The 72,089-nt window shown below is 33.4% G+C and overlaps 1 protein-coding gene across 1 annotated transcript; it reads left to right on the forward strand.

Annotated features, from left to right (window-relative positions):
- The first annotated feature begins 28,763 nt into the window (after positions 1-28,763).
- LOC131644511 (myosin-6-like) lies at positions 28,764-47,137 on the forward strand. The gene is made up of 39 exons (XM_058915031.1): positions 28,764-29,128; positions 31,330-31,458; positions 31,776-31,919; positions 32,020-32,165; positions 32,283-32,442; positions 32,599-32,657; positions 32,764-32,923; positions 33,592-33,741; positions 33,844-33,980; positions 34,080-34,226; positions 34,341-34,442; positions 34,959-35,016; positions 35,407-35,508; positions 35,762-35,799; positions 35,953-36,079; positions 36,221-36,391; positions 36,484-36,615; positions 36,729-36,838; positions 36,926-36,986; positions 37,388-37,565; positions 37,663-37,868; positions 38,033-38,152; positions 38,716-38,814; positions 39,078-39,290; positions 39,397-39,536; positions 39,700-39,814; positions 39,899-39,943; positions 40,037-40,120; positions 40,211-40,381; positions 40,961-41,116; positions 41,197-41,382; positions 43,787-43,912; positions 44,029-44,099; positions 44,202-44,301; positions 44,466-44,522; positions 45,003-45,059; positions 45,433-45,513; positions 46,439-46,521; positions 46,634-47,137. The coding sequence occupies exons 1-39, from the start codon at positions 29,126-29,128 to the stop codon at positions 46,746-46,748; spliced, it is 4,539 nt and encodes a 1,512-aa protein (XP_058771014.1). The 5' UTR covers positions 28,764-29,125; the 3' UTR covers positions 46,749-47,137.
- The last annotated feature ends 24,952 nt before the right edge of the window (positions 47,138-72,089 follow it).

Consider the following 72,089-nt stretch of genomic DNA (forward strand, 5'->3'; position numbering starts at 1 on the left):
CCCCGAGCAGTAATAGGTTATGTCTTATCACGTTAGTCCCCTGGCGGTGATATGAAGCTACGTATCTTTGGTACGTTAGTCCCCTGGCAGTAACCAAAATCTACGTCTATCATGTTAGTCCCCTGGAAATGATACACAACTACGACTTATTACGTTAGTCCCCGAGCAGTATTAAGTTATGTCTTATCACGTTAGTCCCCTGGCGGTGATATGAAGCTACGTCTCTTTGGTACGTTAGTCCCCTGGTAGTAACCAAAATCTACGTCTATCATGTTAGTCCCCTGGCAATGATACACAACTACGACTTATTACGTTAGTCCCCGAGCAGTAATAAGTTATGTATTATCACGTTAGTCCCTTGGCAGTGATCTCCTTCAAGTATTCTCGCTGATTAATATCACGTTAGTCCCCTGGCAGTGATATAAAGCTACGCCTCTTTGCAAAAATGGACTTATTTTCCCTAATCACAAGGTTTCTCAAACAATTCTTCAATTGGGTTTATCACGTTAGTCCCTCTGCAGTGATCTTCTTCAAAATTTCATCAATAACAAACAAGGTTCTACTTTTCTTTAAAGGTTCCTCTATGCATTTTCAATAACCCCAAAATTTTCCCTCTTATATTCAATCAAAGGTTCCTCTATGCATTTTCAATGGCTCAAGTTTCAAAGGCTTATTCAGGTCACTCTCTCCTAATCAAAGATCTCCAAAACTAGGATTTTCATTTTATCAAAGGATTATGAAAGGCCTCAAATGGATCTCAAGGTGTCTCACATATATCAAGGCACCTCCATGTCAAAAGTCAAGCTTCCATTCCAAGGATTTCCCATTCAAATGCTCAGATGATCAATAATCGACTATGTTAACCTAAAAGTCAACTATAGTCAAAATACAGTCAAACTTCAAGATTTTTTGGTCAACATCAAGTATGTGAGGTTATATCCATCATTTGATCAAAGACTGATCATGATCCATTAATAAAAACTCAGAAATGAACAAATTTCAAAAGTTCAAATTAGGGTTTTTTAGGAAAAGTCAACTCAACTTTGACTGGGCATAACTTTCTCATACTTTATCAGAAATTTCTCACTCAAAGCCTATTTTGAAGGAAATTGGATTCTCTACAACTTTGTCTCTCACACGCCAAGGCCAGAAATGCTTCATTCAAGGGATATGGTCCAAGGGATTATAGGTCGTCCAAAAAGTCAATGAAATATACCTTTTGGGTCAAAGCTCATAACTTGAGCATGAAAGCTCCAATTGAGGTGAAACCAAAAGGAGGTTCTAAAGGACTCATCAAGCTTTCTAAAAAGTCCTAGAATGCATTCATGTGATTAAATTTGAAGAAGATACAAAGGTTAGAAGTTGGTCGATTTGGAGAAAATACACAAAAGAGAAAGTGGTGGATTTTAAGTTTTTTGATAATGGGCCTATAATTTTAAGATTTCCACGAGATTATAAGATCATAGGGGGCTCATAAACCAATCCCCGTCTATTTTTGTGATTTTATTTTATTTTTATTTTTATTTTAAATTTATTTGCAGAAAGTCAAATTAAATCAAATAAATTAAATAAATCACAAATAAATCTTTTTAGATGCATGAAACATATTACAATTAATCCAAAAATTATCCAAGGGCCAAGATTAAAAGGAAAATATGCATGGAATAGTATTTTTTCAAAATTAGAAAGGTTTTATACAAAATCTTTCTTCAATTTTTATGATTAATGATTTATTGATTTTTTTTCTAGAGTTTTAACCCTAATAGGATGGTATATATATTCTAAATCATTTAATAGAGGAGGGGGGACGAAACCCTAGCCCTTGAAACCTCTTCCAAATCACATAAGAGAGCAAAACTTTCGTTTTAAGGGTAGAAGCCATTTACCGTCTCAGCCAGAAATCCTAATTCACTCCTGAGGTGTCGAGGGGTAAGATTGAATCAAGAGCCAAGCCTGGTAACGTCTGAGATGAGTATTTCGTGTTCATCATCTTCACTTATATTCTGATTTTTATTGCTTGCATATCATGGTGTTTTAATTCATGCTAACGGTATATTTGAGTTCATGATAGTGTTTAGAGTCGAATGGAACCATCACATGGAAGGTTTAACGCAAGGGTGAAGATTTGCCATGGCTAGGGCATAACCAAGAGAGTCCATCGTTCTCACAGTTCTGGGCTGTTTCAATCCATAAAGATTGTACCATTGAATTCGCAGGACCTTATTTGAGAGATCTGGGCATTCTTTGATCTTTACTAACACGTTTTGCATGGATTTTGATTTTTTCCAGAATTAGCTACGGGACTGGTATGAAACAAATCGTAGCTACCCAGCAGCGTTTTCGTAGCAAATCGAGAAACTGGGATGTGGAGGAAGAAGATGAAGTTGGTGGAATCCACGCGACTGGGTGTAATTGGTTGGTCAGCGTTGCACAACGTTCCCTTCACGCGTGCAGATTCGATTGGACGGTCAAACTTCAAGCATCCTCTCTCCGTCTCTCATTCGTCCTTTGAATCAGCAGTGGGCCCGGCGCCAGATTTGTTTGACTTTTCATTCATCCATATATTCTTATATTTATTGTATTTGAAGTGTATTATAAATGACTAACTATTCTAGTTCAGATGGCAAGGGCAGTGGGGCTTTGTGTTGAAGGTAGGGGTTCGAACCCCTGCAACCACAATTTAATTTTTGACATCCTTTCCTATTCGGATCATGCGCGCGTTACTTCAAGAGGGCTCACTATACAACCTCATTTCTCAACCATAAGATCTCTTATAAGCCAAATCTAACGCCCAGGAACAGGCAGACACACCATGGACATCAAAGAGCGCAGCACACAAGATTGAAGCCAGGTTCCTTTGTTATTCTTTTATTATTTTTATTTGTTATGTTATTTATATAGTTATGAAATTGGTTTTGATTATTTTATTTATATACATAATTAAATTCTAAAATCATATTAATAATATAATTAGGATTTAGAATTATTTGTCCGATTTTTCGATTTAATTTATTTTCATTTCAATTTGTAGTTCTAAAAATCACAACAACCCTAGAAATTGTTACTAATATATTAGGGTTTGCCCAATCCCACTGGCCATTGGCCAAAGTGTTAGGATTTTTAATTTATTATTCGTTTAGACCGAGTCAATCGGTCGCGATGGTTAATAACCAATTAATTATTTAATTAATTAAATCCTATAAATTAAAATAATAATTATTTTGCTAAATGGTTTTAACCAAAGCTATTGGTTACGATGATTAGCATTTCCCCTTTATAAAATTCGTTATTATTCGTAATCAAATCTATTGATTATGAGGGGTAACGATCAAATTAAATTATAGTGGTTAGCAATCCTCCCTTCAATCCGTTAATCATGGTAATCAAACCTATTGATTATCGCAACTAATGGTAACAAATTAAAACCAGGGTTGTACGCCCAAATCTAAAAACACTTCAAATCAAACTACGGATTTTCATCCCTTCGATCAGGCAAATTCAAAATGCCTTGCAAAACACAAAACTATGATAGGCCATTCAAAAAGCCTTCAAACCATACCACAATCAACTCTAAGGCGTACAACTCTGTGCCCGAACTATGTTGACTCTGATTCTCCATAAGGAGATACGTAGGCACTTGGTAACAAGGCGAGTCCCCCCTTATAATCTCAATTCAGTTCAAATCTCAATTTTAGCCCTATTCACTTCCTTAGCTATTGAATCTAAATTTTAGCCATAAAACCTTTGCCTTAACATAAAACCTTAGGAAAGGGTTGAGGGTGCCTAACACCTTCCCTCGACCTGATTATAATAACTTACCCCGAATCTCTAAACTGCGTAGGGTTTCCTATTCGCCCTTCAGAATAGGTGGCGACTCTAAAGGTTAATTTTAGGGCGGGTTGCTACAAGGTAATACATTGATTACTACCCTCTTTAAATTTATTCATTTTCAATCGAAAAGCGCTTTATGTAATAATTTGTACTCTATTATTACTCCAAGAGTAAGTGTTAAACACTTACTCCAAATCTTAACAAATTGATTATCCTCTAACGACTTTAATTAATTTTTTATGTAGAAAAATTTTTCTAAAAATAATTAAATTAAATGATAAATTAAAACTGCTAGATTAATAAAAATCAATGGTTAAAATTTGGAGTAAGTGTTTAACACTTACTCTCTGAGTAAATATGTTCCTCCTATATATATATATATATATATATATATATATATATATATATATATATATATATATATATATATATATATATATATATATATATATATATATATATATATATATATATATAGAGGAGGGATCAAATTACACCCAAAGAGTTACACCACGAGTTACACTCGTTCAATAACTACATCTCGAATTAATATTTTTTAAATTCAACCGTTGGATTAAACTATAATATCATATAGATCATACCTATAAAGTTTGAGCTTAATCTATAATGATTTACTATATCATCAAGATACCCAAAGATTAACGTCAAAATGAGCTTTCATATAACGTTAATCTTGATGTAATTCAATGACATAGTAAATCATTATAGATTAAGCTCAAACTTTTTATGTATGATCTATATGATATTATGTTTTAATCCAACGGTTGAATTTAAAAAATATTAATTCGAGATATAGTTATTGAACGAGTGTAACTCGTAGTGTAACTCTTCGGGTGTAATTTAATCCCTCCTCATATATATATATATATATATATATATATATATATATATATATATATATATATATATATATATATATATATATATATATATATATATATATATATATATATATATATATATATATATATATATATAGAGAGAGAGAGAGAGAGAGAGAGAGAGAGAGAGAGAGAGAGAGAGAGAGAGAGAGAGAGAGATCAAATTACACCAATATGTTACACTTATAGTTACACTCATTTATAACCTTTGATACTATTTTGATCTAATGGTTAGAAACAAGTAATGAGTGACTCATAATTCTTACTTAAAATAGTTTTCTCCTATTTTTGGTAATAAATAATTTGCACTCTAATAAATCATAATTCCCTATTCTCTTAAATAAAATAAATTTTTCACATTTTTTATAACTATCAAATTATACTTCATTTAAAAAAAATCATAATGCTAAATATTTTTGAAAAAAAAATCATGATTCAAAGTTTGAAAAGTTTTTTAAAAAAATTTCACTTTTTTTTAATTTCATTTAAATTTAATCATATTGAATTCACTTAATATAAATAATAAAGTTGTTTAAATTTTAAATATAATATAAAATAATTCACAAAATGTGTATAAAAAATATACAAAAACTAAATAATTAATAATTAGCATAATAATTTTATTGTGAAAAAAATACGATCGTATTTTAAATAATTGTGAAATTTGTTTCAAATAATGAATACACGTTTTTTTATTAAAAATTATATTTTTTCTTAATAAATAATAAAAATAATGTATTATAATAAATATTAATAAAAATCATGTAATTTATATTAATTTTTCTTAAAAATACGTGATTTTTAATATTTATTTGTAGGAAATGTTATTTTTTATTAAATAATGGTTTTTCTCAATTTTAAACAAATGACAATTTTGATAATAAAGAAAAATTATATTCTATTAACTTATTTTTATTTTTTATTTTCAAATTATACAGTTTTAATATTTAAAAATAATAAACGTTATATTTAAATAAAAAATATATTTTTCTGACCTTCAAACAAATTTTGTTATTTTTATTTAAATAAACTTATATTATGTATACTTTATATACACTATAAAAATTGTCATATTTTTAAATAGTGCATTAAAAATATAAAAACTATTTAAACAATAAATATAAAAACAAGCAAGGATTAATGATTAACCCAAAAATATCATATAAAGTGAACAATGAAATTGATAAATTTTTGTAATCGTTTTTAAACATTTTAAAAAATATTATATATATTTTTTATTTTTACATCTTTATGTGCTTATTATTCATTATTTAATTATTTATGCACATTTTGAGCATTATTTTTTATTCTATTTAAAATTGAAACAATTTTATTATTTACTTTAATTAGTTGAATATGATTTTTTTTAAGAAAATAAAAACGTGAATTTTGTTTTAAAATAAGATTATTTTTTTATAAAGATTAATCTTGATTCTTTAGAAATATTTAGAATCACATATTTTTTATAAAAATAAAATTTATTTATGTGTTAGAAAAAGTTGGAGAGATTTATTTAATTTTATAAGAATGAATTATGATTTGATAAGATAAAAATTATTTATTACCAAAAGTAGAAAAAACTATTTTAAGTAAGTATCATGAGTCCCTAACTAATTGTTTCTAACCATTGGATTAAAATAATATCAAAGGTTATAAATGAGTGTAATTATAAGTGTAACAATTTGGTGTAATTTGATCCCTCCTCATATATATATATATATATATATATATATATATATATATATATATATATATATATATATATATATATATATATATATATATATATATATATATATATATATATATATATATATATATATATATATGAGGAGGGATCAAATTACACCCGAAGAGTTACACCACGAGTTACACTCATTCAATAACTACATTTTGAATTAATATTTTTTAAATTCAACCGTTGGATTGAAACATAATATCATATAGATCATACCTATAAAGTTTGAGCTTAATCTATAATGATTTACTATGTCATTGAATTACATCAAAATCAACGTTATATGAAAGTTCATTTTGACGTTAATCTTTGGATATCTTGATCGTATAGTAAATCATTATAGATTAAGCTCAAACTTTATAGGTATGATCCATATGATATTATGTTTTAATCCAACGGTTGAATTTAAAAAATATTAATTTGAAATGTAGTTATTGAACGAGTGTAACTCGTGGTGTAACTCTTCGGGTGTAATTTGATCCCTTCTCTCTCTCTCTCTCTCTATATATATATATATATATATATATATATATATATATATATATATATATATATATATATATATATATATATATATATATATATATATATATATATATATATATATATATATATAATCATTGGATGTTAAATTAATGACTCAGATTTACGTTATATTTTAAATACATTTTACATAAATATCTTGTTCACTTAAACATTAATTAAATATTATAAAATATAAAGTAAATCTGAGCCATTAATTCAAATCTAATGGTTATTATTAAAAGTTCTCAGTTCTCATTATAACCAAAGTTCTCTTTTGATACGTCCCATATATATATATATATATATATATATATATATATATATATATATATATATATATATATATATATATATATATATATATATATATATATATATATATATATATATATATATATATATATATATATAAACAGATCAAATTTAATAACATGACTCATTCGATAACTCTTTAACACATATTCGTATAACAAAATTCACCATTGAATTGAAAACTAACATCATATAGATGATCTCCATAAAATTTAACATCAATCAGAAATCATTAGATATGTCAACGAGATACATAAAAACTAACGTCTTACAAAATTTTAACAAAACCGCTAAGTTTGATCATTCTCTTTAACGTATCAAATGACTTTCAATTGATGTTAAATTTTATGGACGTGTCTATATGATTTTAGCTTTCAATCCAACGGTAAATTTTGTTATATGGATATGCGGTAAAGAGTTAGAGGATGTGTCATATTATCAAGTTTAACACACTGGTGTCCTTTGATCATGTCCTATATGAAAAGGGATTAAATTACACCAGAAAAGTTGTACCACGAGTTACACACGCTCAATAACTTCATTTCGAATAAATATTTTTTAAAATTAATCGTTGGATTGATACATATTATCATATAAATCATACCTATAAAGTTTGAAACTAATCTATAATTTTTTACGATACCATCAATATATTCAAAGATTAATGTTAAAATGGACTTTCAAATAACGTAAATTTTGATATAATTCAATGACATAGTAAATTATTTTATATTAATCTCAAACTTTATAAGGATAGGAACAAATAACACCGTTGTGTCAAAGTTTAATTTGACAAATATGTACCGTCAATAGTACTAACCTATTTTGTAGTAGAAAAATAGACTGTATATTTTTTATTTTATTTTATTTAGTAACCGTTTGATCAATTTTTTAACTTTTAAATTTGATATTAAATTAAACTTTGCAACATTTGTGTCATTTGATGTTATATAACCTGAAATAATAATAATTCCATTAAAATGAATTCATGAGGACCCCAAAAAGTTAATGGTAATTGATGTCTAAAAGAAATTGAATCAAGTTGTGCAAGTGTATCTTCAATTAACACAAAAAAGAACTTGTCCAATTCTCTTTGAGTCAAGCACCAAACAAGGTTGACGTAGTAGATAAATGCCCAATTCGTAGTTGTAGGGTCAGAGTGTGGCCGTTATAAAACCCAATTTTATCAAAGCGGTGACTTTATGCTATCAAAAAAGTATTCTTTCATTCCGACAATTGCTCAATGCTCATCGCATTCGCCGGGGAAAAGCATCTTATAAAGCATCTTATATTTTTGTAATAAAGCTAACAAAATTAATTTTATAAATATTATAATTATTTAACTGTAATATTAAATCCTAATTAATAATAATAATAATAACAATAATAATGGAGTATCAAAATTATCACATTATTTATTTATTTGTTATCTATGTTTAATTTGTGTGTTAAAAACCTACTACGAAATTTAGAGACGGGTAATATATAAATCTAATTTTGAAATGCTTTAAAATCTGAATTTAGCTATAATCTATAGATCGTGCAGCAATCACCTTGAAATTCTATCTAAAATAATAGAAAAAGAAAAAAAAAAATGGAGTACTTAATTTGTTTGGCTTGCATCTCGTGAAACCGTGTACGACTAGCTGTCCTGTGTTAAAAGGTTTCTCTTCATTTTATTTTATTTTTGCCATTAAACAGTTATTTTGTGGGCTCCATTTAATGGGGTAGGTCCCATTCAAGCAGAACATATAGAATATGAAACATGTCATGTTTTGATTGGGTTTTCATTTTCGTTATATTTTTTTGTCAAATTATAAATATAAAGTAAAATTTTAATATAATTTAAAATCTCAAACTGAAAATAAGATTTTTTCTTTACCCACCTTCCTATGGGGGTCACCCCCAGCGAAAATCCCAAAATACCCCTGCTTCGGAAATGAACTTCCGAAGCGTTTTTTTTTTTAAAAAAATTTTCTTAATTCGGAAGTGCATCTCCGAAAACACCTCATGGGGGGTGTCTTCGGAGATGAACTTCCGAAAACACCTCATGGGGGGTGTCTTCGGAGATGAACTTCCGAAAACACCTTTGTTCAGATTTTGGGGGGTTTCGGAAGTTCTTTTCCGAATTATGCAGAAACTGTGTTTTTTTTTTTATGTTTTATCTAAAACAGTCTCGCATTTTAATTAAACGTAAACGCCAAATAAAATAAGCAATAGATAAACTGAAAATACTAATATGATAAATAAACAAAAAAAATACTAATCAGATGAAAATAATATATACAAACCAAAAAAAATAAAAATTGTGTGTTAAAGATACAATCCGATAACAAAAAATATATAAACCCGACCACTACTGGGTGTGCCTAAACCTCTCGCCCTGAGACCTCCTCTGCCGCGTGTATGTCGCCGCACGGCCCGCATCAGTGACGATCATCTCCATCACGGCGACTGCCTCTGGACCGCCCCGCTCCACGATACCTCGATCCAACGCGTCCTGCCCAATCATCGATATCCGCTGGCAGATCGGCATGAGATCAATGGCGTGATCATCCTCGGCCTGCTGGTTCTCCAGGATCTCCTCGTGTGCTGGCCTAGGAGCGCCGGGAATGTCGGGTCTCAGAAGAGGATGTGACACCCGGTAGAACCATGTGACGTATCCCTCCTCACTGTGCCAGTCCTGGGTGACCCGAGTGAGACGGTACTCCAGCGGTACCACATGATCCTCCCAATGCTCCCATATGGCAGTGAGCTGCACTCAGGTCATAGTGTCGGGAGCAGCCTCAAAGGGTGACCTGGGTATCCGCTGCACGAATCCGAACTGACGCATGCACCGCTCAGGGAGATATCGAACCATGATGCCGGTCCCGCAAGCCAACCAGCCAGAATAAAGTGCAATGCCGTCAAAGGGGACAATCTGAGCGTAGTCGATGAACGGCCTCCAGGTGACGTCGTCGTGCAGAGTGCAGTCCAGGTATCCACGGTATGGTCCCACCGCATCGTTCCCCCTCTGGAGATCGTATTTGGCGGCCCTGGGCAAGGCGTCCACGTACGCAGGATCGAGGTGGTAGCCGTGGATGCGGGAGAAGTAGGAGATGATCCAGCTCTGAAACAGAAACAAGATAATGTATTAAAATTAAATACGAAACATATATAAATAAATAAATACGATAATGTATTAAAATAAAACGTACCGTAAGCAGTGTGCAGGATCCGACCAACTGCCTCGTCCTCCAGTTGGAGGCCTCATTCAGCTTCTGGTAGAGATATGCCAGAGTAGCTGACCCCCAGTTCCACTGGTGAACGGTATCCAGGTCCATGAAATAGCGGAGGTAGGCCACGTCGACGTACCTGGCACTCTTGTCCACAAAGCATGCAGCGCCTACCACATGCATGTACCAGCACCGGAGAGCGCAGCCGCGGTGGTACTCCCTGAATAGGTCGTTACCCTCCTGTTCGGCCTCGGCCGCCGCGTCCAGGTGGAACTCAAAATAGAGGCTCAGTGTGTTGAACCGGACATGACACCCAGAAGTCGAGACGCACTCCAGGTGAGCAACCTCGTGCGGCATGCCCAAATAGTGCATCATCCACTCAATGGCCTCGACCCTCTGGATCCTGGAGTGGTCCAACAGCCACCCCCTGATGGGCAGGTGGAGAAGACACTGGATGTCATGCAAGGTGATCGTTAACTCCCCCACCGGCAAGTGGAAAGAAGACGTCTCCTTGTGCCAGCGCTCCACAAATGCCCCCTGCATGCCGGTGCTGATGGTGGTGTACCCGGTCATGCAGAGCCCGCTAAGCCCTGAACCTCACACATGGTCGTTAAACCACTGAGCTGCTGGTTTAAACAGACCAAAAATCTTCCTGGAGTGGTTCACCATTTTCAATGGCTCTCTCCTGTTAAAAAAAACAAATAAGCGAGAAATAAACGGTAAAATTATAAAAAATGGTGACAAATAAACGGCTAAGTTAAAAAAATACCTCTCCCTCCCAGATCCGCCGAGCGACGTGATCTTGGTAGTGAATCAGCAGGGAAGTGTCAAAAGGCCCTCTCGGATAGCTATCCACCTCCTGCTCCTCCTGCTCCTCCTCCTCCCCGACTGGAGGGTCAACATCCGGTATCACCTCCTCCTCATCCTCATCCCCCTCCTCTCGCTGGCGGGAAGAAGATACCCAAGCCAGCCTACTCCTAGAGCCTGAAGCAGATGAACTCTCCACCAAGTCCTGTGGAACGCGCACACGGCGTCCCCGGCCCCGTCCCTGGGTCGACGCCAGCTGCGCCGCCGCCCGCTCGCGTCTAGCCGACGCAGTCTGGGACTCCCTGCCCTGTCTGATGCGTGCTGGCTGGTTGCCTGACATGTTCCTGTAAACAATCGAAATCCATTAATATGCGAGACAAATGAAAAAACAAAAAAAAATGCACTTCTGATACAGTTCGGAAGTTCATTTCCGAAACTGGGATGGAGGTGTTTTCGAAAATGAACTTCCGAAACACCCCTGCGCAGAGCTTTTCTGCAACCTTCAATGGCAGACCCCAAAATCAAAATTCAAACCTATGTATACACATTCTAAACATCCTAAATATCACTATAAACCTAACCCAATACATTTTTTGCTATTTGTAAACACCCTAATATACATTTTAATCATAGATCTTAAAATCAAAATGCTTACCTATTGAATAGATTGGAGGACTTTAGAATGTAATAGAGCAAGTAGATGGAGCCTTTGAGGTAGCTTGGAACTGGTTTGCACAAAAATCTCTTTGGGGTTGAGTTTGAAGAAGATTAGGGTAAATGATTTGGGGGAGGGGGCTGTTTTGCTTAATCTGCAAAACGCGCAGTATTTCGGAAATGAACTTCCGAAATGCTGTTTTCGGAAATGAACTTCCGAAATAAGTTAAATTTTTCAAAAAAAAAGGCGCTTTCGGAGATGCATCTCCGAAAATACATTTTTCTTACATTTCGGAAATGCATTTCCGAAGTCAGGGGTAGTTTGGGTTTTTCACCAGAGGTACTATGACATCAATTGAACGTACTATGACATCAATTAACAATATGTTATAAACAAAGAATCACCTATAATTTAAATTATACTTTAAATTTTTATTTTCTTATTTAAGTCATCATCAAACAGTATTTTTAACTTGATCTAACATATATAAAAATTGTGAGATTTTTGGATCGAACTTCAGTCTCAACAAGGATAGTTTTTTGATTCGACAACGATTAAGCATGTTATCGAAGTCTAATCACATGTTGATGTCGAAGTCCTGCATGTTGTAGTCGAAGTACGTTCAAGCATGTAGTAGTCAAAATGCTATGATTGTTAGCATATCTAATTGGGCTTGTTTGTTCGACTCAATTTTTAAGTTAGCTTAGTAGTCTATAGATAGACTAGTTCTCTCAGTTTGTGAGAGAGGTTGCTTGTTGATATCCATTTGTAATCTTCAAACCCTTATTGAGTAAGTGAATAGTAAAACAGTTACAACCAATCATGACTTTCTTATTCTTCTATCTTTTTTCTCTTTCGAGAAAACCTAATAGGGTTTCTTCTGTTTGTTCAAAAAACTCAATCTTTCTCATAGTTTTGGTATGTTCTTGACAACACCCTATTGCAACAAACTGGTATAGGGAGCATGGAGAAGAAGATATCGTCAACGAAGTATGAGATTGAGAAATTCACCAATGTGAATGATTATTGTTTGTGGCGCTTAAAGATGCAAGCCCTACTGGTTCAGTAGGGTTTGCTAGAGTCGTTGAAGGGAGCTGCAACCATGGATGTTGCGCTATCGGAGAATGAGAAAACGACGATGGTAGAGAAAGCCCGCAACACCATCGTATTAAGCCTTGGTGATACAGTTCTCTGGCAAGTTCCGAAGGATAAGACGGCGGTGGGTGTGTGGAGGAAACTCAAAAGCTTGTACATGACCAAATCGTTGGTCAATCGCATTTACCTGAATCAAGCTTTGAATTTGTTCAAGTAGAGTGGAGATAAAGTCTTGGTTGAGTAGTTGGATGTGTTCAACAAGTTGATTCTTAATCTTGAAAATATCAATGTCAAGATCGATGATGAAGATCAAGCATTGTTGTTGATGTGTGCTTTTACCACGTTCTCATGCTCACTTCAAAGAAAGTCCATTTCTTGACCTTTGAAGAAGTTCAATCCACCTTGTACTCATTGGACTTGAACGAGAGGAAGGAGCATAAACCATCATCTGTTGGTGATAGTTTGTCCGTTAAGGGGAAATTCTCAAAGAAAGATGGTAAGTTTGAAAAGAAGAAGAGTAAATGTCAACAAAAATCTTATGGTGGTGATACTTATGCAATAAGGTGTCATCACTGTAAGAAGGAGGGTCACACACGAAATGTGTTCCCTGATCGACATAACAATTATGGTGGTAAGGACAATGGTAATGCAACCATTATGCAAGATGATTTTGAATTATTTGATGTTCTTGTAGTTTCGAGCAGTAAATATTGCAAGGAATGGATCATGGATTCAGGGAGCACTTGTAAAATGACTCCAAACAAATATGTGTTTGAGTAATTTTGTGATCAAGATGGTGGATCAGTGTTGTTGGGAAACAACAAAGCCTACAAAATTGCAGGAATTGGATTTGTAAGATTCAAGCTCCATGATGAGTCAATAAAGTTATTGACTGGTGACAGATATGTATCTGATCTGAAGAGAAATTTGATTTCTCTTTGTGAATTCGACAAGAAAGAATATGTTTTAAAATGAGAGCAAGATATCCCAAGGGTAATGAAGGGGTCTAAGGAAGTCTTGAGAGGCATCAAAAGGAAAGACATGTATGCCTTTGAGGCTGAGGTTGTAAGTAGTTCAGAGGACGTGGTGTCCATAAAACCTGTGTCAAATACTGAGTTATAGCACAAGAGACTTGGCCATGTTAGTGAAAGAGACCTTGCAAATTGTCGAAACAAAATCTGTTATGTGGTGATAAGGTCGAAAAGATGGAATTTTGTGAACCTTGTGTATTTGGTAAATCCTATAGGGTGAAGTTTAACAAATTAAGGTAAACAAAGAACGCATGAATTTGTTGATTATATTCATACTGATCTTTGGGGGCCTGTAAGATATCATTTAGATTCAGGTGCAGGGTGTTTTATATCCCTAGTTGATGATTATTACATAAAGTTATGGGTAGTCATTCAGAAAGTTAAGGATGAAACTTTTGAAAATTTCAAAAGTTGGAAGACTCTCTTGAATTTTGCAATGAGGCGATTAATAACTATTGTGTTGTGTATGGTATTTCAAGGCACAGAACTACTGCAACTAATCCCTGGCAAAGTAGTTTAGATGAAAGGTTTAATCGAACCGTTTTGGAAACAGTTAGATGCATGTTGGTTAGTGCTAGATTGAAAAAGATGTTTTAGGACGAGGTTGTTTCAACAATAGCATATATGATAAATAGATGTCCCTCGACTGCCTTGAGGATGAAGACATCTGAAGAAGTATGGTTTGGACATCCACCTAATCTCAACAAACTTAGAGTATTTAGTTGTGTCACCTATACTCACATTAGGCAATATAAAGTCAAATCTAAAGCTCTGAGATGCCTGTTCACGAGGTATCTTAAGGGAGTAAAATCCTATATGTTGTAGTGCCTAGAACCGGGTCACGGAAGGTGTATAACAAGTTGTGATGTAGTTTTCAATGAAGCAAAAATGATGTTCAAGAAAACTAATGATGCTGGTCGAAATGCATAATTTCTTGAAGAAAAGCTGGAACAAGAAGAGATTCTTATTGAGGTGGAGCATAGGGATGTTGAATTTCATAAACAAGATGAAGTTGAAGAAGCCCAATTTGCTCATGAAGAAATTGAGAAAATTTTTGATGACTACCTGATGGCAAGAGATAGGCCGAGAAAATTCATTAAGCCACCTTAGAGACTTGGTTGTGCAGATCTCATAGTTTTTGCCTTAATCTTTGCAAATGAGGTCCTTGATAAAGAACCTAAAGACTACAAAGAAGTTGTGAGGAGTCAAAATAAGACTGAATGACTGAAAACCATGGATGATGAGATAAAATCTCTTTATGATAATAACCTGCAGAGGCCACGTTATTCACTTATAAGTGGACTTTCGAGGTTAAAGTAGAAATCTAAGGATGTGCCGACTCTGGTTATGCAGGTTGTATGGATTCCAAAGAACTTATTTCTAGATATGTTTTCACTATGTTTGGCACAACAATCAGTTGGAAAGCGACACTTCAGAAGGTTGTTGCCTTATCAACCACTGAAGCAGAATATATTTCCCTTATTGAAGCTGTAAAAGAAGAATTGCAGCTTGATGATTTAGATAAGGAGCTGAAACTTAAAGGTTAGGCAATCACTGTTAAATGTGATAGCCAAAGTGCAATACACTTGTTGAAGAATTCAACTTATCATGAGCGAACCAAGCACATCGATGTGGGGCTATATTTTATCATAGAAATAGTTGAGCGTGAAGAAGTCCAAGCCCTGAAGGTTTCGAATGAAGATAATGTTATTGATATGATCAGAAAAACATTGCCATGCTACAAGTTTTTCCACTGTATATAGTTGATAAAACTGCATGAAGAAAACTAGTTTGTCCCCTTGATGTTGTAGAGTTTACTCTAAGGTGGAGATTTATGAGATTTTTGGATCGAGCTCTAATATCGACAAGGGTAGCTTCTTGATTCAATAGATATTAAGCATGCTATCAAATTCTGATCACATGTTGATGTCAAATTTATGCATGTTGTAGTCGAAGTACGCTCAAGCATGTAGTAATCGAAATTCTAGAATTGTTAGCATATCAAATTAGGCATGTTTGTTCAGCCCAATTGTTTAAGTTAGTGTGTATCTCAAGTTAGCTTAGTAGTCTATAAATAGACTAGTTCTCTTAGGTTATTGATATGGGTTGATTGTTGTTATTCACTTGTAATCTTTGAACTCTTATTGAGTAAGTGAATAGTAAAACAATTATAACCAATCCTAATTTTCTTCTTCTTTTTTTTTCCTCTCTCTTTCGTGAAAACCTAATAGAGTTTCTTGTGTTTTTTCAATAAAATCAATCTTTTTCTTAGTTTTGGTTTGTTCTTGACGGCACTCCATTACGAGAAAAATGTTATTTTTTTCTTATCTAATAGTATTTTGTTTCGTTCTTTTTATAAAATTCAAACAATTGACAACCAAATGGTATAAATATCTTTTGCAAACTTTTCTTATATAAGAAATAATACCAAAAACAAAGAAATATGCCTCTTTGAATCAATAGGATAGACATTATTAGTATCCAACTACATCAAAATGTTCTACCTTAATCTTTAAAAGAAAGAACACTCGAAAAACTATGACTTAATTTTGCGTCATTTTCATGATCTCTCAAGTACCTTAGAGAATCGTTATTACTAATCTTTTGTGACTTCAAGTTATCTTTTGACAAGAGTATGTTTTAGAAGAGCCTTAAAACAAACAATAACACTTTTAACGAAGCAAAATTGTTTCAAGGAACGCTTGAATCAACCTTTATATTTTGAGTAAGCATTCGATAAACATCATTGACGTGATACTCTCAATCAAAATTAAGCCTCCCTAATAATTTATTTGTTTGATTTTCCTAGAAAAAACATTATCTAACATAATACAACAATCTAGAAGTAAGTTATTCTCTCAAGCAAATAGACGACGTCTGCATCTTCTATATCCTCCATTCATCTTCCACCTCATCAACACATATCAACCATTGAGACATTTTTAACTGAATAAAACCCGAACAACCGATTAAATTCATCTCTCATGATAAAAATATGTAATTTCACTATTTCACACCTCTAAAAGAAACTATCCAAACCATTTTTCCTTAATCAAACTCATTAGTTCCTTCACAAAGTTTAAAGTTTTGCACCACACAACGTCTTTCTGTTAGAACAAGATTTGGTTCTGCATTCAATCTTTAAGTTTTGATAATAAAAATACATATATTTGTTATGTAATAATTTTGTACTCTAATAGTTTCTTAAGTGTGCAAATTTACTATTTTGGTTGATTGAGGATTGTTGTCCAACTAATCATCAGAATCACCGTAACACACATTAGAAGAACTAAATTAGTAGTTCTGAAGAATGTTGAATGACTCATCAGATAAAGGATTTACAAATGATCTAAAGCTACGCTACTCTTCCAAATCAGAAATCAAGATTTCAAGGCTCAGATAAGCTTTTGCTTCCATCTCAAAAATCAAGAATGCACCATTCACATAAGCTGCTGCTTTCAACTCTAAAGACATCTTTCTGACTCAGAAGAATATTTTCTCTTGGGACGTCTATGTTACTTGATCTCTTCCATACTTTCTCTACTTCAGAATAAAAGTACATCTCAAAGAAGAATGATCAGATAACTTGCACTATAAGCAATATGGTACAATAATATATCAACTTTATCCAACTACTGCAAGACATATTGTATGAATCCGATTTTGGTGTGCTCTTTGTCCTCCACAACCTTTTGGAGCCGTTACATCAAGCTGCAAAGAAAGTTTTAACTTATCCGTCACAATGGTCATTTTTCTTGGGACTATATAAAGAGACACTCTCTTTTGAAGAAGTGGCGAATTGATACGTTGCCGATTTACAACGCTACTCAAGCTATATTTTCAAACGCAACAAATAAACTTCAAAGAGAAAGAGATATCTTAGAGATATTGTACTAAACACTCCATTGTGAGAAATCTAGTTTCTAAGAATTTCTAGTACACAAGAGTTGTTGTTCGTTAGACTTTGTTATCATTTGTTCTTAAAGTTTTTGTTTCATTATGCTTATTAAGAAGCATTATCTTGTAAATAAATTCATTTGTAAATATGTTGAGATTTGTATTCCTCTAGTGACTAGGTTTTAAATTTGTATACTTGAGAGGACTAAAGTGTATTTCTACACTCTTAGAGGTTGTTTGTAATCTTTCAAAATTACTGGATTAAGTCCTTTCTAAGGCGAAATCACCTTGGCAGGTGGACAAGATTAGTCTTTTCTAAGGTGAACTTGTATAACCGAACAATGTTCTTTTTCTTCTCCCTCGTAACTATCTAATTGACTACTGTGAATAATTTTTTTAAGAAGACAAGTTTTTAAAAAACCCAATTCAAACCCTCATTTTCTTGTGTTTTTCTCTACCTTCACTTTCTCACTCCATCTTACTGCTCTCATCTCGAACTCTCATACTAATGAACCAACTCCTTAAACAAAGATCAATTTCTTAAAGCAAACATAGATTGTATTAGCTTGACCTAACCAACACTATTTTTTACTAGACAAATACTGAACTCTTGAATCCTCCTCACCCCTAAATCACTATTATCTCGATCAAAACAAATCATATCCTAGTGAACCTAATGCACCTTCCTAGATTCCTTGTTCTCCCAAGATATTTTCAAACAAATATTCAATTTTATAAATAATATCTACTAGAACTTTGAATAAAAAAGAAAATACACTCAAATAGAATATCGATGACAAATGGGTATGTCCGCCCCGTTTAGTCCCACCTCGCAAAAGTCCGTAAAAAATAGGGCAGGGCGGATATAGTTAAGGTGTGGTCCAAAACCTTGACATGCTCTGGAAAAAATGAAGGTGAACAGGGAATGCATGCAGGTCTTGCACCTTTTAGACCTAAAAATATAAAATTTTATGTAAATACGCGTGTCTGCAAAAGCCTGAAAAAAATGGATCAACTATACGTGTATCAAATATAAAATCTTAACTTATCCCACATAAAAAGTGTAGGCAAAATAAATATGCCAAACAGACCCAGTGACAAGATATATTTTAATTGTTTGTTTGTAAGAATTTGCTCAATTACTACATGAATTAAATTCTATAATAAATAGATTTAATTTTCATAAAACAATAATTTAAAAATATTTTATAATAATATTTAAAATTGTTTTATATTTATTGAGTAACATAATATATATATATATATATATATATATATATATATATATATATATATATATATATATATATATATATATATATATATATATATATATATATATATATATATATATATATATATATATATATATATATATATATATATATATATATATATATATATATATATAGAGGAAGCATATCAAGTGAGAGCATTTTATAATGAGAGATGAGAGGAACAAATATCAACTATTGGATTCATCAAGTGAGAGAATGTTAATGCATTAATGTGACTATTACATTCTCTCTCTTGATGAATCTAATGGTTGATATTTGTTCCTCTCATCTCTCATTATAAAATACTCTCACTTGATATGCTATATATATATATATATATATATATATATATATATATATATATATATATATATATATATATATATATATATATATATATATATATATATATATATATATATATATATATATATATATATATATATAGGGGACGACTCAGGTGAGAACACTTGGTTATTATGAGAAATAAGAACAATGAATCACGACCATTAAATTTTGATTTTATTGATTTTAATGGACTGGATTGGTTTCTCTTTCTAGGTTGATTTAAAATAAATATTAAGGATCATAGAAAGAGAAACCAATCCAGTCCATTAAAATCAACAAAATCAAAATTTAATGGTCGTGATTCATTGTTCTCATTTATGATAATAACCAAGTGTTCTCACTTGAGTCGTCCCCTATGTATATATATATATATATATATATATATATATATATATATGACTGTGATGAATGACACCTTTAAATTTATTACACTAGTTCAGGAATCAGGAGGTAAAAATTAATTATAAAGAATTATATATATAATTTTATATGTATCTACAATTTTTTTTATGGTTGAGTTTGATTAAAGAAAGAAAACTTAAACGAATCCACAAATTTAACTTTTATGGTAAGTAAAAAAAGGTACGGTGCAAATTCGGTTTAACTAACATTATACATTTTGTACAATTTGATTTTGAACTAATTTGATTTGATGTGTTCCTCAAAAAGACAAAGAAAATGATGTACATTGAATTAACCGATCAGTTAATTAAATCAATTAAATGAGTTTTCTTCAATGGCCATATATTGCTACGAATTTACTATCCTACCATGCTTAATATATAAGATTTACTACTTTTGATTAAAAAAATATATATATAAAATTTACTTAAATAAATTTAAATAGTACAAATATTACTCGTGCAACACACGTTCCATCTACTCTACCCTCTGGCCTATGTTTATTTAAGAGCATTTACACTAACAAAAATTAATTGATACTCCTTTATGATAATTGATTATAGATTATTCTCCTTTACTCCCCATTATAGAAGTGAAAATGATGCATTTATGTTATTTGACTTATTTCATCTCTCCATCCTAATAATAATTATAACTTGTATTAATATTAATATAAAAAAAAATAAAAAATTATAACTTGTATCATCCTTAGGGACAAGTAAGAAATTCACTTGTAAAAATTTATTTCGGAAAAAACAATAAAAACATTAATTTTATATTTTTATTAAAAAAAGCATAATTTTGAAAATATTATTTCTTCAATTAGTTATTAATTTGTGAATATTCATAAAAGAAAACATGTAGCATATTTTTTAGCAATCATTAATATAAATATATTTATTTTGTATATAAATAATACTATTTTTAATTTATAAATTTTTATTTAATTTTATATTTTAAATAAATAATATTTATTTTTTAAAAATATTATTGATTTATAAATATTAACAACTTATTTAGATTAATACGTAAATAATAAATATAAATAAAGGATATGTTAGAGATTAACCTCAAACCATCATTTTACATCAATTTAAACATTGTAGTTTTGCCGGTTTTGAAGTTAAAAGTCATTTAAATTGTAAGAGAAAAAAAACGTGTAGTTCAGTTTGTTTCAATTGACTTTTAGAAATAAAACAAAATCAAATCAAACTAATATGGTTTGAATTGGTTCAGTTGATTCGATTTTTTTACAAAATTTTTATTGGGACATACATACACATATAAATGATAATATAACTTTATGATTCATACATTACCATAGAAATATAATAAATTTATATTTTGATGCATAAACATGAATTGTGTCTTATAATTTTATTTTATGTCTAAAGGACAATATACATAAAATTACTTTTTTAATTAAATTTGAAATAATATATTGTGTAATTATAAGCAGTGGCAGAGTCAGAAATTAGGGAGCCTAGACAAAAATATTACACCTTGTTTATATTAATTTTACACCTTATTTTTACTAATTTTGCCTTTGATTTTGTCTAAAAATTTTGTCCAAAAAATTTACACTCTGTTTTTATTAATTTTGCCCCTAATGTTGTCTAAAAATCAACTATGAATATGAGAAATATACAACGAAAGGAGGGGTTGAGCCCGGGCGCGTGCCCGAACTCGCTGGGCTATAGCTCTGCCCAAAATTATAAGTGGGTGTGCATGTCATTGTGCTAATATAATAACACAACAATTTTTTTATTGTCAATATTCAAACTTTTTCTTTTAACTTTATCCTTATCAACTGAAAAAAAAAATATAGCAATTTTATTTTAAATAAAAATAATATATTAACTAATATTTTATATTTCAATATAAATTTAAATTATTATCATATAAAGAATACGATAAAATATAGACAAAATAATTATTATGCTCCCTTAACTATACCCTTATCTTCATATTGGTCCCTTAATTTTTTTTGTGCCATATTGGTGTTTTAACTTCAAAAACGTTTCATTTTAATCATTTTTGTCTAATTAGAGACAGATTTAGCGATCGATTTCAAAGTTTTTCCATTGCTAATTAGACAAAAATGAAACATTTTAAAAATTAAGGAATCAAGGTGACACGGAAAAAAATTAAGGGACAAATATAAAGTCAATGATATAGATAAAGGACCAAAATGAATATTCTGCCTAATCTCTAAAGAATTATATATATATATATATATATATATATATATATATATATATATATATATATATATATATATATATATATATATATATATATATATATATATATATATATATATATATATATATATATATATATATATATAAAATGTGTAAGATTTTGTAACATAATGCGGTGTGGTTAGTTTAAAAAATACAAACTACAGCCCGAACCAAACTGCGCAGTTTTTCTAGAAAATGATTCAAACACATCTGAATCAAATGCAATTTTTTGTGATTTTTTATTTGATTCAATTTGATTAGCGGTTTTTTATTGGATTAGTTCAGTTTGGAAGACCCCTACTTACTAGTTTGTTTATCTCATTCTCCCATTAAGTAATGTTAATTAGAATTATATTTAAAAAATAAAAGTATTTAAAAAAAATAAAAAATACTATATTAAAAAAAGAAATAAGAAAAAGTACATTTATTTTGATCATATTCAATGTGTATCAGTTTATGCTTCCTCCTTAAAAATTGAAATTTCATAAGTTCATACTTCCTCCTTAAAAATTGAAATTTCACTTGCTTCACATTTTTTTCCATTATTATTTCCTTAAAATATTTTATATCTCCTTTAATCTTGTCACCTACAAAATCTTTTTAAAATGTTGTGCATCCACATTTTATTAAATGTATAACAAAGACTAACAATCGTTCTTCTTTGACTCCTTGAGTGTGGCTCTAGAAAAATATTAGAAAGGCGAGGCCTTACAAAGTCTAACAAGCTTTCTTCTTTGACCAATTTTGATCCACAAAACGAAAAATTGCACACGGGGAATTATCATAAAATTTCATTAACAGGGGCTCGCCAGGTGAGGCCTTGGAGAGATCCAAGAGAAATTAAAGTAAAGGAAATCATTCCTCAAACTTGGCCTTCTCGCCAGGCGAAGCAACAACGAGGCTTGCTTGCGAGGCGAAGACAGACCGAGCTCCCATCGAGCTCTGGCAGAAGGAAATTCATCTTGAAAAACGAGTTTCCTCAATGGCCAAGGCAGGAGCTCGCGGGGCGAAGGTGACAAAAAAACAGAGGCCACACATGAAGGCTCGCTAGGCGAATCCTTGAGCTCGCTGGGCGAAGCGTGCAGAATGCAAAAAAACGGAAGCAGCAACATCAGATGAACCCATCACGAAATTTATCCCCTTTCTTATATGCAACCACCAATATCCCCATACAATTTGTAATCCAACATGCATAAACACATTAAGGCTTAGAAATCATACATGTTGCATGTTTTTCATGAATCTCTTAAAACCCTTATCCCAATTCATAAATCTCTTAAAACCCTTATCCCAATTCATAAATCAAACTCGTCCCTAAGGTCCTATCTATGGACTCAACTTATATTAGAATGATGATGATCAATGGGGTGAACTATGAAGATGATTGTTGAAAGCTTGGTGCATGCAAGAATGGATGATGGAGATGAAGCTTGAAGTGATTCCCTACTCTTCCTTTCCTTTTCATGTGTTCCACCTTTTCCTTCAGTTCAAAACCTGATTTGGTAAGTGAATGGATGAGAATATGGATCCCAAACAAGCCCTTTTTCTATTTAAATGGTGAAAGGACTATATTATCTCTCTTTGCCTTATTGGCACAATTCTAAGAAAATAAAAATCTAGATACATCTAACACATGTAATTATCTTACTATCAATTATTAAACATAATTACAAGTGTTAAAGGATTGAGACATTACAATCTTTATGCATAAAAATGTATTTTTCTAACCTTAAACAAACACGATTACAATTAGTTCCTACCTATTTAATTGCACTAATGTAATTTTAAAACTTGAAAAAAATGCCCTTTGCTTCTATGAATTTTGAAGACTTTTTTGACATACATTAACTTTTGTAATCCAATTCACATAATATTTTTAATGAAAAAGAAAACTTTTAAATAGATAGATTAATTTATAATAGGAGAAAATTTAGATACAATTTTTTATGAATGATTTTTATTATTTTTCACTATAAATATGATAAATGTACTTAAATATTATTATTTTTTTTTACATATGAAAAAATTATACATTATCATATTTTTCATTAAAAAATAATAAAAACCACATCTAAAATTTTATATAAGTTTTTTCCTTTATAAATTTGTAAAATAAATTATTTGAAATGCAACTATAATAAATTTGTAATCATTCAAGTGCAGTGGCGGAGCCAGGAATTTTAGACAACCTGGGCAAAAACTTTACACCATTGATTATTCATCTGTTTTAATTTTTACACCCTATTTTTACTTATTTTGCCCATAATTTTGTCCCTGATTTTATCTTAAAATCAACTATTAAATTGGGGGGAGTACAAAGAAAATAGGGGTTGAGCCCGGACGTCTGTCCGGGGTTGCTGGGCCTTGGCTTCTCCCCTGTTCAAGTGACGAGTCCTTTTGTTGGACATTTTTTGGTCAAGTCACAATTGAAGTCTCGACCATTTTTTTAATTGGTCTTTTATTTATTTTTGAATCAATCATTTATATTATATTATTTCCGAATTACTAATCTTTTAATCATTCTACATAAAAAGTGTGAAACTTAAATATTGAGATAAATATCCATAACATGTCTCAATTTCCTTTCTCTTAACAATCTATCATATAAGAAAATAAGATGTTCTGGAAATACCATATTTGCCCTTCTGATTCCACAACTCGCCACGTGGACAACTTCACAAACCAACATTTCAAATGCTTTTCTTTCCATTCTATTTTAACATTTTCTCTCTCAATGATGTTATAGTAAAACAAGTTTCTCTCTCATTGCAACCCTATTTCTCTCATTAGCAAACTCATTCTCCTACAACTTCTCTAATCCATTTCATATTTTTGACAAATCTCTTTCTATCTCAGTGCTGCAAACAACAAACTAATTGCTTTCTACCTCTTCCTTTTTCCTTGGTTGGTATGTTTTATTTGCATCTTTCTTTTTTATTTAGGGATAACACATTTTGTTAAATCTTTCATTTTAAAGTTGTTCTTCTCTAAAGGTTTTGACAGTTTCTTTTCTTTTTTGTTTCAGGTTCGTTTTAGTTTTCGACTTTAGTAGGATACTCACTTCTTTTATTATTTAGACTATAGATCTATAGATAAGAACACACAAATAGGTATTTTTAATATGTTATTTTTATTTATGTTAATTTTAGGAAAAAATGTAAACGATCTTTTGGAGACATTTATGCTTTTATTTATTTTTTATTTAACTTTCATTTATTAATAAAAATTTAAATTATTTTGAAATTAATTAATGATTTGATCTTCTATAGTAATAACATTAATTGATTTTAAATTCCAATTATTTATAAATGTTTATGCATTATGGATAAGTGAGAAGATAAATATTGAGATGAGTATCAAAGGCATAATGGTTATAAAAAAGTTATAAAATAAAGATCTAATTTATTCAAATTGTACTCAAGTTTGAGAAAGTTAATTTTTTGGATTTGCACAAAAATGTAATGATGAAAAGTTATAAAGTAAAGATCTAATTTATTCAAATTGTACTCAAGTTTGAGAAAGTTTTTTGGATTTGCAAAAAGTGTAATGATGAATCATTGGGAAGGTAGTGGTTGTCAAGTCATTTGTCAATTTTGTAATAATTAATAATAATAATAATAGTACAATATTGTATTAAAAATTTATCCTTAATTAAATTTTATGTTAAGTCAAATTAGTTATCATTTGTTTGTCTCACACTTTTTTTATAAATAAATTAATGATTTAAATATTACGCATGTTTTAAATATAAATTTATGATTTAATATTAAAGAATAAATAATAGAAAATAATTAAAAAAATTGATAAAACTATAACAATCATATTAATGTGCAGTCTATATTTTGCCACCCTTTTTACTGCTATGACAAGACAACACATCTACATCTTATCAAAAGTTCTACTCAAAAGTAATAACTCTTTGTATTTTAATATATTAGATTTTCATCTGTTTGCATAATTACCAATCTCTAACTCTATGAACATATTGCTATAACAATCTATGATAACTTATAAAAACACAATCTACTTTTTAGAAACAAAATAAAAAAAATATATACTTTTTTTCACCTTTGTCTCTCTCTTTTTTTCTAAAGCAGTATAAAAACTATTTTTTTAAATATTTAAAAATGTTATATTTTTATTGTATTGTTTGGATCTAAAAAATTAGCATAAAGTTAAATATTTTTTACAAATTTTTTAGAGAGAAAAGACAACTATATAAAAAATAAAAATATTATTTTAAAAAAATATCACAAATGAATTTTAGTATTTTTAAATCTTTATAAAAAAACTAATTATTTTTTTTTATCAATTTTTGAGATTAAAAAACAACCATATAGAAGAAAGAAAGACAAAGATGCATATTTTACCTGTTTCTTTTTTATTTTTTTATTTTTTTAAGTATACATATTCATCTCAACTAAAATTAATAAAATAAAATTATAATTATTAGTCAAAGGTATTTAAAACATTTAAATAGACTTTGAACTAGAAATATATTATAAATAGTATAAATTAAATATTAAATGATAATAAATAAAGTGATTGTACAAATCTTAACTGTGATTTGACAAGTCTATATGAACAGAAAATGAAAACACATAATAATTCATGATAAAAACTAAAAGTGACAAAAGTGTATGATGGAGTAGTCACATATTGTTAAAAATAATTAAAAGGTAATGATGGAGTAGTTACGTATTGACAAAAGATTAAAGTAACATTTTTCTTCACTCTAAATATTTTGCAAGAATGTGATCAAGACCTGATCACAAATTAAAGTAAAATTTTTTCTCATTCTAAATATTTTAAATATTTTGCAAGAATGTGATCTAGACCTGGTCAATGGGGCAGGCAAGATAGAAAAAGCCTAAGGCGTTCAATTTTTATTTTTATATATTATATTGTAATTATTATTACTATTATTACCATTCCCCTTTATCTATTTCTTTTTATTATATTAACGATGAATAAAGCTAAGTATATGGGTAGTATTAAATACTGTATCAAAATTTTCATAGGTCTATTTATAATAGAATTTAATTTTTAAAAATTTACTTCAGTGTACCACTGATTTAATTTTACATCAAAGAAAAATCGTTTGAAATAATTTTTAATATAAGATACAATATTTTTTTAATAAAATAATAATAAATTTTAATATAAAAAATATTAAATTCTCAATTAAAATAAATTAAAAAATAAATTTGAAAATGTTTGTCATTAAATAAAATATAAAAATGCGTGTGACTTATCACTACTTTTATTTTATACAATTCAAAATATTATTACATTAATGAGTTCAAAATATTATTACTATATAGTTTTGATTAAAATAATATTAATTTATGTATTATATACAAGAAAAAGAAAATAGACAAAAATATAATTTGTATTATCCAAATAAAAAAAATTAAGAGATGACTTTGTAAATACTAGGCTTGATTTGCCCTTCTTTAGATTTTCTTCCGGTTGAGAGGGTTTTTAGTTTATGTCCCCTCCCTCTTTTTGTATCTCACCTTTTCTTTTTTTATGATATTTTGCCTTATTAAAAAAAAGGACATTAACAAATCAAAATATTTTTTATTAATTATATATTTAATTATTATTTTTTCACGGATAAGATATTTTTCTATTAAAAAAAAATACATTTGAAATAAATGCACAAGAATATGAAGTTATTGATCAAAATATTGATTATTAATAGGATATGAAGTTACTAATCAAAATATTGATTATTAATGGGATATGAAATTATTGATCAAAATATTGATTATTAACGGGACATGAAGTTACTGATCAAAATATTTTTTAAGGTACACGGGGACATGAAGTTATTGATCAAAATATTGATTGTTAACGATTAATATCAAATTATTTTTTAAAGTTCACGAGGACGTGAAGTTATTGATAAAATTAATATTTGTACACGGAAACATAAAGTTATTGATCAAAATATTGATTATTAACGGAACATGAAGTTACTAATCAAAATATTTTTTTATGAATTATTCATTCAATTATAACCATATATTTTTCTATTAAAAAATATACATCTGAAATAAATGCGCGTCACGTATCAGAACCCGTGCGAACGCACGGGTTTGTTACTAGTTAAAGCTGAAAACAGAACGGAGTTTCTCCCTCCTTTCAATTTCAAAGGCAAAAAGTTTCCACGTGCCGATCAGGTGCAGTGCAACTCACTACCACCAAATCTCAAGCTGTTCATAGATAATTAAAGAAGTAATTCCCGTAATTCATGTCGGTGAGAAGGGGTACTAAGGGAATTCCACATTTTATTTTGCAATATACACGTTTCGTACATCGTCGTCATGCTAATCTGAACGCACTTTTTAATTAAATAAAAAACCAATTAAATTAATAATCTACTTTCACTTAAAAAATATTAATGTTAATAATAATAATAATAATAATAATAATAATAATAATAATATTTTTAATTAAACTATTAAGAACTCGAAATAAACTTAGACCAGAAGACGGAAATGGTGGCGAAAGAAAAAGAGAAAGAAACGGAGAGAAAACGCGAAGACAGAAAAACCACACCAAAAGCTTAAACTCTTGTTCAAAAATTTCGTTATTGAAGAAAGGGTTTAAGCTTATTTTCTTTCCAAATCCATTCAATTTCACCCGTATATACACAAACACACCAATATTTTTTCAGTCGGTTCATTCATATACATAGATATAGCCATTTATATCTCTATTTTCATCATTCGAATTTTCGAAGATCTTTCAATTTTTGAACTGTAGTTGCTTCCATTGGAGCTAGATCCCGAATCAACAGAACCAGATTATATTGATCCGATCAATCTATCACATAATGGTATTGGTTTCTTCTTCGTTTTGTTCTTGATTTTTTTGTAGTCAAATTCAAGTCCTATTTTGTGGAATTCCACTTTGTTCGAGATTTTACTCTTATTTGTTTTTCAATTTTTGATTTTATTGGATTATGGATTGTTATTGCGCGATCTTTCTACTGAGGATTGGTTTATGTGATGGATTTTGATTTACTGTTCCGATTTCAGTGCTTCAGTTTTTTATTTTTTATTTTATCAATGTGCACTTTGTTATTACTGAGCGACATTGTAGGATTGCGATTATGGCGGATTGTGTATCTGAGCTGATTGGAGAAACACATTTTTTATCATTATGATTATTATTATTATTATAATTTTTTTTTAATTTTTAAATTTTATATATTTATTTGTAGTTTAATTATTTATTTTTGGAATGAATTGAGGTATGCAATTTTTGTGCAGAAATTGGTTCAACGGTCAATACTTAATACAGTATTGTTAATGATATATGTGTTTGATCTATGTATAAATCTAGAGGGATGTTTCTTGAAATAGGAATCTTAGACTATGGACTGCTGAGCTGAATATAATTATAACTACTTATCTATTCACCACCTATTGATTTAGACAATTTTTCAATGATTCAAGTAATAATCTGTTTTTTTGGCTTTTGAAATTTGGATCAGAAATATAAGATGGAATGTTATGCAATTATTCTTGTCTTAAATAAGCTTAACAAGAAGGGTCAGGGCTGACACCTTGAAAATGCTGATGCTGACCTTAATAGTAGTAACATAATGTGTATGTGTGAATTTTATGGGCTTTTGGAGGAAAGATTTTGGACTTAATTATAAATGTATAACCGTGCTTGTTACTAAATGTGGACTTAATTGCGTAGCAATCTTCCCTTCATCAGAATATTCTATGTGATTTGTTTTTTTTTATTTTAAATTATTGAGTAATTAATTAGTCTTCTCATAGTTCCATTTATTCTTTCACATGTTTTTCTTTAGATTCGTCTTGTTCAAATTCAAATCAGTATAACAGAGTGTACATTCATATTGGCCTGCATACAAACACAAACACACACGAAAAATATCAAATGGGGATACTTTTGTTGTGAGAAAGTGAGAGGAGTGAATATTGGCCATCAAATCTAATCATGAGATGACGAAATAAAGTCATGTGTCTTTGCTTAAGTGGTCATTTAATCATTCAAAAAATTTTAATTCTAACCATCCATGTATGGTTGTATGGTCCATCTTTACTCCTATCACTTGATGCTCCCTCATATATATTCATTAGGCAGTCCTCCATTTATAGGTATATCAAGTCGGCCCTTAACCGTCAATTCCTGCCATTGAATTAGTCCTTAAAATGACATGAAATTGGTCCTAAAGAACATAATTCATACCGTTCAACTATCATTGAAGGGACAATTTAATGTGTTCAATAAATGGGTAGATAATGCGTGTCATGTAGTTTGTTTGGAACATATGGGGAGGAACAAAACTGAGTAATGCACATTTTGTCTTTACTTTATTTATAACTGTCGTTGCTTGCCTCATTCTCTTTGAAGCTCGACTATGCTGTGTATTGTAGTTTGTTTGGAACATATTATTTTTCTGCTTACCAGTATTGACTTAAGTACAAGATTTTGTCTTCTGATTCTTTTTTCTGCCACCCTTTCATCCCTTAGGTGAAAGTTTAATTTGAATTATTTATTTTACACAATTGAGATTGATAGTTGCAATTTTCAAATTATGCTATTTTATTATAGGAAATGTGAAGTGCCCAGTTGAGTTACAATATAAGACTAGAAATCCAACTGTGTCTTCAAACATGTTCTTTCTAACCTACATCTGTTAGTTTAAGTAGCATCAAGCTTTGTTTTCCTTATGCGTAGTATTGGGTTTTAAGACTTCTGAATAGAAAAACGGTATTGGGATAGTTTTAACCTCTTAATTGAGTCAGCTTAGCTCAACTAACTAAGAGTGGTTTGGGTCCAATTGACTAGTTTATGATTTATGAGTCATTTATTGATGCTTTCAACTACATGAAATTTGTGGGTTTTTATCGCGCACAACCTGAGCCAATCTTTTAGGTTATTTAAAGTTAAATTCTTTGCTACAGACATCAAGCAGATGTTGGTTGATTATGCATTCATTTTAATAGGGAGGAAATGGATCTTATTGGTTTATTGTAGCTCTGACACTCTGCATTGTAGGCCACTGCTGCCAGTCCTGTTGTTGGTTCCCAGGTTTGGGTGGAGGACTTTGATGTAGCTTGGATGGATGGCGAGGTCTTGGAGGTTAAAGGAGAAGAAATAAAAGTCCTTTGCACTTCTGGAAAGAAGGTGAGAATTTTTTGTATAGTATTATTTATTAAAATCCCTCCATTTCTCTAAGCAAGTCATTTTCATGTTCTTTGAAACTACCATTTCAGGTTAATGGTTTGCTAAGAGTGATTTAAACCTTAAACATGAACATTTTGATTAGTGAGAAAATTTTTAAGAGTAGAATAAAGAAAATAGGGTAGCTTAGTACTTGCAATATCCTGTAGTTAATTTGGAGTACTAGATATAAATTTTTGAAGTCAATTCATAACTGGGAGCTTTCTTATGTTTTAACTTTGTGAATCTGGGTCACCACTTTTTCGTCTTATAATTTGTAGGTTGCTGTTAAAGCTTCAAGTGTTTATCATAAAGATACAGAAGCCCCACCTTGTGGAGTGGATGATATGACAAAGCTTGCTTACCTGCATGAACCTGGTGTTCTAGATAATCTGAGATCAAGATATGATATCAATGAAATTTATGTGTGTATTCCATACACTAACTGTTTAAATATTGTCTCCCCTGTATTGTATCTTAATGTTTTTATACTTGGCATATGCTTATGGTGAATTTTGCTTCCAGACTTACACTGGGAATATATTGATTGCTGTGAACCCTTTCATAAGGCTTCCTCATTTATATGATAGCCATATGATGGCACAATATAAAGGAGCAGGCTTTGGTGAGCTAAGCCCACATCCTTTTGCTATTGCTGACTCGGCATATAGGTATATCTTCCGGGCAAATTAAATTAATCAGTCTACTAGTCTGACCATACACCTTGTAGAAAAAAGCTTCCATTATTTGTTGTTCTAGTTTGACTATATAAATTATTGTGGATGTAGACTTATGATCAATGAGGGAATCAGCCAGTCAATATTGGTTAGTGGTGAAAGTGGAGCTGGTAAAACTGAAAGCACAAAGTTACTTATGCGCTATCTTGCTTACATGGGAGGGAGAGCTATTGTTTCTGAAGGTAGAACTGTTGAGCAGAAAGTCCTGGAGGTAAATGAATTAATCTTTTATAGAATTGGTATTTCGGCAAGCTGTTTGAATACCATTATGTTGTTTTTCAACCCTTTCCTGCTTCTAAATTTGTGGAAACCTTATGTCATATCCACTTAATTGGCCTCATTTCCCCCCTTTTCTGATTATTTCCAGTCCAATCCTGTTCTAGAAGCCTTTGGAAATGCAAAGACTGTTAGAAACAATAATTCAAGGTAGGGGGTTTTTGTAAGCTTTTCCCCCCTTATATTGGTGCAGTGCAAATTTTACGTTTCCGTCTTATTTGTACTATTTTTTCATTGTCACTTATGACTTTTGCAGTCGTTTTGGTAAATTTGTGGAGATTCAATTTGACAAGAAGGGAAGAATTTCTGGAGCTGCTATCAGAACTTACCTGTTGGAAAGATCTCGTGTTTGCCAGTTGTCGGATCCAGAGAGGAATTATCACTGTTTCTATATGCTTTGTGCTGCACCTCCAGAGGTAATTGAATTTCTTTTGCGCTGAATTAAAATTAATGTGACAGAATGATTAGAAAGAATCAGTATGTAAACATAGAGCAATTTTACGTACACATTAATTGATTCCTGAATTGAATCATAAATATAAGTAACTGACAATCAGAGTGATATGTGGCATTGGACCCATATAGTGGTTGGTAGAAAACAAGAGATGGTAATTGAATTTCTTTTGCGCTGAATCAAAATTAATGTGACAGAAAGATTGGAACGAATCAATATGTAAATGTAGAGCAATTGTTTGTGCATACATAAATTGATTCCTGGATTGAATCATAAATATAAGTGACTGACAATCAGAGTGATATGTGGCAATGGACCCGCATAGTGATTTGGTAGAAAACAAAAGAAGGTTTCTTTTCCTTCTGTCATTTTTCTATACTATTTAAAACACCTGTTGTTTGTTGTAACATGTGTCCTTTTCGCTTATCCATAATACTGCTTGATGTTGTAACTTTTAATTTGAAGTTTATTCATAACTTCTTTAGATTCCGTGTTTTATTTTACATGAGTTGGATAGAAGCATAATTTTTGATAGAACATTATGGCGAAGTTTGATTCATGTAGCCGACCCTACTTAGTGGGAAAAGACATGCTTTTTGTTGATATTTTTGTTTTATTTATCTTTGGCAGGTTATTCAAAAGTATAAATTAGGAAATCCAAGAACATTTCATTATCTAAATCAAACAAATTGTTATGAGATAGAAGGGCTTGATGAGTCTAAAGAATATTTTGATACAAGAAGAGCAATGGATGTTGTTGGAATAAGTTCCGAGGAGCAGGTATTTTATAGGGAGCTTTTTTACGATCATAATGCAGTTCTTAAAGTATGATCTGTGTTTCAATTCATCTTTTTCCTGTCTTGCCTCCCAATCACCATTCAGGAAGCAATATTTCGAGTGGTTGCTGCCATTTTACATCTTGGCAACATTGAATTTTCAAAAGGAGAGGAAATGGACTCATCTATGCCCAAAGATGAAAAATCTCAGTTTCATCTCCAAACCGCGGCTGAGCTTTTCATGTAGGCAAACATTGCAAGCTTGCATTGATTATTTTCTCAGTAAGGTTTATATTTCATCTCTTCTTCATGTGAAATCCTTGGTTTATTATTTTTATCCAGGTGTGATGCAAAGGCACTCGAAGATTCTCTTTGCAAGCGTGTAATTGTAACCCGTGATGAAAATATTGTAAAATGCCTGGATCCAGAAGCTGCTTCACTGAGCCGAGATGCTTTAGCTAAGACTGTGTACACAAGGTTGTTTGACTGGTAAGTCTTCGAGCAGATTGCACAAAATTATAGTTTGAGCCTTTGATTGATTTACTGATTAATTGGTCAATTTGTTCCGAGTTCCATGTCTGTAAGTTTTATCATCTTTTGCAGGCTGGTAGATAAAATTAATAATTCAATTGGTCAAGATCCTGACTCAAAATCCTTAATAGGCGTGCTGGATATTTATGGTTTTGAGAGTTTCAAGACTAACAGGTGCGTTATTGCTTGACATTTTATTATGTAGTTAGTGTGTATTAGGTTTATATTGGGTATAAGTATAACTTACCATTACAAAACTAGTTTGTAAGGTGAGGCGTGCCACTCTTTATAAAATCATTTCAGGTCTTATCTCTATTTAATGTGGGACTTGAAATTTCCCCAATATTGTGGGATGATCTCTTCAAGTGAGTATCCAAGAAAGGGTTCTATTGAAAATCAAGTTTGTAATCCACTATACTCAACTCCATTAATTACCATTGTGGCTACCTAACAAGGAAAGGGGAATTCTTTTATGATTTCACTCCACTGTATTTAAAATCGTTCCAACTTGAATTTCTCCACTTTTATCCTCTTAAAAAAATCCCAAGATATTGTCAATTAAACTAAATTCTAAAGAAATCTATTTCCTTGCCATCAATTACTATTGATAGTCTAGGTCCCCAATAAATAGTGGTAGTGCTGTAGATTTTGTTTCGAATTTGATATCTAGTTGTTCTGTGTACATTGCAGTTTTGAGCAATTCTGTATTAATTTGACAAATGAAAAGCTCCAGCAACATTTTAATCAGGTTTGTTTGTGAGATAGGTTTTATTGTTGATAATTGTTGGCATCTCAAGTTTGTATACTCGAAACAGAGACAAAAGGATTTTTGAAGTCATGGGTTTTATATAATAAGAGGAGAGAAACAAGGACTTTTAATATAGTTAATAAAAACTTGATGATACCTTGATTGTAGCTTATACAAAATACTGAATGCTAATCCTTATATATTGGGATACAAGATTCCTGATCATAAATAAATAGGGAACTCAGGAAGAAACTAATCTTAGGAGGAGATAGGTTAAGATACTCTAGTGTAATATGAAGATATTATAATATATTTTATTCAATTCTAACAAGGATACTTATTTCTTCTTGTTGACTTGTGTTCTTGCGATGTTTGAATTATATTCTGCAGCATGTTTTTAAAATGGAGCAAGAAGAATACAAGAAAGAGGAGATTGATTGGAGTTACATTGAATTTGTTGACAATCAAGATATTTTGGATCTCATTGAAAAGGTTTTTCCTTCTATCACCGTAACTATTATGTTAATTGCCTGTCTCTTTTAGCATACTTTCGTGTAAGATGTTCATTTCTGTTGTATGCTTTAAATGTGGAGGGTGATGGTTGTAAAATTTGGCCATTATTCCGTCAAGACATTTTAAATGATTTTGCCATTATTCTTTAAAGGCTGATAACATAATTGCGTTTATGCAATGGCATACGTTAGTGGATTTATCAATTTTTTTGTTTTATATATTCATTTTTCAGAAACCTGGAGGCATTATTGCTCTTCTTGATGAAGCTTGGTACGTATACCCTGTACTGTTCCTTTGAATTAGTATTGGTATTGTGGATATTAATATCTCTGTATCTCTGTCTTACTCTGTTCATTTTATTCTTCTATAAATTTTAACTATTTTTGTTGATGCTTAGATAGTGTATGTGTACATTTTTTGCAGTATGTTTCCTAGATCAACAAATGAAACTTTTGCACAAAAGCTGTACCAGACGTTCAAAAACCATAAAAGGTTTAGCAAGCCCAAATTGTCCCGCAGTGACTTCACAATTTGCCATTATGCTGGTGATGTAAGTTGACAGTAGTTTTTAAATATTTTCAGATATATAATTATAATAAATAGGTTAGTTACTTGATTGAATATAACAGCAGAATGCAAAATATGATTTGTTTCTACTGATCAACTCATGCCTAACATTTGGAAATTTTAGGTCACTTATCAAACTGAGTTATTCCTGGACAAGAACAAAGATTATGTTGTTGCAGAACATCAGGCACTTTTGTATGCTTCCACATGTCCGTTTGTATCGGGTTTATTTCTCCCCTCACCCGAGGAATCGTCCAATAAATCAAAATTTTCTTCAATAGGTTCCCGGTTTAAGGTTGGTGATTTTTCCCTCTTTCTTTTTTACAAAATTATGATTTGGTTTTCATCCTTATGCGCTTTTGATATCCTTGTTCATTTGTCCTGCAGCAACAATTACAAGCTCTACTTGAAATTCTTAGTTCCACTGAGCCACACTACATTCGCTGTGTTAAACCCAATAATCTTCTCAAGCCAGCAATTTTTGAGCACAAAAATGTTTTGCAGCAACTGCGCTGTGGAGTAAGTTTGCTTGCACTTTTGTCATAGTTCTGGATCATATAGTTATAGTGATAATTGCAGTTTAAATTGTAGCTTGTGAGTTTGTGCTTATTACATAGTATGTCTGCTTGTAGGGTGTCATGGAGGCAATCAGGATAAGCTGCGCTGGCTTTCCCACCAGAAAAACATTTGATGAGTTCGTGGATCGATTCGGGCTTCTTGCACCTGAAGCTTTGGATCGTAGGTAAATAAGTTGTTAATCTTCCTTCCTTGTCAGGCTGTTAGCTTTATTATTTTAAAAATCTTGATTTATTTTGTGCTTTAAATTTAGTTCTGATGAGGTCACTTCTTGCAAGAGGATTTTGGACAAGGTTGGACTTAAAGGATATCAGGTAACAATTTCCATGTGGTCCACTGACTTTATTCTTTGAGAGATTTATTATTTTGTTTGACTTTTATCAGTGGAGTTTAGGATATGGTTTGTTTTTGAAATGGGTGCAACACTTTTCTATCAAACTAACTGAGTATCACTTGAATTAGAACATTGCTATGTTTTATTCAGAAATCTTCATGGACTTGTTGTAAATGATTAAACTCTCCAAGCTTTAGTTTCATGAATCACGACCATTGCAGGACCACAAATGTTGACAGCATAGTTTAGGTTTAGAAATGAGAACTATCTGATGTCTATATCTTTGTTAAGTGTGTTTATGAAAACTCTAAATGGCCATCAGGTAACTGCAGATATATTCTGTCTTGTAAATTATTTTAAGGGTTCTCTTTGTTGCTGCAGATTGGTAAAACCAAAGTGTTTCTTAGATCTGGTCAAATGGCCGAACTAGATACTCGTCGAAGTGAGATCTTAGGAAAGTCAGCAAACGTTATTCAGAGGAAAGTTCGTTCCTATTTGGCCCGCCGAAGTTTTGTCTTGATTCGCTTATCTGCTGTACAGATACAAGCTGCATGCAGAGGTATCTGCTACGTTTCTTGAAATATTATTCTATTAGTTCTATTTGGCCAAGCTTAAACATGAGAAGACTCACATGTTCTTTTATACGCTGTTTACAGGACAACTTGCTCGGAAAGTATACGAGGGATTGCGGCAGGAGGCTTCTAGTCTGATCATTCAGAGGTATTTCCGCATGCACATTGCTAGGAAGGAATACAAAGAATTTTACAGCTCGGCTATTTCTATTCAAACTGGTATGCGAGGGATGGCTGCTCGTTGTGAGCTGCGCTTTAGGAAGCAGACCACTGCAGCTATTGTCATTCAGGTAGAGAACATTTTAAAAATTCATCATCGTAGAACATTTTAAAGTATGTATTTTATAGTCGTTGCCAAATATCCATACATCCTACACAACCATTGTTTCTAAGCTTGGGTTTAATTTTATAATTTTTATTTATTTTAGTTTGTATATGTGACTATGTATTGCAGAGCCACTGCCGGAAATACTTGGCACAACACCATTATATGAACTTAAAGAAAGCGGCAATTGCCACCCAATGTGCATGGAGAGGAAAAGTCGCTCGGCGAGAACTACGAAATCTCAAGATGGTAACTACCTCCTCCCCTGACGAAAACTTTTTTAATCCAGCAATGAACTGTTTTAAACATTTTAAATATTTTACTAAGTATATAGATATTCCTGATAGGAGTCAAGATAGTAGTTATTAAAGCGAGTTCACTTTTGTACATTGATAGAAGGAAAAATGTACAAAGCTTAGATGCCTATTCTTTAACTTAAATATTGTTCTTTTCCTTGTCTTTCCATATATACTTCACTGTGACTAGACCTTTTTTTCCTTATCTTTTATGATCTAGGGTCTATAAGAAAGATTTGCACAAGATTGCATAACCCTGCAATATCAGCTGTGCACTGCTTGCTTACTTGAGTGTAGCATTGCTTATGAAAAAGTATATTTGGAGTACAACTATTTGTGGTTATTGAACCTTATATTAATAGAGTTAATTATTTATGCATTTTATTAGGATTAAAGGACTATGTGATTTTGTCGGTTGGAAAGGGCATTTGTTTTAGAGCTCTTGTTAACTTACAATTGCTATCTATCCACATATTTAATTTGTTATTCAGTGATTGAAACTTTTATTTATATCAGGCTGCAAGAGAAACTGGAGCTCTCCAAGCTGCCAAAAATAAACTTGAAAAGCAAGTGGAAGACCTTACTTTGAGGTTGACGTTGGAAAAACGCCGCAGGGTAGATATCTATTATTTTCAGTGTGAACTCCCTACTGTAGTTGTTCTATTGTACAAACTGGAAGTTTTCCTGATCTATGTTAAGCACATCAATCGATTTAAGTTATTTTATTGTAACAAGATTTGTTGGCTCTAGACAATACTTATCTGGAAACTTTAATTGGTTGAGTAAACTTGACTTGTACATATTAACCTTTTTTTTAGCCACAAACACTTTCAACTATCTTCCCTTGCAAAGCTTCTTAAATCTCTGAACAAATGTAGGTTGACATGGAAGAAGCAAAAAGACAAGAAAATGAAAAATTACAATCTGCTTTACACGAGATGCAACTTCAGTTTAAAGAAACGAAGTCATTGCTTCAAAAGGAGCGTGAGACTACAAAAAGAGAAGCAGAGAGAGTGTCTGTCATACAGGAGGTTCCTGTTGTTGACCATCCTTTGTTGGAGAAGCTAACTAGTGAAAATGAGAAACTCAAGGTGAGCTGATTATGAGTGTTGATCTCTGCTCTGCTCTAAAACAGAGTAGTTTTTATACTTTGAATTTTCGCACCATTAATCTTGCACTTCCTGGAGTCTATTGCAGACCTTGGTGAGTTCACTGGAAAAAAAAATTGACGAAACAGAGAAAAGGTATGAAGAGACCAATAAAATCAGTGAAGAAAGGTTGAAGCAAGCTTTGGATGCTGAATCAAAAATAATCCAATTGAAAACTTCTATGCAAAGGTTTTGATTTGTGATTAATGCTTCCTTGGTATCTCGTACATATAAATTTTTTATCATTTAAAATATTTCTTGACTTAAGTCTTTGAAGTAGTAACCATTTGTTGACCATTAAATTAAAAGAAGTGTACAATCATGACCTTTTTTACTTAAATAATATTGGTAGGCTTGAAGACATATTCTTAGATATGGAATCCGAAAACCAGGTTCTTCGGAAACAGTCTCTGCTTAACTCATCTGTGAAAACAATGTCAGAGCACCTTTCTACCCATGCATATGAGGTAAGTTCTGCTTGCTTTAGTATAAATTTCCGTATTCTCGGTATGCAAAGCTGAATCTTTTGGGCTATTGATTTTTATCTGCAGAAGTTGGAAAATGGTCACCATGTGGTAGAAGATCAGAAAGCTGCTGTAAGTACATTACTTTCTTCTCTTATCTACATTCTTTATGTATAACATGCCAGTTTTTTATTGAGTGGGTTCTAAAATGTGTTGTCTTTGCAGGAAACACCAGTAGTCACACCTGTGAAACAATTCGGTACAGAATCTGATAGCAGATTAAGGAGATCCTACATTGAACGTCAACATGTGCGTGCTAAAAATTAGACATTTACTATGTCAGTTCTATATGCTAATATGCTATTATGTTAACCTTCTTAACTCTCATTTCAAATATAGGAAAATGTTGATTCCCTTGTAAATTGTGTTATGAAAAATATTGGATTCCAACATGGAAAGCCTGTTGCCGCTTTCACCATTTACAAATGTCTTCTCCACTGGAAATCATTTGAAGCTGAAAGAACAAGTGTATTTGATCGCCTTATCCAGATGATTGGTTCTGCAATTGAGGTAACTTTTTTATTTAGAGATATAAAATTATAATATTTTGAACTTTCACCTAATAACTTGAACTTCTAGGGAAATTAATCCTTGAAATTGTATTAGAACCTGTATAACTAAATGGTTAAGTGATCAGTTGTTTTTGTCCATGTCATCATTGAACCAATTATGGAAATTCCTATTTAGTAGATTCTAAAATAACGAATATGTAGTCTTGTGGAATCTAGTGTTCATTATCTGTTTATAATTGTTGTATTAAGTTAGGTTGTGTGTCTGTTTGTGTTAAGCTCTATCTATTGTGTTGATTTGTTTACTAATTCAAATTACATGTTAAAATTTAATGAATGCAAGTGTAAATGTTGCGTTTGGTAATTTTATGGTTCGACTGTTAAGTTACCCTCCAGCAGTTTTTTCCAAGAGTTTATGAATTATAACATTTGTTGTAAGCTATTGTCATTTGTGGGTTCTTAAATGATATGATTCTAATTTTCAGTTATTCTATAATTATGGTATTTTTTGTTGTATTGTAAAATTAAGTAATGGATCCCTTATCTCATATAACCTTTTTCTTCGTTGCTCACTTTCCAGTACCAAGATGACAATGACCTTATGGCCTATTGGCTGTCAAATACGTCTGCACTATTGTTTCTGCTCCAACAAAGTTTAAAGTCAGGTGGTTCAACTGATGCAACCCCAGTAAGAAAACCACCAAATCCAACATCCCTCTTTGGAAGAATGACTATGGTAATAATTTTACAATGTTTGTAGTCTATTCTACTTTTCACGCTTAAAAGATTTCATATTTATTTGAGCCTGAATTGCAGGGTTTTCGATCATCTCCTTCTTCTGCCAACCTTCCTGCCCCCTTGGAGGTTGTACGCAAAGTAGAGGCAAAGTATCCTGCTTTGCTTTTCAAGCAACAGCTCACTGCCTATGTGGAGAAAATATATGGTATCTTGCGGGACAACTTGAAGAAAGAGTTGACATCATTTACTTCATTATGTATCCAGGTAATTCTGAATACAATTGTTTAACTGAGTTTGAATGGGATGAGTATAGTTGAATGTAGGGGTGGCAAACAAGCATGCCCACCCCATAAAAAACTGGGCGGAGCGGCCATAGTTGAGGGTTTGGGTCTATAATTTTGGCCCACTCTGCAAAAAAAAAAAAAAAAGAGAGCGGGGCAGACCCGTGTGCATTGGGCACCTCTAAAGCCTAAAAATTGCAAAAAATTATGTTAATTCCCGCGCTTGCAAATGAAAAGGGCGGGGCGGAAAAATTAAGAGTTTGTTACACGGTTTATGTGATCCAAGAGATTATCATAGTTGTAAAACTAAGAGGTTAAGTTACTTTTCTTGAAACGTTATCTTTTGTTCTCATAAGAGTAATAAACTTCATAGTTGAGGGTTTGGGTCTATAATTTTGGCCCACTCTGCAAAAAAAAAATGAGGGCGGGGCAGACCCGTGTGCATTGGGCACCTCTAAAGCCTGAAAATTGCAAAAAATTATGTTAATTCCCGCGCTTGCAAATGAAAAGGGCGGGGCGGAAAAATTAAGAGTTTGTTACACGGTTTATGTGATCCAAGAGATTATCATAGTTGTTGTAAAACTAAGAGGTTAAGTTACTTTTCTTGAAACGTTATCTTTTGTTCTCATAAGAGTAATAAACTTCATAGTTGAGGGTTTGGGTCTATAATTTTGGCCCACTCTGCAAAAAAAAAAAAAAATGAGGGCGGGGCAGACCCGTGTGCATTGGGCACCTCTAAAGCCTAAAAATTGCAAAAAATTATGTTAATTCCCGCGCTTGCAAATGAAAAGGGCGGGGCGGAAAAATTAAGAGTTTGTTACACGGTTTATGTGATCCAAGAGATTATCATAGTTGTTGTAAAACTAAGAGGTTAAGTTACTTTTCTTGAAACGTTATCTTTTGTTCTCATAAGAGTAATAAACTTCATCAGAGTCAAAAACAAAATAACCGGTTTGAATACTGGATTTTCCCTTAAAATTCATGGTCCACTTCTGAAAATCTTAACTTTTTGAAGAAAAAGGAGAGAAAGTCCACATGGATCAATACTAAAAACTTTATTCACTTGAAGAAGGACCATCAATATTTTTCCAAGAACTTAAAATGAATGTTCAAACCAGTTTTCAACGTGGGATTCTCCTCATGTGCAACGAATCTTGAATCGATCTCTGATATCCCATTTTAGAATTTGGGTTGGGCAAAACTCATCCCTACAAAAATGACTTGTAAGGTGAGGAATGTTACTCTATATAATCTATTTCTAAGCCCTATCTGTAACCAATGTATGACTTAGGAATCTTCCAATACACCCCCTCACGTCTAATGCGTGGATATAAATGGTGGATAGCTCGATAGCGGAAACGTGATAGTAGGTGGCTCAATGAGGATAGACTCTGATACCATCTTAGAATTGTAGTTTGGCCTAATTCAATTATACAAAGCCGTATGCTTTTTAATGCGAGGCTCTTTAACACACCCAACACTATTGGGCTTGCTGCGTGGATATAAATGACGAGTGATCCAATAGCGGAAACTTGATAGCAGGTGGCCCAACGAAGAAAGACTCTGATATCATTGTAGAATTGTGGTTGGGTTTAAACCAACCCTACAAAATCTTAGCCTTTTCATTGTGGGACTTGCGTGTACTTGGTGCATGCATATAAATGGTGGATGGGCCGATAGTGGAAACTTAATAGTAAGTGGCCCAATGAATTTTGGATAGACTCTGATACCATTTTAGATTTATGGTTGAACTTAACTCAATCCTACAAAACCGACTTATAAGGTGAGAATTATCCTACTTATAAACATATGTTCTGGTGATATATTGTGTGATGCAGGACTCTAAACATCTTATTATATTCCGCATCATTCTCATATCTTGTCTATTTATGCTCTCTTCCTTTTAGAGATACTTTCTTGTTTCTAGAAATTTCTAAAAGAATTCTGGTCCTTTGCCGTGTTTCTAGTCACATAGGTTTTTAATAGGTTGTCTGGGATCCTGTATTTTTTTCTGGATGGTCGTGAGATTCTAGAGTTGGTAAAAGCTTAAACCCTGTAGTTGGTTAAGTGCAATGGGAACAGGTTTCAGATGTTGGGTTTCTTTGTGGTACACTAATACCATATGATGCCTGGGGTTTTCTGAATTGAATAGCAATTAGTGGTAGAATTATCTTGTATGCAGAGTTGTTAGGTCCCTAGTCCATATGTGTGTTGGGTAGGTGTGTTCTTCCAGTTTTTCATTGTTTCCGGCTGGGTTACATTTTCTTCTTGTAATTGTCTTCTATGTTTTGGGACATCTTGTTCTAAAATTTGGTGTTTTGAATTAAGTTTTTATCCTATATTTTTTTTAATACTATTATTCATGCAATTCGTATTGTTGTGTATAGGCCCCAAGAACATCGAAGGGAGTCTTAAGATCTGGTCGATCATTTAGTAAAGATTCTCCCATGGGTCATTGGCAGAGTATTATTGAATCCCTCAACACCTTTCTCTGTACTATGAAAGAGAACTTTGTAAGAAACTATGTCATGGCTTATTAACATTCTGAATAATGTGTAATTACTTTTTTTTGCCCGTTTATGCTATTTATAAAAATTACTTATACCTGACATATTGTTTTCGGTTTCAGGTGCCTCCTGTCCTAATCCAAAAGATCTTCTCTCAAACATTTTCATATATTAATGTTCAATTCTTCAATAGGTAAGTAGTTTTCTACATGCATGCTTTGACATAATTTTTTTTGGTTGTCATGGTGTTTTTATCCTAACGTCTAACATTATATTTTTAATAAATGATCGCTAGTCTTCTTCTGCGGCGTGATTGTTGCACATTCAGCAATGGAGAATATGTGAAAGCTGGTTTAGCAGAATTGGAGCTGTGGTGCTGCCAAGCAAAGGAGGAGGTATTCATTTTTTGTTGACTGTATTGTGTTAGACAGGTTTTGAGTTATTGCATATATCACTTAGGCTGATAAGGTCATCACTTACGGCTACTCTGTTTGGCTTTTGAGTGGGTGGATGTGTTTTCGGAAAGTCTAACCAAATTGCCTTGGGTATGCACTTGCAGTATGCTGGAACATCTTGGGATGAGCTCAAGCACATAAGACAGGCGGTTGGATTCTTGGTAAGTGTTTCCTGTTTCATAGTATGGCACCATTTTTCTTACTGATGTTTCAAAATATTGATAATTAATGTGGCTTACTATGCATTATGTTATGCTTCCACTTATTGTAATTAATTAAAATCTGAAAATTTCACAATTAGGTTTTATCATAGGAGAAATCCTGTCTAAATATCCATGTGGCTTTGCGCTGTACTTCACTTAAGTTTTTTTAACCGTTAGAATGAATCTCTTAATGGTTTTAGGAAAAAGATCATGCTCAAACAATTTTCCGTAAGATCTGTTTGATCATATTTTGGCTATCAGTGATTAAGCTTTCATTTAGAATTTGGGTTGAGCTTAACTCAATTTTATAAATCTGCCTTGTGAGGTTGGGTTTGGGTACAACTTATGAAGATTTATTCTGTTTTCAAAATAACTTTTTATATGATGTGATCAAATTCAATGTCTTAATTACATCTTAATTACCGTCATTTTTAACAGGTTATTCATCAGAAATATAGGATTTCCTATGATGAAATCATCAACGATTTATGCCCTGTAAGTATATTCATCTGATGATTTGTGTGATGAGCTCTTGAAATGTGTTTGATTTGATTTGATAATTTTTTATTTTTTTTACCTGTTGCTAAGGAAACATGATGGTTTAGTGTCTTTCTTTAAGTAACAATCAAGGTGTTTGTCTAGATTGTTTATCACATTAAACCTGGGATTGCATGAGGCTACTGTTAAGACTGAAATTCAAATTTATTTCTGCATTTAGTCCTCAAGATGAATTGAAAGTAGATCAAGGAAACCAATATTTGCATTATAACAAATGCATAATTTCTTGCTCTTTGCACTCATGCTCTGCATTTACAAATCTATATCTTTCTTTCACACGACTCTTATTCCCAAAACTTTTCTGCATCAGATCATGAGTGTCCAGCAGTTGTACAGAATATGTACACTTTATTGGGATGCTAACTACAACACTCGAAGCGTATCTTCAGATGTAAGTTCTTATTTTCCATTATAATCTCCAATACAGTGTTTTAAAAACCGGACCGGTCATCGAACCGGTGAGGGTACTGGGTCACTGGTTTATCGGTCGGACCACTGGGTCACTGGTCGAACCGCACGATCAAACCGGATTAAACCGGATAATTCGGTTGAATAGACCTGTCATTATATAGGTATAAAACCGGTCGAACCGGATGATTCAGTCTCTAAAAAAATATAACTAGCTTTTAAATTTTTTAAAAATATCATATCATAAATTCACAATTTCATAACTTAAATTCAAATTTTAAACAAAGGTATCACACATAACAAAATAGTAAAAAATTACAAAGTCTAATTGCAAACAAAGTCTAATTACAACATAATCTAAACAAAGTCTAATTACAACATAATCTAATTGAATAGTTTATAACAAAATAACTCCAATATGTACCAAATTTAATTCAAAATAGGATCATCCTAAAAAGAAAATCAAATAAAATTCAATATGTTTATGCTATTTAAGAAAATTTATTAGCAAAGATAACAAATAGACAATAAAGTTTTTAATTTGTCACTAACGAAAAAAAACTATGTGAGAAAGCTATTTAAGTAATACGCTACTAAATATATTAAAAAAAAGTTAAAAAAAAAGTTAAAAAGAAATGTTAAAAAAAAAGTTAAAAAAAAAAATTAAAAAAAAAGTTTAAAAAAAGTTTTAAAAAAAAATTAAAAAAAAGCAATTAAACCGCCGGTTTTCCCGGTTTTTCCGGTTTTTACCGATTTTCACCGGTTTGATGGCATACCCGATCTGACTATTGAACCAGACCGGTTACCTGGCCGGTTCCCGGTTCGACCGGTCCGACCGGCCGGTCCGGTCCGGTTTTTAAAACACTGCTCCAATATCAGCAGGCTTTTAACATACTGAAACCATTCAGGTCCTTGCAAGCATGAAAGTACTTATGGCTGAGGATTCAAACAATGCTCAGAGTGATTCTTTCTTGTTGGACGACACTTCCAGGTGAGAGTGCTGTTTGATTGTGATTTTTATTTAATTGATATTGTTTGAACAAAAGAAGATACTATTCAAATTGTTTACATGTTTCCTACCTGACTTTTACTTGTTACTACAGCATCCCATTCTCAGTCGATGACCTCTCTACATCACTGCAAGAGAGAGATTTTTCTGAGATGAAACCAGCAGATGAGCTTCTTGAGAATCCCGCCTTCCAATTTTTGAACGAGTAGGCGGCAAAGGAAGCTTAGCAGTATACATTTATCATAGTCTTTAAGGAAAGCAGCAGAATCAGTTGTTGGTCCTTGTATATACAATTCTGTTTTCATTCTTTTTTCTTTCTACATATTTTTGTTTTGGTTTCACCGTCATGATGCATCTTGTTTTTCATGTCCCTACCCTGCATCGTCATGGCCATGGTGTAAAGTTATTTTTTCATTCTTTTCTTGACATTCAATTGTAAAATTTCATTTGAAAGATGGGGGTAGTGATAATATAATGATTAAAAAGTGAAGCTAAGTTTGCGGTCTGAGCTCACTTTCCACTTTTTGTATTACTGTGTAAATTGATTAGAATGAACATTGATACATAATCAATAGCTTGTTCAATTCTGGAGTCTGAACTCAAGCTTTCTTTTGCTTCTGTTTTCTTTTGGTACTGAGCTATTATATGCATCATCGGCAAATAGTTTCATGTAAGATAATGGAATGTTTCGTTTTTTTTTTCATTCATGTGAATAGAATATATATACATTATTTTGTTTACTGTCTAGTTATGATACAACATAATTTTATTTTGTCTACTTTCTAATTATGATACAACATAAGTACAGGGACAAAATAATTATGACTAATAACAATAATATTTTATTTTATCACCTCAATTCTACTTGAACACTAGAACGAGAGAGGGTATGCTACCTTTTAGAAGACCAAGAGATAAGATTGTCAACGAAAAAACACAGTACCCAGATGTGAAGTGTCTGGTGTCAGGACATTCACTCTAATCCGCTTCTGTGTAGGAGATAAACTTTGTAATGAGGGATGGTGATAAATGCAATTCAAAGTGTATGGTATCTTGAACATAATGCAGAATGTGTTTGAGAGTAAACATGTGTTTTGTGCTTGGTGACAAATTTGTTGAACCACTTAAGATGTCTGATATAGTGAACATGAGGTAATGTAAAGTCCCTTCAAGACTTCGATATAGGGAGGAATCCTCATAAGGTGTTCCAGCCTTCCAGGGGAGGTGTTGATTTTTTGCTTGGTATCAAAAGGGTGGCTGACGGTTTGCAGGATGCCATGCTAGCACGTTCGATGATCTTCTGATGCATAGATGCTTTGACTCAGAAAGATGCCACCAAGGTGATGAGAGACAACAATACCCATAAAGTAACGCAGGGGGCCCAAGTCTTTCATCGCAAACTCAGATGCTAAGAGTGACATAGTTGAGTTGCGAATGACATGAGTATAGGTAATAAGGATGATGTTGTCCACATAAAAAGAATGTATGCCTTGTTAGAATTTTTCTGATATATAAAGAGAGAGTCGTCTGGCGTGATATATCAGAAATCAATGGTGGCTACATAGTCAACAAAGCTTTGGTACTATGCTCTGGGCGCTTGCTTGAGACTATAAAGTGACTTTTTCAAACAACAAACATAATCTGGATGATGAGAGTCGCAAAAACCCAATGAATGATGCATGTAAACAGTCCCATGAAGATCACAACGTAAAAAAATATTATGGACATCCAGTTGATGAATGAGCTAGGATTTGGAGAGAGCAATGATGAGTAATGTTCTAATGGTAACATGTTTGACCACGGATTGAAAGTCTCCAAAAAAATCTCATCCCCTTTTACATATCCTTGTTTTAAATGGTGACCTGTCACTTGACCTGTCACTAAACTACCTATAACCATTTAAGAGATTATAGGTAGTTAGAATCACTTGGTACCATTATTTTCATGTACAAGATGGTGTGTGTAACGACCGTTTTATTTTAATTATTTATGTTATTGTGTGCTATGTGAATTAATAGGTAATTATGTGCTAATTATGTGATTAATTGGTTTTGTGTTATTTTATTGGGAATTATTAGTAAATATCATGAGTTAATAAGTCTATTAGTTATTGGGCCTAAGATAGAATTAGTAATTGAGAGGTGCTAGTTAGAGCCCATTAGCAATATGAGAAGTTAGTAAGAGTTTAACAAAACAAGGGAGTTTAGAGAATAGAATTAGAATTCATTTGGGGAAAGAAGAGAAAGAGAGAAGAAAAGAGGAGAAAGCTAGGTCAACCCCAAGATTGAAGATTAGAGTTGTCTTCAATACAAACCCAAGGTAAGGGTTGGATTCTTTCATGATAAGGGATTGTATGATGATGCTTATGGGGGGTTTTGATTGTATGAGCAGTAGCCTTGGTTGTATGTTGTAGAATCTTAGGGTTTATGTTGGATTTTCATGAAATTGTGCTTGAAATCATGTTTTAATGAAGACTGTTAATGAATCATGTTAGATATTGATTGTATGTGCCTTAAATTGTTGATTTAGAATGGTTTTGGTTAGTGGAATAGTGATTTGGCAGGTCTGTTATTGCAATTGTTTTTCTGCAAAATCGCACGTCTGCTAAGCGAAACCAGGGAACAAAAATTGAAAATTCGCGAGCTCGCTAAGCGGAGACGTGAAAATTGAAAGATTCTGGATTTAGTTCTGAGAAGCGCGCTTGAAGCCGCTAAGCGAACCTTGCTGTTGAAAACTTTTTGAAACTTCTATTTGATGTATCTTTTGATCTGTAACTCCTTTTTAAGTGCCGTTTGAACCTCCGTGAAGCTTTAATCAATGTCTACCTAATGAAAATGATTTAAAAACTTTGGAAACCTTTTTGAAAGTTTTTCTTGAAATGTATCGTTTGATATGGTGTTTGATTTTGTGAAGTGATAGATTGTTGTATAGTGATATGACATAGCGACGCGATTGCGAAGTGATGCATTACTATGAATAGTGATGATTGTGTTCTTGTCTTTGAATTTAAATATTGAATTGATGATGTTTAGTTGTTGAGACGTGTTGTGAATGTTGTGTTTGTGTGTGGATGTTGCATCATTGAGTCACATCCCTTGCATAAAGAGACGATGGCCTGTAAATGGAAAAAAGCGACGATGGCCTTATAATGAAAAAGTGACGACGTGCCCAAGTGGCTACTTTTAAGACGATGGGAGTTTTACTGCAAATGGTACCACATGCATTTGCATTAGTTGACTCGCATACGAATTTCATATGAATTGCATTTGAATTGTTGAGATAATGAGATGTTTGTTGTGACGTGTTGTTAACATACTTGTGAATTAGATTATGTTGTCGTAATTGGTTAATAACATTGTTGCCGTGTAAAAGTTGTTTTGTGATGAGAAGTGGCGAACGATGTATGATCTTTTCCTTGCTATGAAAATTATCACACGTTCCTTTATACTGTTTGATATTTCACCCCTTCTATTTGAATTTTACCCTTTGTTGGTAACGTGCAGGTAACAACGTGGATTAGCCGTTTACCTTGTAGCTCGAGTCGGTGTCTATTGGTCTGATACGTAGCACTTGGGGGATTTGACGTTTGATTGTTTTATGTCGTTATAATTGATTGGATTTTGTTATCGTTTATGGAGACATGTTGTTTAGTTGTTGGTATGTTTCTACAAATGTTATAACTTGAAGTTTATAATTTTTGTGAATTCCGCTGCGATGTTTAAAATTTGTTTTGATTTTGAATGACTAATGGATTATGACTCCTCCGTTGATTGTGTTACGTATCGTTATTAATGAGCTTGCATGAGATTTTGTTGAGTTGAATATGTGATGCCTCAAGTTTGTTGTTGACTTTGAGATTTTGCACTCTGATTTTTTGTTAAATTGCGGGGTAGATTTGGGGTATTACAGTGTGTGAGTATTTTCTCCCATTTAATTTTTTTAATTTGTTTTCTTTTTAATTTATTTTCTTAAAATGATTTTAATTAAAAATGATTTTAAATAAATTGGCCTTTGAAATGATGTCAATTATATATAAATTAAAGATGAACATTCTCTTTGGAATCTTGCCAGGTACCTACCACGCATAAGATTCTCATTTATTGAAAACATCAAATTGGCCCTTCACCTTGGTGTTTGGGTTTGGGTGTATACTTGTTTTAGAATCCTTTTGTTTTTTTTATGTTTATCTCGAGAATTTCTCATTGCACCCATATACATACTCATAGACCCGCGGTAAAATTTCCAAAATACCCATATATTTAGGATGTGCATATCTGAAGACACCTATTTTAATTATAAGGGGTGTTTTCAGAGATGCCTATTCGAAGAAACTTTTATTTTTAAAAAATGGTGTCTTCGGATATGCATCTCCGAAATATTTTGGGATTTATCAACAAACGCAAATAGCCACCCCTTCAGTTTTCAGAATACTCAAAATTCAACTTCAAACTCATTTTCAAGTGTAGAAAAGGACGCATTTCATAGCCCACAACTTCAACTCAACTTCCATTCAAGTGTCAAAGCTCCATTATCTTTACATTAAAAGCTTCAATAAAGCGTAAGTTTCAACAATCTCCAACTATAGATTCAAAATATTGATTTTGTTGTTAGAAATTAGGATATTACTATAGGTTGAATGATGTTGTAGTTAAATGATACTATTTAGATGCAAAAAATGGGATTTTGGTTGAGTTAGGGAAAGAAATGGAACTCAACCAAAAATGGCTGTTCGCATGTAATTTCAGAAGTGCATTTCCAAAATCACCTCTGACCAGTTTCGGATATGCACTTCCGAAATTTGGTCCGAGTTTTTTTTTTTAAAGTTTCAATTTTGTTTTCTTCATACTCTTACGGAATTTTGTTTTCAGGAAAATGACATATAATCAGGTATCGACTGCACGACTTAGACAAGGGAGGCAGACACAAAAAACATTGATTCGGCGCGAGAGAGCCGCGCAGCAAGGAGTGACTACTGGGAATGGACCGTGTCCGAGTCCAAGTCCAAATGAATGAGCCGACTGAAGGATCATTATCTGCACTAAGGAGTCTGTTGTCTCAGGTGTCTTCCTCTCATGAGGTTAGTCATGAGGAGGAGGAGGTACCTGAGGTTTAGCCTGAGCACAACGATGATCAGGACGTAGAGGAGGGAGGCTTCCCGGGAAGGCCTTTTGACACATCCCTCTTGATTTACTACCATAACCATGTTGCTCGACGTATTTGGGACGCCAAGGTTGTTTTTTTTGCACTATCTAATTTAACTGTTTTAATTAAAAATATTTCAAATGAATTTATACGGTTTAACTAACATTGTTGTTTTTTGTTGTCATAGGAACGACCTGCCATAAAATCCGCGAACCATTCGCGAAAAATATTTGATCTCTTTAAACTGTAGGCTCAGTGGTTTAATGATGTTGTAGCTGGTTCCAGACTTGGCGGGTTATGCATGATCGAATGTAGTACCATAAGCCACGACATGCATGGGGCATTTGCTAAAAAAGAGGCACAAGCAGACCTCATCTTTCCACTTTCCTGTTGCATAGTTGACGATCACCCTCTATGATGTTTCCTTTCTGCTCCACCTTCTGATCAGAAGGAGGTTATTGGACCATTATTGGATATAGAAGGTTGAGGCCATATGGTGGATTACCTGGGTATGGACCCAAATATGGCGGATTAAGAGTGTAGAGCAACTAAAGGGGCGCATATCCATCTCTCCAGCCTGAAAGAGATTTATGAGAACCACTTGGTGGCGACATCGAAGTTTGTAACGCCCCAAATTTAATTAATTATTTAATTAAATTAATTAAGGATTTATTTATTGGAAAATGTCGAAGTTGGGATTTATCGATAATATTCTAAGGGGCGTAATTGGATTAATATGTCGATTGGAGCTGTTATGTGTAAAGTCGGATTAAATTAGTCAGTTTAGTCAGGAAATAATATTAGAAATAATATTATGGTATTGGACTCTTTATTTAATTAAGTTGGTTTGGTTGTGACGTAAGAATTAGCAAAAATAGAGGTGCTAATATTATGCCCAATAAGAAGTAATAATGTTATTTGGCTACAATTAATAAAAAGGGAAATTTGAAGTATCAGAAGGTTTTTTTGGAGAAGTGCTACCGGAACAGAGAAATACGTGAGAAGTATAGAGGCACAAGGGTTTTGGTGGTGGTATGAGAGCTTTTTCGTGAAGAGGAGAATAAATTGAGGAATTATGCGAAGTCGAAAGCTAAGAATTCAACTAGAACAATTTTAGAGCGATATCCATTCCAAGGTAAAGGTGGAGTTCTTGCTCTTTAAATGGGGATATGATGAACCATATGTGGGGTTTAGGGTATTAATATTATCTCTATGTTTTTGTATGATTTTTGGTGTTTGTGATGTTTATGTGTTGAATTTTTCTAGAAATCGTATGTGGAAACTGTTGCTATGTGATTGTGGATTATTTGAGTGATGAATTTTCTGTGTTGTGAATGATTCTGTAATACTGTATTGATGAATCTCTGGAAATTGGAAATTTGAGATTGGATTGGTGGAGAGGGACAGAGGAATTATAAGACTGGGAAAAGGAGAAATGAAGTGGGACGAGGTCCCACACAAGCTGGGACGGGAAGCCCATGTCTCAGGGACGGGCGGCCTTAGAGTATTAGGAAGTCCTATTTTGGGATGATTGCTTTAGTTTTGGGGACGGGAGTCCCAGTCTCAATTATACTACTTTTATTAATTAATTAAACTGTATTATGGTTAGTATAATTAGGTTTTACTTGTAATAAAATTGCAGACTCAAACGAAATAGCCACTGATTCAAATAACACTGTTGGAACAAAGTAGCAGAAGCTTGACTAAAATTTAGTAGCGGGTATATAGACTATAATAATGGAAACAGAGACAACATTAGGAGCAGGTTTGCAAATACCTGTATAACATGTTAGAACAAGATTTGTTCTGATCAATATTCTTGTTTTGATGATAACAATATATATGAGTTTTGTATAAGACAATGTGGAACTCTAATCCTATTCATTTTCCATTTCAGGAAATATATAAGGAGTATGCACAATTCAGCGCTAAGAAGCACTGACTCAGAAGATTCAGGATTGCAACATCAGAACATGCTCTCGCAAGACATTAGAAGATGGTCAAGCAGAATCAGAACATGGTCTATGAAGCATCAGAAGAAATTATTGAAGTCAGAAGCAGAAGCACTGATGTTCTTATGGTATCACGCTCAAGCTCTTCAAAGTCAGAAGACAAGAAGATTCTCTACACCAAGCTGAGACCCTGATTATTCAAACGTTGTATTCACAAATATGAGATCAGAAGCAAGTACAAGATGACAGGCTATTGAGTCTAATCTCTGACTGACAAAAGGAACGTTAGAAGCTACAAAAGGCAAAGTCAGTAAAAGCAGGAAAAGCAAGGCTCGAGGTAGTTGACAAAAGTGTGAAATATTAAATGCAGCGTTGTACTATTCACGCAAAGCATTAAATGCAACCTATTAGACATCTTCTCAAAACGCCTATAAATATGGAAGTTCTGATCAGAAGCAGCTAACGATCTATTGTGAAATATACTGAAATGCTGTTGAAATCAAAGCTCACGAACTTCATCTTCAACCTCACAAATTCTTGTAATATTTATTGAGTGTTAAGCTTAGAACTTAAGAGAAGCAATTCATACTCTTGTAACATTTATTTTACATTGAATGTAAAAGGTTCCTAGAGTGATCAGTGAGATCAGTAGACTCTAGAAGACTTAGAAGTTTCTAAGTGTTGATTTCCTAGAGTGATCAAGGTGTGATCAGAATACTCTATAAGACTTAGAGTGTTTCTAAGTGGATAACCATTGTAATCAAGATTGATTAGTGGATTAAATCCTCAGTTGAGGTAAATCACTCTAAGGGGGTGGACTGGAGTAATTTCGTTAACAACGAACCAGGATAAAAATAATTGTGTTAATTGTCTTTATCTTAAAAAAGTTTTTGAAGTCACACTTATTCAAACCACCCTTTCTAAGTGTTTTTCTATCTTTCAATTGGCATCAGAGCGCCGGTTCTAGGTGCAAGCACTTAACCGTGTTAGATAAAAGATTCAGGGAGAAAAACACAAAGTCAATATGGTTGATATTGTTACATCCACTTCTACACCTATTTCAAATGAGCACAACAATGGAAATGGATATTCTAGACCACCAGTATTTGATGGTGAAAACTTTGAATACTGGAAAGATAGACTTGAAAGTTACTTTCTTGGTCTAGATGGTGACTTATGGGATTTACTTGTGGATGGTTACAAACATCCTATAAATGCTAGTGGAGTAAAGATGTCAAGACAAGAAATGAGTGATGATCAAAAGTAACAATTCAAAAATCATCACAAGTCAAGAACTATTCTACTGAATGCTATTTCTCATCCAGAACATGAGAAGATATCAAACAAAGAAACTGCCCATGAGATCTTTGAATCCTTGATGATGACTCACGAAGGCAATGCCCAAGTCAAGGAGACAAAAGCTCTTGCATTAATCCAGAAGTATGAAGCCTTCAAGATGGAGGATGATGAAAACATTGAAACAATGTTCTCAAGATTTCAAACTCTAACTGCTGGATTAAGAGTGCTTGACAAGGGATATAGAAAGGCTGATCATGTCAAGAAAATCATCAGAAGCTTGCCCAGAAGATGGGGTCCAATGGTTACTGCATTCAAGATTGCAAAGAATTTGAATGAAGTATCTTTGGAAGAGCTGATCAGCGCATTGAGAAGTCATGAAATAGAGCTGGATGCTAATGAACCTCAAAAGAAAGGTAAGTATATTGCTTTAAAATCTTTGAATAAAAAATGCACTAACGCTTTTCAGGTGGAAGAAGAAGACTCTGAGGAATCACAATCAGAGGAAGAAGAAGATGAACTCTCCATGATCTCTAGAAAGGTAAACCAACTCTGGAAAAGTAAACAAAGGAAGTTCAAGAACTTCATAAGTTCTAAAAAGCCTAAAAGAGGAGAATCTTCTGGACTCAGAAGATCTGACAAAAAGAAGGTCACGTGCTTTGAGTGCAAGGATCCAGGACATTACAAGAGTTAGTGTCCAAAGCTTCAGAGGGAAAAACCCAAGAAGAAGTTTCAGAAGAAGAAAGACCTTATGGAAACTTGGGATGATTCAGATTCATCAGAATCAGAATCAGACTCTGAAGATGAGAAAGCTAACATAGCGCTGATGGCTACTGTGGATGCTGAATCAGAATCTACATCAGAATCATACTCTGACTCTGAAGAGGTATTTTCTAAACTGTCTAGAGATGAGCTAGCTTCCAGTTTAGCTGAAATTTTGGAAATCAAGGCTAAGCTTAGTATCAAATACAAAAAGCTGAGAAAGCTCTTTGCATGTGAAACTAAGAAGCTTGAATTAGAAAATTCTGAACTCAAAGAAAAAGTTTTAAAACTATCCAAAGATGCTGAGTCATCTTCTAGTTCCAAAAAGTCTATTCCAAGCATGAACAATATTCTTAAAGAATATGACTTGAGTTTCAGGAAATTTCTATCTAGAGGTATTGGAAGAAGTTGACTTGCCTCTATGATATATGCAGTTAGTGGAAACAAGAGAGTTGGCATAGGCTATGAGGGTGAAACCCCATACAAACTTGAACCGGTTGATGATATGAAAATCACATACAAACCATTGTCTGATCAATTCAAGTATGGCCACTCCCATGATATTAGGCTCACATCACATGCTAAAAGTTTTCACATTACACACATAAAGAAGCATGTGACACAAAATAGAAAACATCATGTTGCTCAAATTAAGGAATATCATGTTGTACCTCCTGTAAATTTTCATTCTAAACCTAAGTTCAATCAGAACTTGAGGAGAACTAACAAGAAAGGACCCAAGAAATTGTGGGTACCTAAGGAAGAGATTATTCCTGTTGCAGATATCCTTGGCAGCCAAAAGGACAAAGCAAAACATGTCATGGTACCTGGACTCTGGGTGCTCGCAGCACATGACGGTAAAAAGGTCTATGTTCCAAGACCTGGTGCTTAAGTCCGCTGGAGAAGTAAAGTTTGGAGGAGATCAGAAGGGCAAGATTATTGGCTCAGGAACCATAAGTACTGGTAACTCTCCTTCCATATCTAATGTACTTCTTGTAGAAGGATTAGATCATAACTTATTGTCCATAAGTCAATTAAGTGACAATGGTTATGACATAATCTTCAATCAAAAGTCTTGCAAAGCTGTAAGTCATAAGGATGGCTCAATCCTATTTACAATCAAGAGAAAGAACAACATTTACAAAATTGATCTTCAAGATCTTAAGAATCAGAAGGTAACTTGTCTTTTGTTTGTTAGCGAAGAGAAATGGGTCTGGCACAGAAGATTAGGCCATGCTAGTTTGAGAAAGATTTCTCAGATTAACAAACTAAATCTGGTCAGAGGACTCCCTAATCTGAAATATTAATCAGATGCTCTTTTCGAAGCATGTCAGAAATGGAAGTTTTCCAAACCTGCATTCAAATCTAAGAATGTTGTCTCTTCCTCTAGGCCGCTAGAACTTTTGCACATTGATCTGTTTGGACCAGTCAAAACAACATCTGTCAAAGGGAAGAAATATTGATTAGTCATCATAGATGATTATAACAGATGGACATGGGTAAAGTTCTTGAAACACAAGGATGAGTCTCATTCAGTGTTCTTTGACTTCTGCACTCAGATTCAATATGAGAAAGAGTGTAAAATCATAAAGGTCAGAAGTGATCATGGTGGGGAATTTGAGAACATATTCTTTGAGATTTATTTCAAAGAAAATGGTATTGCCCATGATTTCTCTTGCCCTAGAACTCCACAGCAAAATGGAGTTGTAGAGCAAAAGAATATGACTCTACAAGAAATGGCCAGAACCATGATCAACGAAACCAATATGGCTAAGCATTTCTGTGCAGAAGAAAATAACACAGCGTGTTATATTCATAATAGAATCTCTATAAGACCTATTCTTAATAAGACTCCTTATGAATTGTGGAAGAACAGAAAGCCCAACATTTCTTATTTCCATCCATTTGGATGTATATGTTATATTCTGAACACTAAAGATCATCTGCATAAGTTTGATTCTAAGGCACAAAAGTGTTTCCTTCTTGGATATTTTGAACGCTCTAAAGGCTACAGAGTATACAATACTGAAACATTGATTATTGAAGAATCAATCAGTATCAGATTTGATGATAAGCTTGGTCTTGAAAAGCCAAAGCGGTTTGAGAATTTTGCAGATATTGAAATCTCTAAATCCGACTCGGAAGAACCCAGAAGCAAAGTGTCAGAAGATCAAGTTGCCGCTTCATTAGAGAATCTTAGAATTTCTGAAGAGCCAACTATCAGAAGATCTTCTAGACTCAACTCTCCTCACTCAGAAGATGTTATCATTAGGAAGAGAGAAGATCCTATAAGAACCAGATCATTCCTTAAGAACAATGCATGTTAGACGCTGGCCTGAGGATCTAGATGGGGGGTGAATAGATCTCACAGAGCTTTTCGGAATTATTTCGAACTAAAGCGAAAGCGGTTCTGAATCGACTTGCGTCTATTCCGGACCGTTATTGCAAGGGTCGTATATGTGACAAAACCACAAGATAATTGAGATTAATGATGAAGTGATATGTTATCGAATCAATACGTTTCACAGCTGAAAATCAATTATCTTCTAAATTGACAAACTTTGGTTTGCAATGCAGTAATAATGGAATAAGCAAAACGACAAACACTTGGTGATAATGTTCAAATTGATGATGATTCAAGATGTGGTGAATTGTGATGTTTATGCAGAACTTTAATTCACAATTTTAACACTTGAATCGTTAATCAATTTTGCAATTATGACCAAATATGAACAGAACGTAAATGAAAAGATAAAAGCGACAAGAACACGATATTTGTTCAGGCAGTTCGTCGATCGTCCTCGCTACGACTACGTCTGCCCCCAATTCCAAATTGAAATTGGGAAATCTTCCATTAATGTTGAAAGTAGTATATACAAAGAAGAAACCAAAGCGATAAACAATAAACCGAATTTGTCGATCCTTTGAATCTTCTTCCCCCTTAATCTTGAGTCAGATCAAGGTGATCCAAGAGCTTCACTTGATCCCTTTTCTGCAGTGTCTTGAATTGCCTTGAACCCTTGTTCTTCAATCTTCACACTCAGATGGATCCTCGATGAAACCTCTTGATAAAAACCCCCCAAGAAACACCTATCTTGGAGGACAAAACCCTCGGATTTTATTCACCAAAAACCCCACAAATCTTCACCCACTAGGAATCTTCAATTCCGTTCCATGGACGTTATCGAACTCGTTCACTAACCCTCAACGCAAGAATGATTATGTGTAATTGTGTTGGAGATGACGAAGAACGAAGATGAGAAGCCTTTGTGTATCTTTCAGTCGTTGGTGTTGTTTTCAATAATTGAACCTTGGACAATATATATGAGTTGCTGGTATGTTGGAGCAGAGTGAACACATGATTTGGGAAGTTTTTAGCAGATAGGTCGACCTACCTTGGTGCTTAGGTCGACCTAACAGAGGTAAGAATGAGTCAGAATGAACTTGTTGCCAATTGAGTCGACCTATTGCTAGGTTAGGTCGACCTAGAATCAGTTAATTCAGCTTTTTGAAGAATTCTTCAGATTAGGTCGACCTGTGGATGTGAGTGGGTCGACCTAACAGTGATATGACAAAAACTCTTCAGTTTAGGTCGACCTGGGAGTGTGGTTAGGTCGACCTACTTGTGGTATTTCTGAAACTTTCTTGTTTTCTTAGTTTTGAGTCGACCTAGATATATTGCAGGTCGACCTGATTTGTCTTGAATAGCCAACCTAGCATTTCCTTGAGTTCTTTTGCTTAAGCCTTGTTGTTTGTTTGCTTGTGGAGTTTGCCATGGATCAAAAACTTCTTTGTGAATGTGACCTTGTATTTACATTCTCCCCCCTTTTGATGATGGCAAACACTCAATGACATCTCATGATGGCAAACAATCAGTGACATCTCTAGCTGAACAAGTAGTGATTGCTCCCCCATACTCTCAGCATCCATAACTAAGCTCCCCCGTACTCTCAGCATCCATAACTAAGCTCCCCCGTGCTCTCAGCATCTATTCCCCGTACTCTCAGCATCTATCTCCCCTTTTGACAACATCAAAAAAAAAAAAGAAATGCACGAGTAATAGAAACAAGAGACAGTATAAAATAGATAAGGCAGGAACGTGGCACACATAATCGTTAACAGAAGCAAGTAGAGGTGACATAATATCCAAAAAAAACTTTTAATGTTACAACCAAGCACACATAATATTCAGACAGATTTACAAGAAAAAAAAACTAAACTAAGTACTTAGAAATCTTTAGTAAATATTCATGACAATGATGGAATGAGATGTGATGATATGATGGAGTGAAAAGATATGCATCCTAACGCCTTCCCCGTCTTCCTCTTCCTCTTTGAAATGTTTGAGGACGATCTTCTTCAACTTGTTCCAACAGATCAAGCACGGAGTGGTTTAGAGTATTGAAGCTTTGACTTATGTTGGCATGACGATGCAATGCTGTTTCCTCAAACTGATTCTGTCTTAGAGTCAAGTTGGAGGCAAAAGTCTCAAAATCGCTTTTGTGGTCTTGAACCAGGCTGTATAGTGATTGATATTGATGTTGTTGTTCGTCATATCGATCTTGTTGAAGTTGTTGCATGTTCTGGAACTGAAGCTGCTGTGTGTCGAAGTGTTGTTGCTGTAGGAGTTGCATATTTTCAAGCATGGAGATGATGTTGGACTGATCCGGCGGAGGTGGAGCAGTGTATCCCCAAGGAATTTCTTCCTCTTGAGGAGGTACATATTGCCAATTTGAGTCCATGTCATGAGCTACATCTTCCATGGTGTGATCCTCATCATTTGCTATTTCTTGATCATTTCCTTCTTCTTCATTCCCTGCAATGTGACCAAATTCCGTAGGATCATCATAGTTGTAGATGATCTTTCCGGTTCCCTTTTGAATGAGATAGTAGGTTTTCTTATTTGGATCCCAATGGTATCCCATGAGGGTTAAGGTTGTTTGGGAGAAGTCTTGATTCTGTTTCATGTGAATGTAGGACAATCCATCGAGTTTCATGCCGAAATGGTTCACGATTGTTTGAATGATTGAGCCATAGCATAGAGCAGTAGTCTTCTGCTTTACCTCTTCAAACTTGGCAGTTAGAAAGTGTGGCCAGTGCACATGTGTCCTGTTTTGAATCAGGTACATTAACACAACCTCATTTCGTTCAATTCTTGAGAATCCGCCCGCTCGTGGTCGAATAACTCTTGAGATAATCCAGTTGAGGAGCCTAGGATCTCTTTTTAGGTGACCGGCTGTGATGGATTCATTTTGCTTGTCAAAGACGGCAGGGTCTTTGAGAATAGATTTCATGTAGGCGACATGATCATAGTTGGTCGGAAAGTCACCGTCTTCTATACGAACTTCATCTCCTAAGAGTGTAAGACCAAAGATACTTATCCAGGCTCGTTTGTCAACAATATGGGATCTCGACCCCATCTTAAACCTAAAATTACAACCTTCCTCTCTTGTGAACCCTGCATAGAAAGCCCTAACAGTGTTTTCACAATACGGTGTGGCACACTCCAAAAGGGGGTGAACATTTTGATGCTGAACAAGACTGACAACATCAGGAATGTGCATGTGCTTAGCAACATGTTGATTATAGATATATTGCTTGACTACCTTCCTCTTCATTTGCCATTTATCAAAATTTTCTTTGCAATCAGGATGAACAAGGGCTACAGCACTTACCGGTTGAGAGGATGATCCAAATGCGATTTCCTTTCCCTTTCTTGATTTTGGAGGCATTCTTGCTGATGATTTGTGTGAGAGGGATGATTTTTGACAACCTTTGGGTTTGAGGAATTAGGGTTGGCCGTACACAATGATGTGAGAATGAGTGGGAAAGAAAAGAGGAATGATTATGAATGAATGGGGATGGGTCGGGTCGACCAACAGACCCAAATTTGGGAATTTTTGAAGTAGTAGGTCGACCAAAATGAAGGCTGGGTCGACCTGACAGAGAAGCCTTTAAAAAATTGCAGATTAGGTCGACCTAAAAAGAGGGTAGGTCGACGTAACTGGGCATTTTTGGTTTCTGCTGAAAGTTTTCTTCTGTAGGTCGACTCAGATGCAGGTTAGATCGACCTAAGTTGCTTCAAATGTTTGAAATGCCTTAGGGATGTTACTATATGATGCATTTATGCTTAGTTACTTGCTTGTATGCTCAAAACATGATGTGTTATGAATGGAGATGATAGACACATATATGTAATTGAGATATATAGATAAACATATATGAAGTCACTATAAGCATGTTAATTGATAGCATATTATAGTATCAATAAAATTTTTGGAAGTGAACAATAAACATGTTACCGCTTTCTCAATATGTAGGTGTTTTGTCATCATTGTGTGGAATCCTCTTGTCAGTGTGCCATACTCCTAGATTTGATGATGAATTGTCTTGATAGAATGTTTCACAACTTGATTGCTTGATTTTACGAAAAACTCATCTAGTATCGATTACTTGATGTTCTCCCAGATGCGGGACAGGGTCCCAAACATTATTCTGCTTAGAATAGGTTTAAATTTCCTTGCAATGCAACTTGCCAATTGCACATCAAGTAATGCGTCCTTTGTGTTTTTCGGGTTAACTTGTATTTGTCATGTATCTTATACATTAGTGGTGGCCAGGTCACCTACATTTCCTTTGCCAAGAATAGTTCTTCATAGATGACATACCAAAAAGTGATATGTCTCCCTTTATGTGTCTTGAGCATCAGCTATCAAGGAACCACCACCTTTCGGTGATGTCAAGACACTTTTCCTGCAAAATTAATTTAGAATAGAAGGTCCCCAATCTTCATTGGGTCCTAGGTGGTGAGTACAGAAGTTGTTGCACTTAGGCAACCATTGAAATACTCCTTTAGGAACTAAAATTCTCCTAAATTTGCATTTTTCAATGGTATGTCCCTTTTTGCAACAATAATGACAGGTAATATGATGAGAATATGCTGTTTTGCTAGTTGATACTTTTGGTACAAAAGTGTATTTACTATATAAAGGAGTATACGATCTTTTGAACTTATTTGGGTCAACCGCAAAAGTCACTTTTGGTTGTAGAGCCTTGTCTAACTTGGCTTTTAGATCTCTTACTTCTTTTTGCCAAATGTGACATGTCTCACAACCAAACCATGATGTAGGATCTATTTCAACTTTATCCTTTTGAATGTCTAGCATAGATTGTTTTAAAGCTTCCATATCCTTTTCAGTTTTCTCAACTTTTGATTCAAGATATGAAAAGATTTTCTTATTTGAGGCCAAAAGTTTGAAAGCTTTAATTGCATCTCTATGTAATTCTTCAAAAGCAAGTTTTAGTTGAGAATGAGATACCTTATCTACGAGTTCAGGTTTAAGATGACTGTTATACCCCAAAATTTGCCCACATATTTTTCAAGAAAACTCCAATCTGAAAATTAAGGGTCTCATATAATCATGGATTTTTATTTCAACAAATATCCTGACATATGAAATACTTAGTTTTTAGAATTTTTCTTACAGTATTTTGGCTTGCAGTTGAATTTATTCTTACGCAAACGCCAAATACTGTTTATTACTTCACACATGCTATTTATTTATTTACAGATAAATAGTACTGACACAATTGGTACAGAGTTAAAATCTTTTTGCAGGCGCAGAATCAGGAAACTCAGACTGTACTGGTAACAGTATATTAGTTATTTATTATGTCTATGTTTTTTAACAAGTCATGTAAATAAACTTTCATTTTTCACATAAAACAAAAAACAAAAACAAAAAACAACAAAAAAGAAAATTAACTTTGACTGTTGATTTTTCACTTTTAACTGCTGTTTCAATACCGGGACAGTCAGTTGACAGCCAAACTGCTGGCAGTACAATTCACGGTGTTTTGTATCATCAATCAAATCAATCTTTCACAATTCAAATTTCCAAGATTTTTGTGTTAGAAGTCTTCTGAATATCACGCGATTAGCAGAAACTCAACACTGCACAAAAATCAGGTACGCTTAACTGCCTCCTATACAGACAGTCCCTAATCAGGGTTTTTCTTGTTTTAACAGGAGCAACAAGTTTTGAGAGCTCAAATGGATTTCATATACATCCATACATCTCAAAGTACCATCATACAAATTTTCAAACTTCAATTCACTCAGACGCACCATCAGCAGCTCAAACAGTCAACAGACGACCCGTTTGACCAAAAAAGTCAACTGACAGTCAAAAATGAAATTTTTTGTCAAAGTCCATATTTTGTCAAAGGATTCAACATTTGATCATTGGATGATCACAATTCATCAAGGAAAGATCAAAAATCAACAAAACCCTAAGATTCAAAATTAGGGTTTTTGCCTGAAAAGTCAACTCAACTTTGACTGATCATAACTCTCTCATCCTTCATCCAAAAAATGTCAACCAAAGCTCATTTTGAAGGAAATTCAATTATCTTTCAAATGCAATTGATCCCATGGTCATAGCATTCACCATTTGAAAAATATGGCCAAAGACATTACAGGTCATTTTCAAAGTCAACAAAAAGACACTTTTTTCAAATGGACACACAAGGAGAACCAAAAATCATTTTGATATGAGACCAAAGACATTGGTTAGAGGACTCTTTGAGGTTTCCAAAAAGTGCAATATCTCCTTCATATGACAAAAATTGAAGGATTTACACCTTGTTGAAGTTGGCTAAATTTTGGGAAAATGCATGAAATCAACATTGCTCAAAAATGTTTTTTTTCCAAATGAGTCCAAGTTTTTATGGTCCAAACATCTTTGCCATGTTACTATGGGCCTCCCACGACCAAGACAAAGCCCACATCTTTATTGGCCATTTTTTGCATAATTTTATCTTACTTTAAGATTAAAATTAAAAGGAAAATGCATGGATAATGGTTGCTTGGCCTCCAAGTATGACTCACTTCAAGGAATCTTCATTTTTTCTGCAAGAATTGAAGAGCAAGACAAGAGCATTGAATGGAGTCAAGCTTGGTCAACAATTCAAAGATTTTTAATATTTTAAAAATCAAACTTTCAACAAAGACAACAAAGCTTCTTAGCTTGAGTTCCAAGCAACTTTGGGCTATAAAAGAAGCATCATACTTCAGCAAAAGAGGGGACACACGAAATAGGGCAAGAGTATAGCAAGAAATATCACAAAAATTCTCAAAATTTGCATATACTTTGTAATTTTCAAATTCAAATTTCCAATCAATATCAATACCAATAAACACTTCTAATCATCTCCTTAAACATTATAGAGTAAGATTGAGCTCTAAATATAGACATATGAGAGTCGTATAAAGCACTTAAAGCTCTTCATGTACATATGAGTTTTATTTTCGTTTTTGTATATGCAACTAATTTCACTGCAAACTAACCACCCTAACATCCTTATGGGGACCTATATGTGTGATCTGGGCCTTAGCATGAGTGTTCCAATGTGAGGATCAGGCTCCACCATTAAAACGAGTCCATGAGTGTTTAAGCTTCATCTTCTTCGTATCCATAGCTAGGAGCTTCAAACCTTAAAACAAATGACATATTTGGATTCAGGACACTCTAATTAGTGGATCTGGGTCACTTGTTTCTATTGCTAACTCGTATTTTTTGCAGGTTCATAGGTTGTTAAAAAACTGGAATTTTAACGTCCAAATAGGGGAGGTTAAAAACCCCCGCTATTTGAAGCTGAAAACCTCACTTCTGGAGGTTGAAGACGACCACGCGTCCAAGCGTGGTTCGTCTGACTTTTCAGCGCGCCAAGGTGGCCCTTCCCTCAAATCTTATTCGCTGGTCAATCCAGCGTGGGCCCCTGCAAAGACTTTGAATCCCCTTGGATTCAGTGTACACCATCATACCATGCACCTACAAATCTGTGCCCTTGGATCAATCTCAAAGCCAATCCAACGCCTCACACATGCAAGCTCACCATGCTCCTTCATTAATTGCCACACCAGATCAGTATCCTTATATTTTTAATTTTATTTTCTATTTTTATTTTAGTTTCTTTGATAAATTAATTAAAAATAGTTAAAAACTTCCAAAAATTCCACAAAAAATATTTTAAACTTCTAAAATAATATATTATTTTATGAAACAAAAATATTTTATTTTTCTTCAAAATTTCAATATTTTTCATAATTAATTAGTATGTATTTGTATATTTGCTTATTAATTATTTTAATTAGTCAAAAAATCATAAAAAAAAATTGTTCTTTGTGTTAAATATTGTTTATATATCATAAACTAATTTTGTACATATTTAGGATAATTTTCTCTTTAAGTTTTAATTATTTGTGTAATTATTTGCATAATTATGTTTTGATTAACTTAAAATATCCAAAAACAAATTTCAAAAATTCCAAAAAAATTAGTTTTGTTCTAAAATCAATTAACAAACATTTTGTACATATTTTTAAACTTATTTGCTAGGTTTAATCATATTTCCATCTTTTCTTTATTTTAAATTAATTAATAATGCATTAATTATATTTAAAATAAATCACAAAAATACAAAAATATCCCTTTTATTTCTTGCAATTTAAAATTCCTAGATAAATGTATAGGATGTCAAATTCATGTAAATAGGCTAGTTTACATTTCCCGCACAATCGATGTAATAGCGTAGATTTACTTTCTGCACTTTACATTTCCGCATTTTAATTTCCAGCACCCATATAAACTGCGTGTATGTCAAAGATAAAACTGAACCGTCAGATCACTAACTTCAAAGATAAATATCTGAATTCAATCACAATCACATTTGCACCTCCTAGGGTAACCCCTTTTCACTCTTTTCAAAATCAAAGTTACATTTCTACTGTTTCGAGTACAAAATCGAACCTTTTGTTTATATCCGACGAATGGATAGATTTTTAAAGGGAACAAGGATAAAGACCTCCTAACTCAGGGTAGACCTCCTAGTTTGCTTGCTCAAAATCAAAACAAACAAAATTCTCATACACTGTTGTTTTTTTAAAACGAATTTTCCAAAAGACAATATTTTGTATACATCCAAACACGGATCATTACAAAATTAACGATCTTTTCAAAACATCTTTCGAAAGATAAACAAGCATTTGTGTATATCCGCACAAGGATCATTACAAATTCTATTTGCAAAGGTATTTCAAAAACACAGGTAAAGCATTCCGAATCAATTGAAAAGTAAAGCAAATGAGCTAAGCAAACTAAAGAGCCCATGGATAACCATGGATACAAAGGGTGCTAACACCTTCCCTTTGTATAACCTACCCCCTTACCCAGAATCTCTCAAAGGTCTTTTTTCTGTTTCTTTTATAAACCTTTCCTTCATTGGATAAAATAAAAGGTCGGTGGCGACTCTGTAAACTTTTTCAAAAGTGACGCGAAAGCGTCCGATCGACAAAAAAGAGTCAGTTCACGTATCCCACCCACGGAGGGGTATGGCCCGAAAGGACGGTCCACAGAACTGGCGACTCTGCTGGGGAATACAAATTCAAAATGTTTTCAAAAGGGGTTACCTTTAGAGTATAGATCATTTCGATGTTTTCAATTGTTTGATCTGATTGCTTTACTTTTCACAGGTTTGCTTGGGTACTTTGCTTGTGTGAAAGATTCTAACCCGAATCTCGAGATACCTTAAGTATATGACAATAGACCAAGGAAACTGTACGGCATGTACCGATACGGTTGATCTGGTAGTCATCGTTAGTGTGATACTTTGGTTTATACTGATGTCCCTTGAAAGCGATCAAGGAGTATATTAGGCTTCCGAAGTGTCATTAACACTAATTTGTCTTAGAACCTTTTAGTTGAACTTGACTTGTGGCCTATTAAGTGGCTAGCTTTGAAATTGATCGAAGCTAGTTATCCTCGAGGAATATTCTTGATCGGCCGTCCGAGCGCCGTATTGAGATGTTACTTCCAAGGATCATAGAACCCAAATCCAATTCTAGGACAGGTTTTAACCAACTCAACTTCAGTGGGGAGGGTATCACCTATCAGCTCCATGCAAGCCTTTAAACCTAAGGCTATTGTTTGATTTGTTTTTGTGTGCCACATGTTTGCATCATAAGCATATCATTTTTGCACCAGACACTTCAAGGATCAAAGAGTTTACCTTTGTTTTTGCAGGTAATGGCTCCCGCCACCAAAGATTACATCCGAATCAACATCTCAACGATACCGTCTGAGCTAAAAGACTTGGTGTCAGAATTCCCCAGGAATGTTCAATTCACTGAAAAGCATGGTCACCTACTCCATTTGGTTACCTCAAAATTTGAAGAAGACATGATACGGGTCCTGTTCCAGTTCTTTGACCCTGAACATCATTGCTTTACCTTTCCTGATTACCAGTTGGTACCCACTTTGGAAGAATTCTCTGAACTAATGGGATTACCTGTTCGAAATCAATTACCTTTCAATGGTTTAGAAAGGATTCCAAAACCTGAAGTCATTGCTGCTGCTTTACATTTGCGGAAATCAGAAATCAAATCCAATTGGGAAACAAAGAGTGGAGTTGAGGGTTTGCTTGCCAAGTTCTTATTGGAAAAGGCTCGACTACTGCTAGAAAACAAAAGTTATCCAGCTTTTGAGGAAGTTATGGCACTTTTAATCTATGGGTTGGTTTTATTCCTGTAGCAACCTGCCTAAAATTTCAGATTTAGAGCCGCCACCTATTCTGAAGGGCGAATAGGAAACCCTACGCAGATGTGAGATTCAGGGTAAGTTATTATAATCAGGTCGAGGGAAGGTGTTAGGCACCCTCAACCCTTTCCTATTGGCTTTGAATCTAAGGCAAAGGTTTGATGGCTAAGAGTATTAAGGTAAGGTTTATGCTAAAGAATTGAATAAGGGGAAAATTGAGATTTTAGGGTGGGGGACTCGCCTTGTTGCCAAGTGCCTACGTACCTCCTTATGGAGGATCAGAGTCAACGTAGTTCGGGGGCAGGGTTGTACGCCTTAGAATTTGACTTTGAAAGGTTTTGAAGTTGTTTTGAAATGCGAATGTTCGAAGGTGTTTTGAATTACCTTATCGTAGTTATGAACATCGCAGAATTGAAGAGATGAATTGCTGTAGTAACATGGTTTAGTGTTTTCAGTATTTTGGGCGTACAACCCTGATTTGATGTGGCACTATTAACCGCAATGATCAATAGATTCGATCACCATAGTTAACAGATTAGTAAAGAATTGCTGGCAATTTTAATCGATTGATTCGATTATCACTTTTAGCAAATTGAAGTATTTTAATTATCATTTTATTAATTTATCGTTACCTTTCATAATCGATAGATTCGATTACAAATAATAACGAATTTTAAAAGGTATGCTAATCATCGTAACCAATAGATTTGGTTAAAACCATTTAGCAAAATATAATTGTTTTCATTTTGATTATTTGATTATTACCCACCGCGATCAATTGATTTAATCGAAGCGAATAAAATTCTACAATAGTCTGGCTAAAACCTAAATTGGTTAGAAAAACCCTAATCCTAATACTTTGGCCGGTGGCCAATGGGATCGGGCAAACCCTAATACACATATAGCCTTTATAGCCTTTATAGGTTTTTAATGACTTTTATGATTAAAATAATTAAATAAATTAAATCGACAAAAATCGAGATAATCGGGAACTAATATTCTAATCCTAATCCTATTTTAGAAAAAAAAAGAAAGATTTAAATTATAAACATATACATAATTACACAATTATAATTGTAAAAAAAATAATATGTAAATAATATATAAACAAGTAATAACAGAAACCTGGGCATTGATCCTATGTAGCATGCCTGGGAGACTCCATGATACACCCTCAGCCCATGGTGCGTTGGATTATCTCTAGCTGAGATCTGATGGCTGCGGTGGGGAGGGCGTATGGTGGCCTTGAATTGGCTGTGCGTACCGAATCCTGTGGAGACCAATGTTTCAAAAATAAATAGATGAGTGATCCCCGCCAGGGATCGAACCCATGTTAGCATGGCATTTTGCATATTGGACCTTCCACTAGACCAGTCGCTCTTCGCTGATTAAAACATGAACGCAAAACTTAATATATTAAACAAACCGGACTCAGAAATTCAACCCAATTTTGCGCGCCCGTATGCTTCTTCTTCCTCTTCGTTTTTTTCTGGAAAATATACAGACTTATGCCTACGGTTTTATTTGCCGTAGCTAGAGCTCCGGCGACCTATAAATGACACAATACGCAAAGAAAATCCCACGTAATGCAATGATTCAACTCGGTTTAATCCCCTGAACACAACGGTGACACTTATTTGTTTTAATTCTTCCTGCATCAAAAGCCCCTAAAACAAGAACCCTAGCTATCAACAATGGTGGATTGTCATATATGTGCGTAAACAACGAATTAACAACCCAGAAACGATCTAAACACCTTACCAATCAATAATATGAAATCAAAAAGCATTTATTCATGACGAATCTAAGCAAACGAGTATGGTTTTTGTTTAAGCAAACCGTGGTCAATTCGGTACGATTCTGGACGCTTTGGCTTTGGAAAACGAACGAGAATTGCTCTGTTATGCACTAGGGATGTATTCCAATCATTAAGGCTCTTTGAATTGGCCGCTAACCTTTAATTCGATTTTCTCTTTTTTCTTGATATTTTGAACTCGGTTTTGGCCCCTCCTTGGCTCAGATTTTCGCCCTCCTCCTCTTTTGATCATTAGGATTTCCATATATATGTGATAGCAACATTAGGTCAAACAAATTCCATCAAATCTTCATATTTTTGGAGATTATGATTTAATTGAATTATGATTATGAAACTTTCCAAACTTGGCTAAAACTTGGTCTTTTTTCCCTCAATCTCCCTGTCACGAATTTGATATCAAAAATTGATATATTTGATGACTGATTATGATTAAAAGTTAATACCAAATCATCTCTTTCATATTTCCTTGATTTATGTGATTTAAACTATATTTTTGATAAATAAAAATTCACCAAAAATATAATAAAAGTCAAATGATTGTGGGCTTGAGTTTGGGGCTTCTTAATACTCTTATAAGCAAGTTTGGGTCATAAAGGAATAGGCCCATTTGAAAAAATTCCAAGATTTCATAGTATCTTGCTTCATACATTTTTCTCAAAATTATTCAACTTTATCAAGCTATAATTCCCTCAACCTTTATCGTATGGAGGCGCTCTAGGACTTTATGGAAAGCTCAAAGAGTCCTCTAAAAGACCTTTTTGGTTTCATCTCAATTGAATCTTCCACGCTCAAGTTATGAGCTTTGACCCAAAAGGTGTTTTTGTTGACTTTTAAGAGGGACCTGTAATGTTTTCGTCCATATCTCCCAAATGGTGTATTTCTTGATTCCGGGCCCAACATCAAAGTTGTAGAGGATGAAATTTCCTTGAGAATAGGCTTTGGTTGGGGAATTTTTGATGTTCCATGTGAAAGTTATGCCCAGTCAAAGTTGGGTTGACTTTCTCCTAAGAAACCCTAATTTGAACCTTTTTGTATTTGTTCATCTCCGAGTTTCTATTAATGGATCATGATCAACCTTTGATCAAATGATGGATATAACCCCACATACTCGATGTTGACCAAAAATCTTGAAGTTTGACTGTATTTTGACTATAGTTGACTTTTAGGTCAACACAGTCGATTATTAGTCATCTGAGCCATTGAGTGGGAAATCCTTGGGATTAAAGCTTAATAATTGTCATGGAGATGCATTGAGACATATGATACATCTTGAGATCCATTTGAGGCTTTAGAAATTCAAAATCCTTTGATAAAGTGCAAACCCTAGCTTTGAGAGACCCTTGATTAGGATAGTGTTGTTTTGAACAGTCCCTTGAACTTTGAGCCATTGAAGACGCATAGAGGGACCTTTGATTGAATATAGGAGGGCAAATTTTGGGGTATGACAGCTGCCCCTGTTCAATCTTCTTAAACCTGAAGAGTCGGATAGGCACGTCTGCCTATCGTGATCTAAAGGTGGAAGATGATTGGACACTGAGAATGCCCCGAAATTTGCACTTGCTGGGAAGGATGTTCTGCGGGAGATAGGCTTACAGATGCCATCCAGGGTAAATACCCCTCTCTTTTTCTTTGAATGTGACGCAGATGCTTTTTTTTGGAAGGAACCACGTGTTATGGTTGAAGCATGGTCTGAAAAGGCAATCTTAATTTTATGCAATGTTATGATGCATGTAATGTATGATGCAGTAAGCTTCTCAAAAATAAATGAGAGTAATGTATGTATATGCATTATGTATGAATGAGGTATGTTAATTAAATGATGCATGATTGTCAGTATGTTAGTTGAAGTTAGTAACTTTGGAAAAGAAAAATAGAACCTTGTTTGTTATTGAAGAAGATCACTGTCGAGGGACTAACGTGATAAACCCAATTGAAGAACTGTTTGAGAAACCTTGTGATTAGGGAAAATAAATCCCTATTTGCAAA

Source organism: Vicia villosa, linkage group LG1 (assembly GCF_029867415.1).
Source record: "Vicia villosa cultivar HV-30 ecotype Madison, WI linkage group LG1, Vvil1.0, whole genome shotgun sequence".
Classification (NCBI taxonomy): domain Eukaryota; kingdom Viridiplantae; phylum Streptophyta; class Magnoliopsida; order Fabales; family Fabaceae; genus Vicia; species Vicia villosa.

What these genes read in the sequence shown, in the direction of transcription:
- LOC131644511 (XM_058915031.1), top strand. An exon ending in TCCAGCAACATTTTAATCAG is followed by an intron (nt 35,017 to 35,406) that starts GTTTGTTTGTGA and finishes TATATTCTGCAG; the next exon opens with CATGTTTTTAAAATGGAGCA. An exon ending in TTTGCCATTATGCTGGTGAT is followed by an intron (nt 36,080 to 36,220) that starts GTAAGTTGACAG and finishes TGGAAATTTTAG; the next exon opens with GTCACTTATCAAACTGAGTT.